The sequence below is a fragment of the Phaethon aethereus genome, assembly GCF_964289735.1.
Source record: "Phaethon aethereus genome assembly, chromosome: Z".
NCBI lineage: Eukaryota > Metazoa > Chordata > Aves > Phaethontiformes > Phaethontidae > Phaethon > Phaethon aethereus.
Window position 1 is genome coordinate 87,455,570 of NC_138577.1, and position 72,089 is coordinate 87,527,658.

Genomic DNA, 72,089 nt, shown 5'->3' on the forward strand with positions numbered 1-72,089 from the left:
GTTGACGTCAGTTATTCATAGCTGCTGTGTCTAGAGTATTTTAAGAAAATTTACCATCATTGCTGGGAGAAGGTGCAAAAAGTCCTTTTATTTATTTATACAGAGATAAGGAGATTAAGGAGACGGAACCCGTGAAGATCCTCCAGGGTTTTATCATTAAGTGTGAACAATGCTGGCTTCTCCTTGGTAAATCATAAGTTTAAGTATGGATACTGTAAATTCCATTAAGAATTTCTTTCTAGTTGCAACAAAATATCCAGTCATATGAGCTATTACTTGAGACCGTTGGAAAAATGTGGTAACTATGTACTCTGCCTTTATTTCAGCGTCTCTATGTTATAAAATTTTAAGGTTTTAAACAATGTTCAAAGGTCATTCAAGGTTTTGTTTCTTAGAGTGAATTACCCAAAATAGGCCATTTCACAGTTATTTGAAAGGCTGTTTTTTTTCCAGGGAAAAAAAAAGTTTTTTCCAAAACCATTGTTTTGGAAACACTTCTTTTAGAACATGGACTATCTAACTTCTCTTTCAAAGAGAAATCAGGAAGTCCATAGCTTAAGCTGTTCAGCCTTGTGTCATCCTTACTGCTTTCCAGCTGCATCAGTGGGCAAAACAGGCATGGTACCAAGGCATTTAGGAGCAAAGTCTGCTACAGCTGAGCTGTGTCTACCACTTCCATTTAGATGATATTTATAAAAGCACATCTTCAATCTTTCCTGTTTGGCATAACAGGAAATGTTGTAATAACCTACATTTATAATGTAATTTACCAACTTCACCACAGCAAGAAAATAAATCCTTTCAGTAAAACACTTTGCAGAAGCAATGTTTTATCAAGGCATCTCTCTGCTGGCAGAGAGACTTCTGATACGGACAGGCCATGGTTGGAGCAGCAAAACTTTCAGGAGAAGCCCTTAGGGCAGATGAGCTGTGACGGGTAGCAGGGTAAAACTGTAGCATGCTCTATGGTCCCAGTGCCCTCCTGCAGCAGTACCCGATTCACAAATCTAAAAAATAAGGTTATCTTCCGCATGGGAGAAGCCTGAGGCAATAGCTCTAACATATTCTGCCCTTGGTTGTACCGAATTCTTTTTGAGAACAAGGATCCTAGTGGGTGCAGCAAAGGCTAACCTGCTCGTATAAATCTGATTAAAGAGCTTCAAGCCCATATGGAAGAATTTTTGGTATCGGTGACCTCTACATAACATGTGGAGTGAGCCTTTTATTGCTATTATTTGTAGACAGGACCCTAGTGACAGGGTTGCTTTGATGTTTTTACTAGATTACAAAAAACATATGAGGGAAGAGGCTATGACAGCTCCAAATCATGAGATTTGCTTTGCAAACAACAAACTACAAAGATCATTTGTAATAAAGTATACTGTAGTGTGTGCAAAATTGAAATCAGACTGTTACTCAGATATACAAGTGGATCTCAGTGACTTTTGAGAGGAAGTCCTCTAACTTGTTTAGAGAGAATGTAATTTCATAAATGTCTTCTTATTAATATTTTAAATTATTATTTTTTGTTTACAAACAGGGGACTATTTAAAATCATGGTCTTCCATACCAGTAGTTTTCTTTGATACAGGACTTGTAACAACCTTAATGTCATAATATATTATTGCAGTTTGAACTAGGATGCATAACTCATGATGAATATTATAATCACAATAGTTGGAGGACTAGTGCTCACATAGAAAGCTGTTTTATCTTTTCCTGCATGACATGTATACTTTTAAGTGTCTATGTTCAATGGTATTGATATAGATGCCTTTTAAGCAATAGAGAGAAAACAAATGTAACATACTACGTACTATTTCCACACATGTTCACAATTTAAAACAGTCCAGAAAACGTGCATTCATAAAGAAAGAAATTTCTAAACAAAATCAATGTCCCATATTTTTTGGTGTCTTCAGAGTTTTCTAATTTAAGATAGTCAACTGGAGGTCCTTTACAGAGTCCTGAGATTTTTTGAGGGCTGTTGCACAAAATTCAGAGAGGATCAAACCTCTTGGATATGCCTTTCAGAGAACAGAGAAAATGGTGATACCTAAAATTTGTATTTTTATATCTTTTGAACAATAGAGGAGAGGCACTCTAAGGCTATGTGAATGAACTACTTAGAATATCAAAGAAGTGCTATGTACAGACACACAGAAGTCGTTAGAAGGGGTGTTTGTATTAAGATATATACGAAGTGCTCTTGGCCATGGAAAAAGACTAGAAGACCCACTAGGGCTGACATTGGCTCTAGTGTGGGCGTAGAAGAGATTTTCTGTCTGGCCATTTGTTACGAACGTGTGTTTTCCCTGGCCAGAGTCTGGATATACTCACCCTGGTGTAGTTTCGTGACTTGTCAATGCTCAGTATATGAGGTCAAAGAAGATATGCTTGTACTTTTTGGGTGGCAAAGTTACTAAGGCATTTCATCCATAAGTGTGCCGTGCTGCTTTCTTTAACTGCCTAAGCATGTGAAAAGCTCTGTAATGAATTTAAGAATAAAGTTAAATGTGTTTGAAGTCTCCCCACCTCAGAATTACCCAAAGACAATAATTTCTTTCCAGTCAAGAGTAAGCATAGACAGGAACTTTTCTGACTTATGGATTTAATTTAAAAAAATTTCAGTTCAACAAAACCAAACCTCCGAGGAATGGTGGGAAAGAGAAAGGAAGAAGACAGCAAGTAGAATATGAAAAATTTCTTAGCCTCCTAGCACACTTTATGATCAAAACCAGGACCATTGACTCGTGGTCACTGTATTCACTTGGAAATATGATAGACAAACTTGAGACTTGTACCTGAGTGATTCAAAGTGGATGTGGCTTTTAGTCTCACCAGCTGGAGCCACTCCATTTTGCAGAAATAAATAATTATGGAAGTAAAGTTTACCACCCTGTCCCTGTGCTTGTGCTTATGTCAAGTCTTCTGACAGCCACAATACAATTAATTATTTCAACAAAGGAGTAGAGCACTGGAATGTGAAAAATGGCTGTACGAGAACAAAACCCAAATCTTTTTTTCCCTATGTGAATGCTTGAGCTCACTGAGCTTTTTGTTATCCTTGTCTCAGTTCCTTTTTCTCTTCCCTTTGTTCCCCTTTTTTGGGGGAGAAAGAAACAAGTAAACTTTACAGAGCCTGTCTTTTATCCTGATGTGGAATGAAAATTTCAAGAAAAGTTTATAGACCTGTGTCAGACAGGAAAATAATTTAGTGTCTCATCTACATTTTTTAAGTTAGATAAAGAATACCCCAGAGATATTTTACATGTAGGCTACTTTATTTACAGTGAGTGATTCCATATATCTTTGTAGGTAACAGTTTAGCAGGCATTAGCTAAGTTGTATGTTCCTGAATTTCCTTTCATGTAAATCAATGTGGCAGAAAATTAAGGTGACTGAAGCTTTATGGAGATGAAGATCACGTGTGGTATTTTTCTAACAGAAACAAATTAAAAGTATATCCAATTTAAACAAAGCCTTTATTCTGAAATGCAGAAAGAGTGTTTTCATACATGCTTAAACTGTTGCCTGAATTATGAGTCTTACGTATCTCTCATGTTCTTCTGCTTTCTCCTTTTATATGCACCTTTTCCTTGCATGACCTTTTTCTTTTTTCCTCACTATCTCAGTTGACAGTCCTGGTTGAGTCTCTGGTGGCCAAGTGACTGAAAATAAACTCTCATTCCTGCTAATAGCCATTTTGATGCTTTTCATTCATTTCTGGGCAGCATTACTTTGTGAAAGGAGAAGACAAGGGCTAGATATAGTCTAAGACAAGGTCAATCATGTCAGCCTGCAAATTCCTAGAGATACCATAGAGGTACCAAACTATGAGATCTTCTTGAAGATGACAAGAGGAAAGAAACATAGGTAACAGAAGCCTGCAGGGAGGAAGGGTTAGGAGACCTGTGAAATTGTATGCATACTTTTGCTAAATTTTATGTATTTAACTTTGTGCAGTAAAGTTACATGGCAGGGGGTTCTGCAGATGAAACTGGTGGTGTATGCATTCCTTCCTGCGGTACCAAAATGTTACAGTGGTTTTACCAAACACCGTAATGTTATCACATAATGCCTACTTTGTTTTCACAGGTCATTACCTAATATGAAGGTCATGGGATACAGTACAAAAAAGTCTTTTTTAAAGGCATATGGAGATGTATGAAGATTTTATATATCTAATCCTGGAGGTCCTTCTAACCCAATATAATTTTTTTTCTTGTGTTTATCAGAAACTTAGCAATTAGAGGGTTTTTTTTAAATGCAGTATCTTATGCTGACTCAATTAAGATTATAGATAGAATCTTAAAAGAATAAAAAATAAAGCCGAATTTTATTATGAACCTTCAACAGGTGTTTTTTTTAAACTATCCGTATGTGCTATTTTACTCTTGACATTTTAATGCATAGTCAGGTAGTGTTACAAATATAATGTGAGTGTGTAGCTTTTTTTTGTTCCCTTGGGTTTATGATAATTATTTGGTAGCATTTGTTGGAATTTGACAGTCTTCATGCTGATTAGATAAAATATTACAATTTTCCCTTTTCACTTTAAAATAAGCTTCTTTTTTTAAAAAGTAAGGTCCATAATTAAATTTATTTTAATAAAAGAAACTTAACATTTTGGAACAAGAGTTGAGTTTCTGATGTCCTAAAGCTAAAAACACAGAAGAAACACAACAGGATGAGCTGCTGAATGTAGTAAAGAAGGAGTTAAAAAGAATAAAAGCATTTTTTTAATTCCCATACATATTAGTTAACCCTGAACAAACTCTAGAGATCTGTCTAAATCTAACTGACACCAGTGTGTTTTACAGCTAGACTAACTTTGTGACTTTGAAAAGTGTTTCTTCACATTGCTTTTATATGACACCAATTATACTGTGCACTGGAGGTGACTGTGAAACATATTTTGTTGGTTAAAAATATTGCATTAAATGGTTGTCTTCCATACAATTTTCAAATAGGAATCAATCAAGGCTTGTGTGGTGATGTGCAAATTTTCAGTCAATTTGAACTGATTTGGCTCTTTAGAAGGTTAAGGTAGTTTAATGGTTGAAAGCACATTGCTGTGCAGCAAGCTGCAAAAGTCAAAGGGTTAGAGGATTAGGATTTCATTTCCTTTTAGCCGTTGCTATGTCTGTTTTCTGTCCAAACTACTTCTTGTTCCCATTTAACCCATGCTTTTAAAGACAAAAGGGGTTGAGAACTTGTGGGCCTCAGGCTTCATTTTAACAAGCCGTCTCTAGCACTTTGGTGCGTAATTTGTCATAAATGTCATAGGTCAGGGAATGTTAGAAACCTACAGCCAGCAGATGGCCATTATGACAGCAGTTAGGTTTCAGAAGCAAAAGATGTTTTGTGATATTTACTCTAGCGTGTGAACATTACACCTCTGTAGAATATTTTCAAGTTCAGTCTTAAAATGAACTCATCCTTTTTACCACTCACTTCTTAACTAGAGCTCACAAAAGCCCCTGAGCCAAATCCTCTTCCCACTGCTCATGGGGTTCAGTGGGGTTCTTTCCCGCAGTAAAAGATACCTGTAGAACAGCCCATTTCGTTTACAAAGACTAGTAATAGTCCAGAATTAACTATTGAGACACTTTTCAGTGTTCAGTTAAATTAGGAAGAATTTCTTTCTCATCCTCATGCTACTTCTCTGCCCTGGTATTCTTTTCAAATGACACAGGGAATGGAGGTTTCTGATAATCACAAAATGGGATTTTCCTGGCAATACAGTGTTTCCAGTTGAACAGAAACAAGAAATCTGTACTATTTTGCTTAAATGATACCACCAGACCTAAGAACCTTACAAAAGATACAGGCCCCATTATGGCACCTGATACACAAAATTTAAGGTTTTAAAAGAGGAGGAGAGAGCTGTTAGGAACAACCTCAGCCCCAAAAGTCTGCAGCCCAAAGTTGCAGAAAAAAAGATGAAATTTAATATGCACAATTCATTATGCTCAGATCTGCATGGGAATTGTTTTACAGAAAAAGAAAGAGCTGTCTTTTCCTTCAAGAGAACTGGCTGAGTAGCTGGCTGTTCTCTTATAAGCCTTCTGACAAATATTGATCTTGAGGAGAGAGTAAGGCGGTCTTTTTTTACAAATCAGTTCTATGAAAGCATTTTGTGCATAAGGGCTGTAGATATAGATAAGTGCAGGAGTATGGATGTAAACTTCTGTGTGACAAGCTGACAGGCAGGCAAATGGGTTTAATATTGCTCATAAGTGAAGGAGGTGGGTGAGCAAAAGGTAGAAGACAAGCCTCTTGTTCCAAGATAACTAGTTAAGTCAAAAAACTCTGCTATATTTAGTAGGAAGCACCTACATTCTGCAGATATGTTTGAAGCATCATTCAACAGGTAATCATTCAGAATGAGAAAATTTATTTTCTTGCTAGTCAGTGAAAATCTTGTTTTACTATGTCTCATACAAGCCACTTAGTCAAACTTTGTGAAGGTCACTAACAAACACATTCTACGCACATGAGGAAATAACTTCAGCAGCAATAGCTGGGATTTGAAGACGCAGCCTGGTTTCCAAGGAAATGAGGCTGTGTCATCCATCTGTCTGCCTGTTAGTTCCCCTTTAGTAATTTTTGACCAGTTGTCCAGTTTCAACAGGTTTCAAAAAAATTTCACACATTCACAAAAGATGAAAAAATAACTCAATTCCTGCAGGTTTCCTGAAAACTAGTGACTGGATACAGAAGACAGACACAACTTACTCCTGTAGTACAAGATTATCAGCAGTGCTACCAGACCGCAGCTGCCCAGTCATGCAGGATCAGTGCTCCCATTGCTCAAAACCCGCTGTGATGTTCTTGTTGCCAAGCTGGTAGGTAGGTAAGAATTAGCTCCTAAAGTCATCATCTCACTATGGGAATAGGAGGGGGGCAGGGGTAATTACTGTGGTAGAAGAACCTATCAAACTCCTTAAGAAACCATGCTCAATTAGTTCCGCTGCTAATGGGATAATTTGTCTTCTCTTTGCAATGGTAAGAGTTACAGAATAACTACCTGCAATGGAGGTTTCTTCACCGTCTGAACTCAAAACCTCACGTCCCCAAATATATGTTCTTTATGTGTGGTTCATGCTTGTTCCCAGTGATGAGGGTTTTCAGCGTCCAGATTGTGAAGGGTGGAATCTGTGCTTCTTGGCACCCTCAGCATTCTCAAATTTTTTATGGAGAGCCACCAGCTACTGTCTTTTGAACCTTAGAGTTAGTTATATCTTCTTGTTTCACCTTCCAAAACGAAAAGTCAAATATGTAGGGTACTCATACTGCCTGAAGGTCATAAGAGACTTGTGAGGCCATTATTTCTCCAGGGCCACCGTAAATGAAATATGCAATTTTTAATTCTCAAAGGCTCCAGATTAGAGAGACGCAAACCTGAAGGATATTACCTTTCACAAACTGAATTCTATTTTATGCTCTTGCAAGGTAGTAGCCTCCAGAGTCCTAATGACCCCAATAGCTGTCTGTGAGTGAGTGGACTACAATTCCTATCAGTCATTACGACAGATTTGATCAGCAACTAACTTTATTTAAACACTTTATAATTAAAGCCTGTCCCAATGATTGATAAGTATTGGATCCAGCTCCCTCTCAAATAGTTTAGCTGTTGCTGGTCTCTGGATTTTGCAGGTCTTGACACTAACTGGAAAGAAACTTTGGCAGGTAAGAGAAAGACATCACAGATGGTAGAAACCTTCACATGGAGGAGGATTATTTTATTGTTGTTTGAGGAAATACAGGCAATACTCCGGAACATTCTGAAATTCATACAGCAGGTGATAAGAAACAGTTCAGGTACTTTAAAAAAAGGACTAGGTCTTTGTAGATTTTAAGTACACAATGGACCATTCTCGGCGTTCTCTAATTTCAGGCATAGCAGAGGATGTAACTTTCACACAGTAAATTATTCTGCCTGTCTTAGTTTTACATAACTTTTAGAAGGACACCCAGTTTGGCTTAGTATGAATACATTTTATGAAACAAATATTAGTATACCCTTCTTTTGTGTTGCTTTTCCATTTAGAACACAATATTTCTTCATGTTAATTTCCAAAGTTAGCTAATGAAATCACACATGTGTTTCTATCAATGTCTCATAAGCAATAAGTATGTATGGAATATCTTCATTTGGTTGTCATGTGTTGGCTTTTGTCTTTCTTCCAGTTCCTATTTAGTAATTTTGAGAATGGGGGAAAATGTTAAAATATGAAAACATTCTTTCAGTGCCTTATTTTTCACTGACAGATAAAAACTACTCATGAGTTTCTTAAAGGGAGAAAAGGAAAAAACAGAAACTTAGAATTAAGAATTGTTCTGAATGTATCCAACATTGATAAGCAGTAAGAAAGCAACATTTAAACATATCATTGCTACCACTGTGGAATGCAGACCAACCAATCATTTTATTTTCCTGACAACTACCTCAGATGGAATAAAGACATTACTAGATATAGATGTAAATGTTTGTATAGAAGTGCGGGAAGTGGTTATTAGCACTTTTCTATGAAAATTATGAAACAAAACACTCTTCTCTCTCAGATTAAAAACGCCATTCCACATATACCCGGCACTTACCACAGTTTGTAGGACGCTTCAGACAGTGACCCTTCAAACATATGACCATTTGAGCACACTGCATCAGAGAGAAGGAAATGTTGAACTTACTGCTTACGCAGCAAATCCATGGCTCTGTATGCTCCACACTGAGCGATTTTGCTTACAACTACAGAGCTGTGTTCTGATCTCACAGGGTAGTTATCACGACTTTTCTTGAGGTGTAGCTGCTGTAGGGAGAAGAGAGAGAGGATTTATTGACTTATTCAAATCCCAATGAAGCCACTTGGGATCTTTCAATTTCCTACAACAAGTATTAGATTAGACCCTTAAAAAAGGTACAAACAAAAAGAAATGACCAAAAGTGAAGCCTTTGATGAACTGAAAACTTCCCTGCATCCTTTTAACCAATCTCCTATTTTCTTAAAGACTGGTTTTGAGATATGAGATTTACCCCAGAGTTATGAGGGCATTATGGTGAAAGAGAACATGTTAACAAAAATACTATTGTCATCTTCACTATAGTAATAAGAAAGTCAGGAATCAAAACTATACTTTGGCACCTGGGCAAATAGAAAAACATTGTGGCAGGGGAGCCAGAGTTTGTAAACAGTTTTAAAATGTAAAGCGAGGTTTTTCCAGGGGACTTTTTTGCATGTGTTTTTCTTTATCTGTTATGCTGTAAGTTTTCATTGCCTAAATTATTTATATTTATACGTATGCAATAGCTTTAAAATATAAATAAATTTAATAAAAGAATTCAAACAACAGCTGAAGGTTATGCAGTCAAGGAGACTTTATAGATATGTGCTGTATTGAAATCTCTGTGTAGAACCTGTGTATATACAGATTAGATTAAAAATGATGCGATGTAAGTTATTCCTGACATTGTTTCCGAGCTTCATTTAGTGTCATTAGTGATAGGACAGTTATATTGTATGCACCAGGTTCAGCTGTACTTCTTTGCTTCAAACACAAGCAAGTAGTTAGCAGTAATCATCTATACTGTAAGCCTCACTTTTCTTCTTCTCTTTTCCATATATATTTTCCCTGTTTGCATTCTACGCAGATCAGATGACACTCAATTTATTATAAAAAACAATTTTGCAGGAAAATTAAACAAAAAACGAAGAGATTTCTAACTGTTGAAAGTAAAGAATCTGAAACTGTAGTTCTAAATCATTGTTGGATTGTAAATACTACAAATAACTGGTGTACAGCTATTTTTTCCCAGTCATTTCTGGGTGGCAGAGCATCCAGCGAACAGCTTCAGAAGTGGTGTTCCGCAGCCTAACAAGCAATTAGTACAGTCCATAAAAAAAAAAAATGTAAAAGAGAAAAAAGAAAAAACTAGGCCTTGAAAGTGGAGGTGGCCACTAATTATTAAAATGGAGTCATAAATAGCTATAAATATTTAAGCTTTGTAGTTCGATTTGTTTGTGGAGGTAGCTATTAGCCTGCTCGTGAGATGGTAAATTCCTTCCTAGTACAATGCAGCACTACAGGCAGCTCCAGTGTGTGCGGAGACAAAGAGCCCCAGGCAGCCCCACCCTCGCCCATTCTGCTCTCCGACAACACCCCTTGTTCACAAAGCCCCTTTCAATTATAGTCTTTGTTGGTAATGTTTACTTTTTTCATTCAAATCTCTCCTTCCCTCAGTCTCGGTCTTCCAGGCAACCAGCTCGCTGGAGCCAGCGCAGGGAGGCAGAGAAAGAGAAAATGAAATCCAGCACATGCCTCCCGAGGTAAAAAAACACAGCAAAACTCAGCCAACAACCGTCCCGGCCCCAGTCCTCCAAGGAGTGGGTGCAAAGAAACCTGATTTATTTCCACACACACTCACACCCCCCACCCCAGCCCTTGTAATTCTCCTTATTATCTACAACTGCCTCTAATCTCTCGCTGAGGACACAGGCTGGCTGTGTGGACGCACGATGACAAGAGAGCTGCTTTAATTTGCTCAGTGAATGTCTTCCTACTTGTATCTCTCTTTCTTCCCCAGATGGTAAAAAAGGTTATTTATTGAGGAATGACACTTTTCCTTCTTAGGCAAAGATGCCACAAATAAGAATCCATTGTGTGATACTGTCCAGAGTTTTCCTTGGTGCTTTCTGCTTTTTGCCCTTGTGATTTCCCCCCCACACCCCCCAGCTTCTGGGGTTTTTTGCTTCTGGGCATGTAGGGTTTTTTAGTTTTACAAAAGCAGTTATTTACTTTCATGTCTGAAATACACTACAAAGCGCGTTTTGGAATATATTATGAAATGTGACAATCCTGCCTGTAGATGACAAAATGTAACAAAAGGATAATGCTGCAAAACATTTTCACATAAAGATGTTAAAGTACAGGTTTGCAACTTTGTAAGGCAGAATCCACAACAAATAAAAAGCAGTAGTTAGAAACGCTTTTTTTGCTGTATCATTGCATGAGATTAATTAGGACCAAGATATGAATACTTTCATCAGAAGGTGGCAGCTGTCATTCCAGCATCTGTAACCTGCATTTCTGGAAACAGATTCTTCCTGTGCTCTCTGCTCCAATGATAGATACATGTTATGATGCATGTCGACAAATTTGACATTACAGACCAATTTCTATAATGTCCCAAAAGCATGCATGTATGTGTACATGTACGTGTGTCTGTGTATATACATATATACATACACAAAAGTATGGTCATCGTTGGAGAATATTGTTCTACGTTGCCCTCCTCAAATTCCAGTTAACAAGGATTGGCATATAAATATTAAAATCTAATTGAGAAATATTTATCCTTTTGTTTTATGTACAGTTTCTGCATTTGTTTTAAGAGGGAAAATAAACTATAGATGAAAAATCCAGATTTCAAAAGTATCTTCTCCAGATATGTTGGCATAGCTCTACAGTTCAGTAAAACCCAAATTCATGCTCTGAAGATGTCATATCGTTTTGAGAAGTCTGCTGGATGTAAAGTCATGTAAATCAGTCATGAGGACATTTTCTTTTTTCTTCTTAAAAGACAATGTTTTTTTCCAAATCAATGAAATTAAAAAGATCACTATGTTGGCTTCTACATATCCAGCATATATTTACATGTGCAATGGGCGTTAGCATATGCTTATGACTCCAGACAATGTTTAATTAATTTGGTACTTTTCCTAGCCCATTTTTTTAAGCAGTAATCAAAACAGAGGTGCCTTTTCTTTTCTTTCATCTTGAAATTTACATCACCTGTTATTAACAAAATTAATAATATTGTGGGTCAGTCACAGAGCCACGCAAGCCCATGTACTGTCTGTAAGGAACGTCTGTACTCAAGCTCTTTTGGGCCTTTAAAGCAGTCATAAATCCAGCCCCCAGTAAATGAAAAAGGTTTCACAGATGACTTAATTTGCCGTGGGAAGTCAAGTTCCCTATAGCCTCCCCGTTTCTCAGCCCGTGACCTTCAGCACTGTCCACCTGCTGGAAGCCATGTTTGATTTCCAGGCCAGGGAGATGCCTCTCGGCAGCAAAATGGTGTCATAGGCCGGAGTGAAGGAATTTCTCTCTCATCATTAAGGGGGTTGCCCCTATGGTGAGGGGAATTAAAAGCGCGATCTAATGTTCTCCGGAGTGTGGCAGCTGGGGAAAAAAAAATATTAAAAAGGCTGAAAGCTTTCGCCAGTGCTTCCCGAGTGGGCCATTGCAGCCCTTGTGGCGAGTGGGATGTCCCTGAGGAATTCACCGCAGGCCGGCCTGAAAAGAAAGGGATCAAGACCCTTTAAAGGGGAGAAATGTAACAAAAGGAGCACTTTTATGATGTTGCAGCGTAAAATAAGGGGCTGCATTGTGCAGCTGATTGCTAAAGGTCCCCGAGCGGAGCGGTCCTGGCCGTAGGCCCCGCTCCCCCTGGGGCGAGCGGCTCGCGCTAAACCCTGCGCCCGCGCTGGAATAAGGGCACGGCTCCCATTTAGGGGCAAATAAGAGATTATTGGTTTGTTTCTACGTCTTCTTTTTTTTTTTTTTTTTCCCCCACACCTACCGAAAAGTGGCCTGTAGGGAGATTATACTCTAGTGAAAGTTGCTGCTAATTAAAACAAGTAATTAGTGTTCCTCCAGGCTTTGCGGTTTCACTCACTTTTGCCCGCCAGACAACATTAGTTTAAAAGCAATCCAATTTCTAGCAATAACAGACTGTAAAAAAGTCATTTAACAAGTATATAAGTGTAAGGTTACAGTTCAGGCTTTGATTTATCTCTTCTGGGCTATTTAGAGAGCCTTAGCAAAGTTGGAGGGGGGCTCAATGTTCTTTTCTTCAGGTTTTGTTTTGGTGGGCTTTTTTTTGAGAAGTCATGTCACTGCATTTGCAAAGACAAGGCAGAGCTTCATGAGACAGCTTTCCAAGCCACATAAAAGAACAGGATTGGATTTAATGCAGTTTTCCAAGAGAACCCTCTTAATATTTTGTAAACAGATCATTTCATTAAGTCCTTTTGTTTCCACTCCTGCTTCTGCAGAAATTAGGACTTTTTATTGACTCTGCCTCTCTCTGGATGAATAGGAGTTTAACGTATTGTTTCTTCATGTTCATACAGACAAAAGTGATTATATATGTATGTTGTTGTTCTACAAGAAACTTGAAGAGATTAGTGTAAAGTTTCAAAGGTGACGATATATCGATTGACAAAAAACATATTGGAACATTACTCCTATCTTTGGTTGGTTTCCAATGTTCCTGTCACTCCAAAACTGCCAGCTGTTGAACATGTGGATAATAATGTTTGATGCCGATATGTGTTGTAACATACTTCCTCATAGGATATTTTGGCATAATATAGGCACCCGTGGAGGTTCCTTGGTTTTGCACAAGCAGTGGCATACGTGGATAATGCATAAACTGCAAATAGTACAATAGGAGTATATGCAGGTGATTTCTTCCTATAAAAAGAAAACACCATTTCCCAACGTTCAACCAGTGGACATAGATTTTGTTTTCAGTTTGGCTTATCTGGTATTTCTGTTGATAAATGAACCAGAAAAAGGAAAATATGATTTTTGATAAGCTAGAAAAACATTTTACACTGATAAACAGAATAAGATTGCATAGTAGTCACACTGAAATGGCTGTAATTCAACACTAAAGTGTCATTTTAAATGGGATTTTTTTTCCAGTCATGTACTAACAGACAAGTCTGTACAGCTAAGCTGCTTTTCTTGTAGTGTTAATTTTAAATACACAAAACATACTGGTTTTGATCACAAGCAGAAAAGGTGGAAATATCCATCAGCTTTCTTTTTTCCTTTTTGCTAAAAGTTTAATAATTCAGTCTGACAGGTAGTATCCATCAGTTTCTGTTTATGTAGATCCTGATAAAATACTTCATCATACTGAATAATAACATATTTAAAGAACAGTTCAGATCTTGCTGAATGTCAGGATTTTCTTCTACACATTAAGCATCTTAGTGGGTTTTTTTTAATCTGATCATTTTAGCTGATGTCTTCTTCTATAAGAATAGACATAGTGAACAAAACCAATTTATTTTAAATTTGTTCTACTGATAAAGATAGGAAAAAATCTCCATTCACAAAACCCAGTAATAATTATTGTAAGCTCCCTGTTCTCTCAACCCTAGGTTTTCTTCTGAAAAATTATTTTTTCCAAGCCTCTTAGTAGTTTTAATGGATCTATGTACCGACAGAGTATCTGTTTCTGGATATCCTTTTGGGGCACCCTCAAATAACATTCTGCATAGTAAAAATCTTCTTTTAAAAACACATTGACCAGCATTGTGTGATATTTACTTCTTATTAAATTTAAGAAGCATATATGACAGGTACACATATGTATTTCCACGTGTTTGGTTTTTTTTTTTTTTCGTTCAATCACAGAACCTGCATTTGTTCTTGGTGCCAGCCTGCATGGAGTACAGCAATAACAGAACAGACTATGGGGCACCAGAGGGCAGAATCTGCTGTGACTTGTGTCAGTAAACTCCTTATAAATTAGCACAAAACCATAAGGGACAGCATAACAGCTCTAATTTTATGTAGTAAGCCATATTTGCACAACATTTCCATTACAATACAAAAGGCAATCTTCAGAAGTAATTTAGGAACGGCAACTGTATTAATGCTGAGTCCAAGAAAAGGAGAACAATTTTCTTATGCAATCCAGTTTCAATGCCCAGATGTCTTCTGTAAATGATTTTAATGGTTATTTGATTCTAATTTAAACATAAATTGACCTTAAGATTCACCTGTATCTTACATCTATGTTTCTTGTGCAATTCTGTTTATTTCAAGTTACTGGATTTCCACTTATGCTGACTTCAGAGTGGAATCCATATTTATGAATTTTTCTCCTTATGACACTTTTTGGATTCATTTTCAGTGTATTAACAGTATCAAAGTGAAGAATCTCAGCAACATAATACAGAAATCACATAGTGGAATGACCAAAAGGCATTTTGAGGAACAGCAAGACAATAAATGGTCTGAAGAGTTCATTGAAGTCACCCGGTATTAATTAATTGAAAATATTAGTTTTACCAGAACATTTTTAAAGATACATCGAATTAAAGTCATCTCCTCATCTCCCAGGTTTAGAAGTCAGCAGTGTTTTTCGTTTGTGGTCTTTTTTGTGTAATGATCAGTATTGAATAGAATCAACAATTATAACCCTCAGAGTTTAGTGAGCAATTCAAGAAAACAATATTCATCTGGCATGATATTATAGAATATAATGCACTCACTTGTTTCTTACCACATCATCTTTGTGCTCTTTTAGGTTTCCTAATCAGCAAGTGAATGAGCATGGTAGGGAGGGTAACTTTACTACTCAACTTTATCCCAGCAATATCTGCAGTATATTACTGGTCTTTCCACAAAACTCTTAGAAAGAAAACAGTCATTTACTTGCTGCAAAGAACTGTCAAGAAAACCTTGCTTTGAAAATGCTGTCATTGTTATTCCAGCTTTCTTCCTGCTCTTCTCTTAATTCATTCTATCAGAGTATATTCTTGCCATTCTTCTCAGAGGTCTTTGATCCTAGTTGCAAGATGGCACAGAACCAGGCTTCAGTGGGGCTAAGACTTCAACCCTGTACTCTTCATGGAAGAGAGCTTAGATACACACACACACATGTAAAATCCTGTGTGTGTTTGGGGGACAGTAATATGGATAAATGAGAGCTAGCAGATGGTTTCAGTGCTAAACCATAGCAGAAGTTTTAACAGTTTGGTTTTAATTTTTTGAAGTTATATTAGACAAAATCTAATTACAAGTTGATGGAGTTAGCTAGTAGATGTAATATTGAGTGTCAGGAGTTATCATTTACTAATCTTTTCAATGACTTCTGGTGTGTCTTGTACGTCAAGTTGTGCATCTTCAGTTTTTCTAAGTGAACAAGTGGAAAAAAATCACAAAGGGGGTAGTGCTAACACTGGTGTATTGTATTGTTCTGAAATGGGATGGAAGAAATAAAAAAAAGCACAGGAGCTAAGTGTCTGACAAGATTTTCTCTAAAACATTCATATACTGAGGGCCAAACGCCCACATGTATTTTGGACATCAAATTTGTCCCATCTTAGACCAAATTGTAAAAGACATTGGCAGCCACAGCTTGATGTTTGCAGACATTGTGGACTTTGAAAAACAGACTCAAAGTGTTTCAATTCTGTGACTCAAAACTCAGATGTCCACTACCAACAACTCCTTCTGAAAACATGGACAGAAAACACATTAAAAAAGCTTGCAAAAACACTAGCTTTAAAGTCTTCATGATAATTAATCTTGAGGTCAGTAAGATCTGGTAGTGTAGATAGGCAGCATGATCACCATCTTATATCTTAAGGCCTTGGAGGATGCTCCACAATCTTCTAAAGTTTCTGCAAGCAGAAGAACGTTGTTCAGCCTTCAGGATGCACAGCATCCTTAGAAAGGACTACAGTGGCTACAGTTTGGGTAAAGACATGTGCCTCTTACACTCCACTTTAAAACACATTATAGGGGATATCCTGTCCCCTGTATGGTCTAAGCTCTCTGGCTGTTGAGTAGAGCCCTGAGAGGTTTAGTCAGAGCAAAGCCCCTCTGCAATTTCATGCCATTTGCTTGTATCACTGTGTCTCTTCCGTACAGTGCAGTCCAGTAATGTTATGCCCTTAGTGTTCAGCGTCCTGCTGTGTCTGAGGCTGATTCAAAGCAGACTGATTCTGGTCTGTTTTTAGCAAACTGTGTCTACGCATGAGAATCACAGGTAGCTTTGTGTTACTTTATAATAAAGGAAGCTAAGTCATTTTAAACTCTAGGTGGGTCAGACTACACCCGGTTAAAATCAGCATGGATCAAATCAAATTAAAATATTGCCTGCAGAACACCATCTCAGTTTTTACAGCAGCCCAACCCAACATTTCAGATGTTAAAATGCTGTTGTGAAAATTTTCCTGGTCACAAGAATAAAATGGGTGGTGTGCAAAATTTTCACAAGAGGTAATTTTTTTCAATATAGAACTAGCTGTCGAAGTCAGAAAAACCATCTCAGTTTATTTCAGTGTAGCATCTAACTTTAAATTTTTAAATTATCTACTATGCAAGGCCATGCAACAGGTACTACTGTTATGTGGAATGAAAAAAATCTTGAAATATGCAGAAGACGTAGGAAGATAACAGTCAACAGACATTGCTTCCCTGTCCTTCTGCCCTGTGCAATATTTTTGGCACTAATGGCAGATCCACTCTCCTCCTTGATAAGATGGTAAGTATTTTGGTGATAAGGGGCAAAGTATTTTGAGTGTCATTGTAAAACATCATTAATTTTGAGGCATCATTAGAATGTCTTCCATTTGTCTCACACTGCATGAAGACAAGTCAAGTCTATTTTGGTGGTATTTGATTATTTTAACAGTTTTGTGGGGTATAAATTTATAAAAAAATTGCACAGAGAAATACATGAGGTAAACATCACAGTTGCCTTTCCTGCATTCACTACTTAACATTCTTAACAGAAGAGCAGATATTTTTCAGGGTTTTTATTATAGTCTCGAAGATCTCCACATTTGCCATATTGATCTTTGGCTATCGGGACATGGCTTCCCTTATTTTACCATAAACACTACTGCATAAGAAGGGTTGAAAATACTATTATTTCTTAGGAGATTGTACTGTTCTGAAAAACTCAGGATGTTAAAAGTATATTGAGAATGAATTACTTTTGTTGGTAACTTCATTAGCAAGAAGTTTGAAGAATATGGGGCACAAGCTTAAAAAAAAAAATCTCTTTGTGCATTTCTACTCTATGCATTTTAATCATTTCTACATACTAGAACACAAAAATTAGAACTTCTGTATTCAATATTTCTGGATTTACTTCTCTCCAATTTTGAAAAATATTAGTATATCTAATTCCAGGAAAGAGACACTGAACTCACACACATTATTACATCTGCAACCATCTACAAGTCCTGTACTTGGCATATGAGAATGATTGAGCAAAAGTTGTGAGGGTTTCTTTGCATTATCCAACCTCCAGCTGGCCTCTTCATAGCAGATGTAATAGGGAGAAGCCCTTTAGAGTGCTGTAGCTTTTTCTTAATGAAACACGTCAGTCCAACATCAGAGAAACCATCAGATCAACTTAATGATACTTTAACTCTCACCTATAAATGAGTTGTACTGTACATTCATCAGTTGCCTCTGGGAATCAGGAGCCGTAATATTTAAATTAAAAAATTATCCATTTCAATGATGTGAAACATTGCTTTTGGATGCATTCAATATATTAAGTGAAGACACATTTAAAATGAATGTTAAAACAAAGATGTCTTATTTAGTCAATTAAAAGTCATGACTCTTCGTTAGTGGATGCTCCATAATCAAGATGAACTATGATTATCAATGCATTTTTCAAAACACACAGGTAAGTTACTGTCACCTTGCAGAGAAGACTTAAGTGCTGAATGGATGTAGAGGGTGTGCTTCTGTTTTCAACTAAGAGGTGGATCTTCTTAAGAAAGGTAAAAAGACATCAAAAAAAAAGTGATGTAAGAAAACTCACTTCTGCTACCTGTGCTGCTGAACAGGTCTCAATAGCTGTCAATCCAGCACTTTTAACAGATGCTAAATAGGTTTTCTAAATTTAAAAGAAATGCAGAAAAAAGATTAAAAGGCAATTTCTTCAGTATGTGGTACTTGGAAAACATCTGCTTTAAACTTGGCATCCATATTTTCCTCAGCCTTATCTATTAACTCTGCAAAGGAACAGGTAAGAGAAAGTTCAAAACAAAATAAAAAGAAAGGCCCATTAAGCAATTCATACCCATTAATGGACCAAAATAATTTCTCAAAATTGTCTCCAAATTACAGTATATTTGAGTTAGGAACATATGCACTGGGGACATTTTCCCCTTTAGCATTTTTGGAGCAGTGCTCTGTGCATGTAAGAACACAACCAGAGCTAATTATGGAGTTGCATAGGTTTTCAAATGGTATCTACCTGCTACTACTTTCACAAGAAGAAGACTTCATAAGGAATTATAGACAAGTGCTAAATCTTACAGTTTCTTTGCCAGTTAAATTCTCTAACCCGAAAATAATAGGCCTTAATTGTGTATGGACCACTAAAACTAATGATAAATCATTTAGCTCTAGAAAGCTGAAAAACTTGACCTTTCTTAATGAACAGAGTCAGAGCAAAGCCCAGAATAAGTCAGTCACAACCAGAGATTATTTTTTTTTCATAACATTCTCTTCAATTCACCACCAAAACCCAACTGCAAAGGAGGAAGGTCAGTAGAGCATTCACCACCCCATTTCCTCTCCATCGTCTTCCTCTGGGTGTCAGGCACCCTTACAAAGCAGAAAAAGCTATTTTTCCTTCCAATGATGCAAAAAGAAGAGAAGGAAATTACTTAAAACTCTCCCTTCTACGCTCCCCATCAGAGGTACAGCTTGAATCTGATAGTAAATGACTGGAGTCTGGGGAATTCTTTCTCTAAATAACTGTAGTATTACTGTAAGATATAGAAAATTTGATAGCTCTGTACAGTTTAATTTTTCCAGCCAGCACTATGTATTTCAAGGTAGAGAAGGTGGGTCTTTTAAAGGCAGGTCTGATACAGAAATCAGATAATAGAGGAGGGACAGTTTATAGAAGCTAGTAACATAAATGTCTGTGTATTTGTCCTCTAAAGTATTTGGCAATCTCTCTCTGTTAAATGGAAGGTAAACATGTTGTTAAGGAAATCCAAATGGGTGCTTTGTGATTCTTTAGTACGTAACAGGCAATGTCAGGCATGAGAAATTGATTGATTGATTCGCACTAGGAAAAAGAAGTTTTGATTGATTCTCTGAAGAATCATGTGGATAAGATCCACCAGAGAAAAAAAAGAAAAAAAAAGAAAAAAAAACATTCCAGAGAAAGAACTGTTAAAATGATAGCAATTTTTGCAGCTGAGAATGTTTGTGTTAATGAAAATTGGATAGCTTTGGTGCTTATGTGTATCAGCTTGATCAGCATTTACTTGCTAACAAAATTAAAGAGGAAGAAAAATGTAAAACAGTATTACTGCTGCTCATTATATTTAAGGATGAAAACACACACCCTGAAAAAGCACCAGCTTGTAACTGTGTAAGAAGGGCTGTGCGTACACATATATGCCCCACCAAAAAGGTCTGCTAACCAGTTTGCTTAATAGCCAGTGGTACTTCAAGTGCTCTGCCTTTTATACTGGCTTTGTACTGATGGCAGTGCTTGGTTCAAGGTCTCTAGCCTGCTGCTCAGATCCCTCCAAGGGTTTGATCCTTGATATCTGAGAGATCAGGTTTCCTTCCGTGACCTTTCATGGCAGCAGTTCAGCACAATTGTTGACTAACAGGAGGGATGCTTAAGAGATGAATAAAAAAGTCACCCACCTCACAGGCTCAGCCTCGATTATGGAATGATCTCTTCCAAGAGATAAAAAGGGACACAAAACTGACGACAGAGTTAGGCTCTGAAGTTGTCTCTCCAGAAATAATTCCGTCCCATACATATACAACAAACATGCACATGCATAAACTCTCTCACTAAGTTCAACAAACAAACAAAAAGCCTACCAGCAAATCAAACAATTTCCCTTACAATCTCCAAGGAAAAAAATTTACAAATTAAGCAATTGCTTTTGTTATGCAGTCTTAAATTTAAAAAAGGTAGAAGACGGATGGATACATAATAATGAAGCAATATCCTAAAACATATTTGAAATAGGTAGGAAGAGAGTTCAAAGAACATCAGCATTCTGTCCCATCACTGTAATAAACAAGCCAGAAATAGTTTTGATTTAATTGAAGTTACAACAGGATGTTTTATTCCTGAGTTTACAGTGATATAATGCAGTTATATAAACGACACTTGAGAAATTAGTGAAGAAGGAAATATTTTCTTGGTACCAAATGAACTTGTATATAAACTTCAGATACCGCAGATTAACATAGTCCTAGAAGGGTTATAGACAGAAACCTATATCACATTCCAGGTGTCAAGGGAAAAAAAAAATTAAGAGAACTGAAGTTTATTCAAATATTTAGTAGGTTTTACTGGTTGAAAGCAGAGACTATTGTCCAATCACATATGATCTCTTTGGGTAATCATTTGATGTGTGAAGTTCAAGCTTTTTCAAGTAGATGTTTATGCTATCAACATTTTTTTTTTTAAAGCTACAGAGGCAGCATAGAAAACAGTTCTAATTCATGTTCAGTGTCTTGTTTAGTGTCTGTTCAGTTTCAAATCATGCTCAAGTATCTTCTGCAGGAGATGGGATACCTTGCAAACACAGTAAATTGCCAAGTGAAGAACTGTTCTTCTAATCTCATGTAGGATTTGTAATTGTAACAGTGTGATTACCTTTATTGTTTTTTTGTTTTAATTCAGAAGTATATTAATTTTCCAGTTTAATCATATTTAGGGTATAATTTCCTGTAACAGTAAGTGTGTTTGATTAATAAGACATTATACATTTTTTTTAAGAACCCCTTATCAGTCCTATTGTTATCACCTTTAATTTTTTTAGAAGTATTTTGCTTGTCCAGGAGAATGATAGAGAAAATTCCTTCTTCCTACTTTGTTTTTAACCTTTCTCTTATTCATTTTATGTCTACACTACCAGTCAATACCATTTTTTAATACAGATATTTTGAAGTATGTGCCATCTTTTAGTCTTAGATGTCTGAAACAATCTTTGTATCTCTTTATTTTGACTTTTACTGTAAAGAAACCAGTATTCAGGAGCAAAGGACTTCAGTGAAATTCTGTGTACATTCTTCTATGCTGACTCCTCCATATGGGGAAGTTTGTGTGGTGGATAGCATAGCTGTGTCTTTATTTCCTCTCATTCTGCCTACTTCTTCCTGAAAGGTTTCTCTGCACCCTGCTCCTCTTAACACAGCAACAGATTTCTTGCCATTGGAACCATTTAGAAACTGATTAAGATTCTGAGTTGCATACAATTTGAGTTGTTTACTTCCTGCCTCAGGTTGGGTTTCTCATTTGACTTGTCTCCTTGCTCTATGAATCAGGGCAGTCCTCTTGCAACAGGGCTGATCACCTGCCCTTTTCAGGGGTACCAACCAACTTGACACCAGGCAATCTCCTCCTCAGCCTCAACAACCTATTCTTCTGCAGAACATTCACTGGAGGACATCAGGGCAGGATGGGTACTTCCACTGTAGCGCCAAGGAATTGAAGCATGTGTTACGTAGATACTTGCTTTTGCATATGATGTGGAGTGGTCTACATGTAAGGAACACGTAAATCTTTGCTTTATGGGTGATTTAATGTCCTCATTAGTCAATGCTCTCTCCAATGGTGCCCTGTACCTGAAATAAATGGTATTAAAGATGATGATTCGTATTTTCATATTTAGCTGTTTCTTTCTTCCTTCCAAAACAATCAATCTTTGCTCTACCTTTGCACTTATATAGCATATTTCTATAGTACTGTAGAAATTGCACTTTTGTAAAAAGATTGCACTAAACAATAGTTCTGTCCACTTCAGCTAGAAATTCCCCATCACAGATACAATCCACATGCCCTTGCAACTCGCTGCTCTAACCAGTCTAAATATGTTCTGACTACAGAGCTCTGCTGCAGCACTAGCAGAACAAACAACTTTCAGAAGCTTGCAAAATTCCCAATTGTATTTTCTAAAACACTTCTTTATTTTAAGCACAAGAATTTTCCTATTGTGTGTACCTCACAGAAGCATGTGGAGGGCAGAATTGTCCGTTACAGTAGGGATAAGGAGTTTTCAGTGTGACTTGGAACGAAAAATCCAGATATTGAAATTGTTCATTAAAGAATATAATGATGAAAAAAATAATACTAAATCCACTAAAGCATCTGATTTTGTTCAGATATATTTTACATTTTTACTTCAATTTTTACATGCTGCAATATTTAATTTTAAGGAAAAAAAAGAAGGCAAGTCATGCTGAAAAGACAAAAGTTAAATAGGCCATGTAGAAGTTATCAAACAGGGCATGATTTCTTCTTCTCTTTTGAAGCAAAATTTTGGCACAATCAACATAATTTTCCAGAGCATTTATTTTGCAAGAGAATCATTAGAACAGTAGTTATTGCTCCACCAGACTTTTGCTAGGGCACATTTGATATAAGTTTTCATATCTAAAACAAAACCAGTAATTTTTAGCATGACATCTGTCTGACCTTCCCTTTTTAAATTTCTGTACAGTTAAACAGTGGCTACTGTACAAAGAGAAGAATTACTTAAATGAATCACAGGTAGATACTAGTTAAGAAAAATTATCTGGACTAATAGACAACAAATGATTTTCTGTTGCAGATCAGTATCTGTGCTTTGAATTTTTAACGGTATTGTATGAAGGAGTTTTTTTCATGTTTGGGATTTGCAGGGGGGGGACTTGAAAAGAAGAGCTGCTTTTACATTCATTAATTTAATTTTAACACTGTGCCTTTAAAATTGAAATCAATTCAGATTTGCAGATGACATGCTCATGTACCCTCATCTGAAGTGCCAGGGTTTATTTTTTCCATGTTTCCATAGTACAATAAATTCTGGGTTGTGTCTAGCTGAGGGTCCAAGGCTGCATTTAACAAAGAGACTGAACTTTTAACCTTTCAGGCTCCCAGAATTTGATTATTACAACTAACCGATTTTAATTTAGATTTCCTTTCATTAAAGTAAATCCAAATCATCGATGAGCATGCATATATATGAATATCCTGACCCTCAAGCAATAAAGGATGTCTTTTTCAGGTCACTAACAAGACTTAGTAAGGAAAGACATACGTGAGAAAACCCTACCCCAATTTGATTACTAATCAGCACTCAAATGAGGAATTCTCACGCCTTGGTTCCAGTTATTAGCTTACTCACCTATGTACAAATTAATGCTTTCCCAGGGATAATGCTATGCTATTTTTTGCCTTCTAAATTCTGACTGTTTCAGATACTCTGCATGCCACTATATATATTTTGAAACAGCCGTTGCTCTACACTAATTTCAAATCAGAATCTCCATTGTTATTTTCTGTTTGTTCTTACAAAGTTAGCTGAAAGAAGCCAAATAAAAACGCATTTAAAGGTCTCTATTTACCTTTTAATCTTCTTGCCACTGCCATTATACTCTTAAGCTATAAATGAGCAGAAACCGTCTCTGCGAGAAGTTATAAAGTGACATGCCTCTTCCCTTCTTCTTGGAGGAATAATGTGATGAGCAGTGAACACTAGAGGGGGAGCTTAACCGTTCAGGAGAGTTAAATCTCCAGACCCTCTGGGAGAGGATCAGAGTGATACGATAGCTGCTGACTTAAACAAGCAAAGTTAAGGCATGGACAGCCATGGTTCAGAAGTCAAGAGGTCAAGAATAGTAGAGAGCCAATTTATTGTCATTTTCCAAAAAGGCAGCAAATCATAAGTGGAATTGAGAAGTTTAGGGCTCTGCTTCTACCATGATGTGGTATATTTTAAAAACCTCTCTAGAGGCAGTTTAACATGAAGAGTAGGATTACAGGGATTTTTTTTTTCCCAAGGACTGTCTGTCATTTAAATGTCTGAGGAATGATGGAATGAATTATCATAAAATTTTGACAAATTTGATGGCTCAACCAAAGGGGGAAAACAGACATTCCACTTATTGGGTTCTAATAAGACATGACATTTAAAATGAGTTTACATGGCAGTTAGACCTTTGCTTTTTTTTTTTTTTTTTCTTTGATTCAGAAACATTTGTGTTTGGAGAGCAGTTATTTATAACTGATGCTTGTCTGAGAGTCTGAGAGTGGAAAGCATACTCCTTTTTATCCTCTGCTTCCTATATTTAATGACCTGGTGCCTGTTTCACATATTGTACCTTCATATACCTTAATTGAGTCTTGCTAGTTCTTATACAAGGTCTGCACACCCTTTACTGCAATAATGAAATATAAACTTACTGTATATTTTTACTAACTTTGTTATAATTACATCGCAAAGAATGCTTTTCATTCTAAAAGGTTTCAGGGTTTTATTTCTATTTGTTGAAATGAAAACATTTAAACAATTCATTTTCTGTTATATTGTATCCCTTTTCTAAAAGGAAGTAATGACAAGTCCAAATTGTCTATTTTTTGCTTACACAAACTCACAGGTATTGTTGTGCCCACTTCTAATTTGGACAATGTAGCATTTATTCATTTCTTATGAAGTAACCTAGAAAACTGTCCAGGGGTGGGGGTTTTTTGGGTTTTTTTCCCAACTCCATATACCAATATACCATATACTCCATATACTCCATATACCAATGAAAAACAGACACACACATGAATTTTCTGAGTGCAAAACATCCCGGAAAGTCTCTGAAATGCTGTTATGAGGATGTGGAGCTGTACATCCAAGCATCTGTTATAGTAAGTGCTTTTTTTTTTTTTTTATTATTTAAATCTTGCTTGTGCCAGGCCCCAAGACAGTGATGAAAGGTGGATGTGAGTATGGCAGCTGCTTGGCCAAGGGGTGCCTGGTCCATAACTGGAGCCAACTTGGCCGTGTCACTGCTTCTGGCACCGTCCCTGGGTCAGTGAAACGAGCTCTTGCCCTAACAGGAATGTGTTCAAGCCACAAATGCGGAGCCAAAATATAGCTGAATTAAGCAAAACAAAGAGTAACGATCAATCATTTTTTGTTTCTTTTCCAGATTGTATATTACTCTGGGTGGGGTGCTAATTTTATCTGCAGTTACTAAAGAAAGTAATGCTCCCACTATAGCTGCAAGGTACCAGATAAGCAGAAATTATGTAAGTGTATGTTTGTATCTAGTTGCCTAAAACAGATGACTGTATTTTACAAGAGCCTCTGCAAATTATTTTCCCTCTTTTTGTTTGCTGTCCATACGAGGTAGATACTTTTCTTATTTTACGTTTTTTCCCCTGAAGGCTTTTCCTCATGGTGACTCTACTCACAGGTTTCCTTGGACTGCAGAAATATAGAAAATATTACCATGCTATTATATTTGAATAAATACATTTTAATTATAAATTCACTTATTTGTAACACCTTATTACATTATGTGCCATATAGATCTTTACATACATTATGAAAACCTGTAGCCATCACCTTAATTTAAATATAATAATACAAATCTCTATTACTTTGTTATCCTCAAAATCATTATAGTACACTGTAAAAATGTGAAAAGTCTGAAACATCATTCTTTAGTGTAAATGCAAAAAATGAACTCATGAGCCCAGAAAGACACTAGTTCAATTACACATTATCCTAAAATTTTCTGCCCTGAACTTACATGAGACTTTTTCCGAACAGGATCTTCCTGCCCTCAGCAGGAAAGTATGCCACTAGTTTCATTTGATCTTATCACATTTTTGTATCTAAGTTGGATGTCTTGCTTTGATTTGCAAGTACACACCATGTACTTTGATGGTGTAGAAAAGAGTTTTGGGGTACTAATCTATTATGTGTTGTATTATTACAGGCAGGCATTACTGCAATAGCAGTGTGGGTCTTAATAATTTGTTTCATTTTAGAAAATAAGTGATTGGATTTGAGAGAGAAGCAGGTCCACTGATCGCGCACCACACGGACCACAGCCACCTTGTAAGGGCATATTTTTTTCTGTTTTGTTACTGTATTCTCACTGATTTTCAGTAAAGCTTCACTGCTGAAACTAAGAGGGGAATTTGACCCCATATTTTCAAGAACACTAATTTCTCTTTAGGCAGGACCTTTTTTCGCTCTCATATCCTTTTTTATCTGAGCCAGATGCCTTTCTGTGATGCTTGAAGAAAGACCATGTATAGCAGTAAATATACCTTGGGAAGAGAGAGAAGACAAATAAGAAGTCAGTACTGTGGAATAAGAGCTCTTTTAAAATCAATATCCATCCATGCTTCACCAGATTTCGCCTTTTCTTCTCTCTGAGCTCTTATTTTTAACTTTACTAGTTTAAGTAAGTAGCTCAGGTAACCAGCTACAGTCTTTTCAAAGGTGCAGGGTCAGACTGAATTCCCTCCAACTCGTTGCTTTTGCTAATAATGTTTGCCATATGATTCTTTTTTTAAAATGTAACATAAATCTAGCATTAAACAAATAATCTATCAATACAGTAAGTGCAACTGATGTTACAAAAATGACATGAAAGAAGGTAAATCAGTATATCAGATAACAAACACTTTATAAAGACACAAGATGCTGGGTTTTGTAAATTGAGATTTGCGTTTATGGCAACTCTGAGAGAACTCAGGCTCTAACAAGAGCAGTTTTTGGATGGGATTTGGCTAGTGAAGCAATAAAAACTGGAAATTCACCAAGAAATCAGGCAAGCCCTACGGTGATTTAGAAAAGAAAGAGGAGTGGGGAGATGATTGTTTCCAAAGGAAAAGAAAACATTAAACAAGTATCAGTTATCTAAACAGAACGGACATCATAATTCGTTTTTATTGTTTAGTACAGTGCTGAATAACTGGTACACTACCTGATGTTTTCTGGAAAGCTTTGGTTTCTCAGCAAAGAAGCCGAGGAACGGCTGTAGGTTGGTGGAGAGCAGAAGTAACCACTCCTTTCCCCCCAGCCCCCTTCGTGAACCTCTCCTGGGGGGAGAGCTTTGCTTTCACCCCTGCGCAGGACCTGAGGAGGGAAGTCCAGGAGGAACCTCGACGCAGTCGGTGCTCCTCTGAGCAAGTAGCAGTGGGTTGCCTTCCATGAGGACATGGCTAGTGAAGGACATCTGCTCTTTGAGAAGGAACTAACATGAAGGGGCCGATTCCAGTGTTTGTCACATATAAAGCAGAGTGGGGGGCGGGCGGGGGGGACGTATTCCTTTACCTCCAGAAGTATGATTTGCTAGAGATCTACCCACGCTGCGACTGGGTGGTTGAACCGCCTCATTTTAGGGAAGTTCTGAACTTCAGCTGGAGTTTGCTACTCCACTGCTTAAATTCAGCATTTGCCCTTAGGAAATACAACGCAGCAGCTTGAACACTGAGGAGGAGTTGAAATGGGGCTGCCGTATCTGTTACAGGTCCCGCTGATTGGACACTAAATTATGGTCTGGGTGACAACATTTTCCTTCTTCAGTGTTGTGGCCTATGAGGTAGCAAAGATCTAATGATGCTGCTTTTCATATTGAGCTGTAAAGTACGAAGGAAAAAAACCAGCAAGGTGTTTCGAGGAATAATGCAATTAGAGGGAGGGTTAGTTGTCTTCAAAAGATAAACACTGTAATTGAAAGAAGGTATATTATCTAGAGAGAAAGAATTAAACCAGAAGATGTGAAAGAACTCATTGTCTATTAATACCCACAGAATGATTCATAATGGGTTGCTGCTTTCAGCTCTTAGTAAGTGATTAGCAGTTAGATCTACTCAGTAAAAGTTTTTTGTAGTGGCATGCTAAAAGTAAGAGAGAAAAACTCACTGGGAATGAAAACAAATAGTGATCCTAACAGCCTGGCATCTGATATCAAAGTCAGTACTAACAGGTACAGCCTTAGCAAGTTCTAGTAGAGAAATGGCAATCTACTCTTTTGGACTTGTAAATCTGTCAATCCGAAGCCATTCACTAGTTTATTTCAGGGTCTTCAGTCATTTTATAGTTAAGTACATTTCCCATTGCAAGCTTGATTTCTAATTCAACATTTCTAAATTGTTCCACACAGAAGCAGTGTCTTCAAAGCTTATATGGTACATCTTTACCAAAAATTGTGTTTTGAGGAGAAATCTGGAGTAAACCAGAGAAGTCACTCTAAATTTAGGGCAACTAAACACTTTTTTTTTTCTTTCCTTTTTTTCTTGTTATTTAGTTGCTTGGCTACGAGATCCATGCTGGTTCCGTTGTTCTTGCAAAGAAGCACTTTTTAGTACATTTTTGTGGGAGGTAACTCTGCTAAAGAGTACCCCGTGATGAAATGCAAGTGCAGTAGCTTGTGATGTCCAGTCCTGTGACACGGTTCAGGGGAGGCAGGAGTACGGCTGTGTTTGCTGTAAGGACACAGGCTGACACGGTGTGGAAAGCAGCGCGTGGAGGAGATGCAACTGATGCAGATTAACCAGTAGAGAGAGAGATGTGGAAAACAAATATAGTAACCCAGGGATGACAGGGAAGGAAGCTGAGAAAAAAACACTGTGTTAAATCTTCAGTGTTTCAAATGCTTTTTAGTGTTAACATAAGCGTGTGGATTTATTTTTCTTCCACTTCCTTAGTGGCCTGCTATCCCATGTAAAAATTCCTTCTTTTCCTTCCTAAAGTCTCTACTTATGTACAGATATTCGCACGTAGTGAAACATTAGTGATTGTAAACCACATCCATTGACACAGCAGTTCCTAGGAGGCAAAGCAAATATTTTTAGTTAAAATACAGGGTGAATTTTTACTTTTGCAGAATGCAATTACCTAATTAGATTTCGGGAGGATACCTAACACTTTTATTGTCGTCATGTCCTCAGAAACCTCAAGCACTGGATTGCATTCCTCTCCCAGCCGAGAGAACGGCAGTAAACAAGAGCTGCAGAGAAGCAAAATATTATGAAACGCAGAACACGATGTTGTCTCCATTCTCAGCTGAGGGATGCTAACAATAGTTTGTGCACACTTCCTCCCTTACCTCTAAAGTAACTCTGTCAAAACAACATGTTTTTAGTTTAAACCCAAATTAATGAATCAGCTTTATTATTTCGGGAGAGTGAGGCTGGCAAAGGAAAAACAGAAAAAGAAAAGACCCAGGAGTCATTGGTAGAATGGGTGGTTTATAATGTGTTAAATGTGTTTATTTGCACTTCCAAAGTTCAGATTTCCTCATACATTTTCATACTGATAGAGATAAAATGCTAAAGTCTTAAATCCCTCTATGCCATGCTGAGTTGCTAAGGGCTGTTGAGTTTTTGTTATTTCTCCTCTCGAGTTAGCTCTGATTATGCCTGCTGAGTGAAAAATTTGTATTTGCCGACAGAAATAGGAACCATACCACGTGCGCTTGCACTCGGCAAATGCTCCAATACATCACAAAGATTTGCTCAACCCACCTTCAGAGGCCAAATCGAGCATGTTATTTTCTGTTTAGATCCGATCCTGAAGACTATCAGTCAGGAGTGTTTCTCAATCTCTGATTAAAACAAGGCCTACAAAGCTGCAAGTGTTCATGCACAGTCTCATTAGAGGACTGGATGGAGTGACCCTGGTCTTCTAGCACAAAGCTGTGAGTGAACTTCAAATATGAGAGTGCATCAATCAAATCCAAGCAAGGCTTTCATGTCATTTTTTCTACTTTGCCTTTAAAGTCCTAAAGGAATGCCCTTTCCACTGTACAGCCAAGGATCATTCAACAGCAGCAAACAAACCAACAAAAAGCCTCTCAGGAGAAGGATTGTACTCCCCTCACAAAGAGGAAAGCAAGATATTTTACTAATGTGTTTTCTAATCAAATAGAAAATAACACTTGACTCGTTTCACAGCTCTGAAAGATTTTTGCCAATCTGGAGGGCTCGGAATTATGTTCAAGAGAGAGAAAGTTTATTATAAAAATTATGAAAATTGAGATTTTGTGTGTTTTGCATTAAAACAGACTCGGTGAAGCTTTTTTGAAGCACCCTTTTGATTTTTGCTCCTGGTTACTGAAGGGAGGAGTAGCCAAAAATACTTTGAGAACAGTGCAACATTTGATACAGATGCTTGGTGCTATAGCACAGTGTGGCACGTAATTTTTTTCTGTTTAAACGATGATGACATTTTGGTAACTACATTTAAATGGAAAAATTAAATTTAAAAGACATTGCACTTCACCATCTAAAACTCTTTCTCAAAAGCTGTGATGATGCAGTGAACTGTGATCATAAATGAGAGGAAGTTTTTCTTTGAACAAACCAAGGATCCAAAAATAAATACAATCCAGGGATGACTCTCCATGGAAATTAAATTAAAATGAGCTAAGGGAGTTTGAAAAAACAAAAGAAGTTAGACAGATGAAACAAGCCTAAAAGTGCCAAGTGACCAAAACTTTGGAAGTCTGACAGACTTATTGAAAAAGTGGTCTGTACACAGCTGCATTCAGCTGAAGATAAGAGGACCTAATATTTAATGTTTTTCTCTGTACCATGTTTTTTTCCCCTAAATTTCATAGATTATGAAGCAGCCATGACCTAAAGACCACTTCTTGCCTTATCATCATCTGTGTATATACACACATAAATTTTTTCAATTTTTAATATGTGGTGATATTTCCAACATTATGTTTACATGTGTTTTTTTGCAGGCCTTCAGATGTTCAGAAGAATTATGCAGATTTTATAAATACTAGAGTATTTATGCCCCTTGTCGATGCCATTTGTGCTTCCCCTGAGTGTTTGACAGGGCATGTGTGTAAATTGCTACTTTTGTTGTTGTTGTTGTTGTTAATTAGCTCAATGCATAAAAACCATCATGCATTACCTGTTATAATCTTGATCTGCTTCAGAGTATACACTTTTTTTTTGAGATACTGTGGAGTCATGAGTTTGCCTTTGCTCTTACAGTTTCTGATACCAGATGTCAAGCTACTTCTCTTTTCACTCATTGAAAATCCAACAAAATGAAAAAATTAATCTTTTGTTCCTGACTCCCAAATAGCACATATTTCTTTACTTTTCTGACATCACATTGTTGTTAACCTTTGCTTTATCTCACATATATCTCCAGTTTAATTTATTATTTGGTGTACATTCATGTATTTATAAATTAACAGGTATGTACTTACATACTGACGTTTTGTGAAAATCTATCAGCCAAATCAGCCAGTGTTTCTGTTGATGATATGTGTGTGTTCTATTCAGTTACTTGACTCACCTCTTTTAATGAGGCTCTGAATATCTTTCAGTGGGGTTTGTTTTCTTTTGTTCCTTGCTCCTCCAGGAAAAAAAAAAAAAGGCAAACAAGTTTTTTTACGTTTTAATTTGCAGAGTGTTAGAACCTATTCTAAAATATTTATATTTTTTTGCTGCTGAGAAATAATAAGTTACTGTTTTCCTCAATGTTACAGTTTTTAATTTCAATTTCTAGCAAAACTAAATTACCGGTTTGGATTATTTGCATATTTAGCTAGAGATTTTCATTATCCTAAGAGACAGTTTCCTAAACCTGCAGATCTGGTGACCGGCCCCATTAGGCACGGACCAGTTGTTACTTCAGAAGACGACTAGAAAATTCAGAATGCTGAGCAGGCTGTTTTAGTTTGGATATGGCTGCATGCTTTTTCGATGTTAACTTCATGTATATCGAGTACAAAATGAATGTTTAACCTTAATCTGACATACATTATTGTTCAAGGTTGAATTTTAATTTATGTTTTCCAGCATTCCTTGGTTTTCTCTGTTGCAACAGTATTGTAGAGGGCATCTGGGGGTTTTTTGTTTGTCTTCCTTTTGCATGTGGGGGTAGGTTGTGAAGCACCTACAGCTGGGATAATGCACATTCAGTGTATCAATAACAATACGGTGTGTCTGGCTGTGGGTTTTTATCTCTATTACCAAAGATTAAAAACAAGGATATGTTTTGCCATCATAGGACCCAATTTTCCTACACAGAAACTTGCTTGGTTACTATCTGAAAAGCATTACAAAAATACTTTTGTATAGTGTTCCTTGGTTGGTAAATAAGCAAAAGTGATTCAGGAAAAGGAGAATACAAAGAAAACTATGTCAGGTTTAAAATCCAGGATGTGTCCTTATGAGCATTGTTGCGTCACAGCATTACACTCTAAGCACAACTAAGGGTGGTCACTACAAATGCTTACACTTCCTACACTTGCCCCATTATGAAGTGATCTGTGCAAAGTTCAAGCTCTTACAAAACCAACAATGACAAACCTGCACCGAGCAAATGCCAGCAGTGCCTGTGAAACTGCAGTTAAAACTGCAGTTTAAAACTAAAACCAGGGCTACAGTTCTCTGGTGTTCTCAGATAGGGGCAGATTTAGACAGGTTTATGCTTATGCAAAGTCAGGTGAGACCAAGCAACAGTACAATATTACAACAATACTCAGCTGCAACAAGTAGACAGTCTAAATAGACATGTTAGCAGCAAACATGGACAATGTCACCCTAACCTTTCTTTTTCTCAAAAAAATAATATGTCAACTTCCTATAAGTAATTATCTATATTTTTTAACCATACCTGAATAGCACATTTCTATGTGTTGATCAATTTTCTTTGTTAGAGAAAAGCCTATTGTTGTCCATAAAGAGATATTTAGTTCACTTCCCCTTCCCTCCTTTCCTCATTCCCACCTCATTTCATGTTCCTATAGGAGAAGCTGCTGCTTTTAGTACAGACATTCAGTTATCATCTGATATTGTCAGTACCAGATGGTTGATACTATCCTATTTTGTCAAACGTTTTTGTTTGTATTTGGATTTTCTTTTGCTTTAAAAAGGAACTACTAGGCTGTTTCTCCTGACTGTTGTTTGGTTTTGGAAAGAAAATTGATTATGCTCAAGTAGACTCAGACAAGAAGCAGAGTAGTCACGTAATTTTGTTTCAACATGCTATATTTGATTCTTTGATCTGTTAAGTCCCTCAGCTGTTGATTGTGATATCCTCTATCTATAATCAATATTTCTGCTGTTAGTACTTACATTTTTTATTTTTCAGTTTACATAAGTTTGTTTTCATTTAAACCATCTCTTAGATGTGTGTTCAGCACTGGGTGTCTCTGGCTATTCTTTGATTCCTTTTCAACAGCTGTTTTATGACCTTTATTACTTACTGTTTCTTCTTTTACGGATTGTGTTCATTTACTTCAATTTGCCTGTGCTTACAAGTTTCAAGATTAACTTCTCACAACTTCTCCACCACCATTTTCCTCAGATAATACTCTCACACTGAGATGCACCACACATGGGGTACAAACTCCCAAACCATTCCCCCTAACCATGGTCGTATCATTCATCTGCTTTGCTGTTTGGCAGATTTTTCCAACTCTTTCCAGAAACTAGGGCATAAGACAGGCTAACATCTGTCAAGTGAATGATCAGATCAGACTTGCCCCAGAAGTTAGCCAGAACATTGTCAATAACTTCTTCACAGAAAAGCTATGGTTAAGAGAGACTGATAATAATTAGAAGAGTTTTCCTTGGAAAATGCATGTTGATGCTGGAATACAAGCACAGTTCTGTTTATTTTTTAAAAAGTCACTACAGCCATGTTTATATCCGAGCAGAGAATGAAGCACTTCAGAATCAAGGGCCCTGTGTTTATGAACATAGTCTTTAAGTGCCCAGACTTAAACACTTGCTGATTGCCCTGTTGTAATCAATGTATCCACGGGTGGAACATAAGCTACAGGCAATCCTCTCAATTTCCTAAACAGTAGGATAAAATCTAGGAAAGAATCTTACGAGAGGAGAACGAACAGTTGATTAAAATAACAATAGCAACAAAGAGCGTAGTAAAACAACCTGAGGTAAGTAAAGAGCTTGCAAAATGTCCGATAAAAAACATGCAAAAAATTGCAGGCTGTCAGTGCAGCATTGCTTTGTACTTGGTCACCACTTTTACGTAAAGAAAGTGAGAATTTTACCCATTGTCATTTCCTAGAACTTTCCTAGAATGACCCCGAAGTAATTTCCTAGGACTTTGGCTGTTACATATTCAATGCTGAAAGGAAATAATACCTTTTGCTACAGGTAAATGTTTTGGGCTAGACTTTTACAGCAGTGTAGAGACATGAAGTGAACTGGTACTTTTAGGAGGTAACCCAGACAATGCATTTTAGGTATGCATGTTTGGGATTAAGTCAGTTGTGCCACAGAAACTATTTTCTCCAGTGATTGTAGAGACAAAAGACATCCTTGCTGCAGAAATGTCTGTTGGCAGGTGAGTCTCACCTCTCATACTTTGATGAAAGTAAGAGGTGGACATAGAAGGACTTCTTCCAAGATCCGCTTTTTCTGCTCTCAGAGAGAAAACTTTGTACCTGATTCATTGCTTCAAAAAGAAAAATAACCTCCTGAAGCCCACTGCAGAACCCAACGTATCTTACGTATGCCAGGTCAGCTCTTTAGACCTTCCTTGACATCGTCCACCTCCTTTTAGTCACCTCTTACCCTCTAGTTCAGGACAGAACCAGAATACACAAAATCAGATGAACCATGCATTTACATGCTGATCTGAGAGGAGATGGAATTGTGTTTAAATGCTTTTCTTAAATGGGTCATGGCAGATAACATCTCCATGCTGTGATAATCAAAGCAGTTCATGGTGGTCACTAGGAGATGGTTTGTAACCTTGTTAGAGCTAGTAACAAATTCATTCTTTATCTGTAGTTGGGCTTTTTTGCATTTAATGAATATCCCAGTCTTTGCAACTATCTTACAGCAGAAAATGCTTTTATTTGTAATATTCAGTATAAGAGAACTTCATCAATCAAGTTCAATCTAGAACCAAAGTTACCTGTGACACTGGAACTTCTGAAGTATTTATTTTTATTCTCATTAAATAAAGAGAGCCACAGATTATGATAAATCTTGTGTTGCCCTTCAGAGATACATCATCTAGTGCTTGAGGCCAAGAAATGAGTAGTTTCCATAATTAGTAAGGGAAAATGAATAATTGGGCTGCGGTTTATGAGGGATCTTTCGCTAAGAAGAGAAACCATGTAAGTCTCAGTCAAGTGGGTTAACATGATTTATTTTTTTAGCACACAATTATTGCAAGTTCATTTAACATAAATTCTACACTTGAATATTTATTTTGCTTTTTTTTATTTCTTAGCATAACCACACAACCATGTTTTTGTGAACACTTTATACACATATTTTCTGCCTGGAAACATGCTTAATATTGTGGTTAGCATGATTTCTAACTCAGAATATTCTATGATATATTTTTTCTGAAGACAGTGAAAGAAATGAGTGCTTGTCTACCAACAAATGGCATAAATTGGGGTATTTCAATGGAATTTCACATGGTGACAAGACACCAATTTATTTCATATTGTGCCATCTCAGAGAATCTTTGCATCTGAATTGTTTATGCTCAAATCATTTAAAAAGATAAATCAGTTTACAGGTATCTTCCTTGCTAGGCACAAAAATATTCTTGCATGCTGGCATTTTCTAATGCATGTATGATGTTATTATACATGTATTTTAATGCAGTATTAAGTTAATAAAAACAAGAAAAAGAAGAATTCACTTCATGTGTAGCTTGTAAGAATCACAGAAAGCAGATTCACCCAGTAAAACATGGATTCTTCCATAATTCAAAATTAATAGCTCCATAGACTTCAGGAATTACTGTCCTAGGATGCTGCAACCTGAATAAGAGTGATGAAAAACTGGGGAAATCACGATACATAAAAGAAACCCAACCTCACGATTACAAAATAGGAAGTAAAAATTATAAAAACTTGAACAAGAAATGCTGATGACAATGTAGAATAGTTCTAAGCGTAGGATTATTAAATCAAGTCATGAGCAGCAGAGGTGTACCAGTCAAACTCTGAGGACATCTTGCTGTGAATGCTGGGTCTTGAGGCCAAGTGGTTCTTCAGGTGTACATGAAAACACTGGATATCCCCAGTAAACCTTGCTGTAAAGGGTTTTCTTAAGCCTGAGGATGGGCAAATCAGAGACAGCTAGACTTGATGCCAAACACATCTCAATTCCTTTGCAGATAGTCTTAGGGAAAGGTAATAGTATGCTTTCCCACACCAGTCCTACTATGTCAGAGACATCTGGGAAAGCAAAGAGAGGAGGAAGGGACCTGCATAGAAAAAACGATCATAAAAATCTTAAAAATCACAAGGAACAAAGCATCAGAACTTCTGCTTTCTTCATACTATTATATCATGGAGATAACTTTAACTCACAACAAATCACTTTTCTGGATGCACCTGGCAAAAATTGGTACAATGACCCCTTGCTGGGTCTGACCAAACATCTACTTAGCCCAGCATTCCTCTTTCTGTCAAAGCAGCAGCAGAGGCTTACAGAAAAATATACAAATATACACAGAAAGTAGAAGAAAGCATAGTAATCATCTAACAAACCTCAACCTGTACTTGCAACCCTTATTCATGTGAATAAAGTCCCCTTGAAATCAGGGGATTAGTGTCCTGACAGTATTGTTCTCTTCCACTTTTTACCAGAAATAATATCATGAGCTTTCCAAATGGATATTGATCCTCTAAACCCTCTTATGAAAAGCCCCAGTAGAGTTTCCTAAGAGAAGTAGGGGTTTACGGAACAGTCAGGGTATAATTTCAGCTAAACTTGAAATGTGCAAGTGTCTATATAATTTCTTTCATAATTGCTGCATACTGCACATAACCTCCCATTGACTCCTCTTGTGTGTTTAAAAGCCTCTGAGTATGGTTTTAGTGTTGAAGCTTTTAAGTATGGTTTCAGTGTTGTTCCTGAAATCATCTTCTCTGGGAAAATGTTTCCAAAAGAAAATACATTTCTTATGCTTTTATGACTCTGACAGAGGTGTACTATTTTGTGATGAGTTACTTAAGCTCCCTTTTTAATACAGGTTTTAAAAAATTTTTATTCTTATGTGCCATATTTAGAGTTAAAAAAATGCAACCAAACAAAACAAAAACACCCTATCACTTAGTTATGAGAGAAAAAATGTTAGGTAAAAATTACATTACAGTGATCTCTCTTGGATTCTCATGAAATACACTTTTCACCTTTCTAACGGAAAACTTGGGAAGCTTAGATGTCATAAAATGATTGTGGCATTATTGGCATCAGAAAACAGTTAAGAGTTCCAAAGCATTCCTGGTCTTTAGAGGTAGCCATGAACCATAGATTTACATGCATCAGGCTGCATCAAATAGCCAAACCAGTATTTTACACATACCTAATCTCCAAGTACATAAAGTGTTGCATGTAATATTACTGAAACAACAATCTAGCTTTTAAAAAAATGCTTTCTGGTAACTATTTAGTTAGAAAAAGAATCAATATTGCTTCAGTATTCACAACCCACTCAATAGCTTAACTGATATGTTGTTCAGGAAAGGTTAAAAAGAGAGAGAGAGAACGAGTGAAGGCACAGAAAGAAGCAGGAAAGGAAAGGGAAAAAAATTATGCCGCCTAGCTACAAGCTGCAGAGGGAAATTAATATTCAAAAGGTTAAGGTGTCTGTGAAATGTATGTAATGAGTAACACTCATAGTTTGTTACTATAGGTTCATTGCCTCTAATGTTGAGGACGGCACATGGATAATTTACGATTCCCATTGTCCCCTCTGCAGGGATTAATTCTGAATTATTTATGTACCTATATACGCACAGAACTGAAACATTTTAGTTAAAGTCAGCCACTCACTCATAGTCTTGAAATTATGCAGCCCTTGTTGCTAAAAATGATGTTAGCCTCTTGTGATTTAAGTCATAACATTTTATTTTCAGTCCCACTGAGAGAGAAAGCATACAGGAGGAAAAAAATGATATATTTTCCTGAAGAAATCTCTGAATGCATTTTTTAAAGATTTAAATAGATAATGGTAATTTGAGTCAAATTATTGTTGTAGCGTGCATGTAAATAAACCTTTATTTTATTCATGATTAGAGATAATTTTTCTATTGCTCTGTGAGATTATTTTTTAAGATGGCTATCTTTAAATACAAAAGCTTTGCATTTCAATAAAGGGAATCCCATCTACTTATTAATTAATCAAAGAATAGAATTTCATTTTGGGAAATTGGTCTCAACTGTTAAGAATTCCCACTGAATCACTGCCTTTGGTACAAATGAAACCTTCACTGCTGTTTTCATTTGAACTCCAATGATTCCTTGCTGTTCTAAATGGCTCTTTTGGATACATCAAAATTCTTTAATCATGGAAAAAATGCAGACATTAAACATTTCTTAATAAAATATTAGATTAGGGAGTGTCTTGATATCTACACTGAGGCAAGTGTTTGATAAAGATCTAACCCAGTCAGCATGAACAGGTCATAGGCATTTTATCTAAGCTAGATATCAATTTAGCATGTTTCGTCTGTTTTTAACAATTTTTATTTCATATGCAGGAGGAGCATTTCTTTCTTTGATTTGTACTTCAAAAATGTTTCAGTACGACGTAGTTGCAGTGTGAAATTTCAAGTTCATTGATATACAGACGTCACTATGCAAAGGGCAATTAATAAAAGGCGAAGAGAAAAGAAACCATTGCTTGAGCAGCCCCAAACCTTTGGGGTTTCAGATGAACTGGCTGGCTCTGCCTTCAGGAATTGTGCTCATAGTGCTGACTGTTCATTGCAGACAGCATAGTCTGCGATCAGAGTATTTAATACTGGGTGGATAAAGACGTAAAAGTATCTGACATGGAAAAGGAAAAAAAAAAACATATAAAAGATCAATCCTTCTTTTTCCCCCTTCTGTACAATTCAACAATTGCTAATGAATTAGGAGGAGGGGCATATTGATGTACTGCTTGACTGTAACACAAAGAAGTGTAGTTAGCAAAAAGCTGCAGTGGGTAATGAACAGTATTTTAACTCGGCAGTTTAACCTCCGTGTCTGTCAGCAATGACCTTTTACCAACCCCAATGAGAGCCTGATTTCTCACTTTTGCTACTCACTGCTGGATGAGTGAATGTAGAATTTGACAGCAAGAGGTTTTACATGAAAAGGGAAGGTACTTAAAAAGCATGTTTTGTGATGATAGGCTACATTTATTCACTGTTCATTACGCTGGGTGCAGCGGCAGCGTTGGTGGATTGATTGGGTGTGAGCAGCTTGTCTTCTGGGGCAGAGAGGAGGCGTTATTGACCTGCATGGGAGCCGAGGTGGCCTCCAGATGACCCCCCTTTCACCTGGAATTGACCTTGAAAACAACCTAGGGTTCACCCCGCTTTGAATAAATAGAAAAGTGTCTTAACAGCATGTGGATTATTAGAATTGACATATTGCACATTTCTCCTTTTTCAACTTTTATAGAGGTGTGGGGGGGGAGGGGTGGAGGGAGAGTGTTGCCTTTTAAATTTCCAGATCCAGCAGCTGCACGGCTTGGTATTTGTACAGATTTATGGCGGGAGGCAACTAGACTTTCTCCTGCTTGATGCTAAATTTTGCCATTCATCATTATTGATTAGAGCCTACACTCTATGACAGAGCCCAAACCTTACTATGACAATTGCTATTTCAGTTGTTATGGGCCATAATGGGCCATAGGGATGATTTAAAAGAGCACAATAGCTATCTGTAATTACACATGAATAATCCATGAATTCTCTAGCACAGTGCTTATAATCAGACCCGAACAGCCAAGGCCAAGACATTTGTACTTGTTTCCCCTTCAGCAACTAGACCAGAAGGCACCTCTACATGTAAACTCAGCCACAACAGGCCAAAAGCAATTGTCTCCTTCTGTGTCCAATCTTGACTTTTCTTCCTGTGCTTAAAATAAATCAGTTAAAGCAGAGGGTAATGGATTATTGCATCACTGCCGAGAGTGCAGCCCCCTAATGAACTTGACTTGGTATGGAGAGCTGCCTGGAGCTGCCTTCTCAGAAGTTGTTTCCTTTGGTTTTGTTTTGCTTTATCAGACACAAAGAGTTAGCTTGCTTCTATGACAACCCTTTTCTGTGTGGAAAGACAAATAAAGGAAACAGATACAGCAGCTAGCTTAAAAGTCGGTGTTTAATTTTACATTGGCTTACTCCACATTGAACATTTTCTGACTTGTTGCTCAATTTTAACCACCTCAGTTTTGAAATATTAACAGCACTGATCACAAAACTGTCTTTACCACAGGTTAGATGCAACTCTTTCAGAGACCTGTGTTGGTGATAACAGCTTGGCTTGGTGGCATCATGTAAGTGGCATCACATAAGAAATAAAGTTACATTGACCACACTTTTCTAAAGCAAGGCTTCTTCACTCACAACCTCATTCTGACCTAATTGGACCAAAACCAGGTGCCTAACAGACTGCAAAATCTACACAATCACCATTTTCTGCTAAGTTTATGACCTCTGTCCTGTGGCTGTCCTAGACTGCCATGTTGGTCCTACTTAAGGAGAGCACGTTATAGGTGGTGGATGAGAAGCCTCATATATTTTTCTTTTTCAGTGATGCCTGTCTGGGTGTCCGTCCTGTTTTGGGCTCTGCAAACCATATTTCCTTTCTAATGCAGGGCTGCAGAGAGGTTTTCATTCTTTAGGAGCCATTGTTTTCCTTCTCTCCAAGTTCTAATGTTGAAGTATGGTTTGAACATGTTGCTAAATGGACCTTGTTGCAAAATCAAAATGTAACATATCCTAAAAAACATCTATTACCAAATGAAATAAGAGCCTGCAGAATTTTATTCTGTCATGCAAATTATTTTTTTCAAATATTATTTCTTCCCAACTGATGAAATTTATCTGTACATCAAGTAAACAGATGATGTGTTTTCTTTAACAGCTGACTCCGTACAGAACACACACACAAAAAAAGAATGACTTATAATTGGTATGACATTAGAAATCCATGTAGTAGCACAGTCAGCTTCCATCTCATCTTTGTTCCTACCTCTCTGTAAAGGATAAGGCAGTTTTGCCCAGAGGAAAAAATGAAAGGGAATCCTTGTTAAAAGGTACATTAACAAAAAAAAGAACAGCTTTACTGGGGACATGTGCAGAAAGGGATGTTTGAGTAGCAAATGATAATTTACTTTTGAGGTATATTAAAAAGGTTTAATCTTACTGATCATGAGTTAAATTGGATGTTTTAATCAGTTAGTGAGTGCCAAAAATAATTATGCCAGAGTGCTTAGTCTGCAGAATGTGTACACAAAGCATATAAATCCTTTCCTTCCCCAGGGATTTCTCAGAATAACACACAACTAAAAGACAAAAGCGATATCAAACTCATATAAATTAACATTGCAAATGATCTGAAAAATACAATAAATAACAGGATTCTATCACTCTGACTATGCTATACAGGGGAGAGTGTCCAACACAAATACATTCATTAATCTCTTATATCCTCACCAAACTTTTTCAGGAAACTTTCCTGCCATTTACTCTCCACAGTTCAGTTGAAGGTCATCCTATGCACAGTGAAAGTGGGTTGATGTCTACGTACAGAAATCCGTCATCTTTTCTGAAATAAATGTTCAGAGCTGAATTAATTTCACTTATTTCTTCTTCTTAGGAAGAAAAGTATTTGTCAGTATTTAGTACCCACTCAGAAAGCCGAAACAATGCACCCTGATGGATCCTTTTATTCAGTTTTCTAGTTTCTCATAGAAGCGTGTAAAGATTTCATTTGTAAGGGATCTTTTTTCAATCTAGTATAGTAGATAGCGACAGTTTATGTGTGCGTGCGTGTGTGTGTGTTCATAATTACTGTAGATTGGATGCAAATTTAAATGAGATAGCAGCTGTGTAGGTGAAATGATCTTTAATCTTTGAAGCTTTTGCAAAATAATTTTTGAGCTAAATTATTTGTATAATCCTTTTACTTGGAAAATATAAGAACATGCCTATCACATGCTATACATAGAGGAAGGCTTTTTTGGAAGCACCCAAGCTATTACTTATGAAATATGGAAAATGCTCCTAAGACACAAGGTTTTAATTTTTTAATTTCTGAAGTCTTTATTTCCACCCTCTCAGTTCATTCTCCTTTTTTTCAATAAGGAAATCTCACAGGATAATCCCACTGACTGGGACTAACAGGACGATTTTAAAATTAGCCCCTGCAGTTTCACTCCCTCCAGACACAAAACTGGAAAAAAACACTGACAGAAAAAAAGCAGTGTCCGTTACCCTGAAATGGTGAGTTGATCACTCTGATATAATCTCATGCCCTTTCCAGTACGGCTGGGTTTGTCACAGGGTTTTTATTTACTGTAAAACGCCATACACAGGGTTTAATTTCCCACTACTCCCGTTTGCTCCTCTGGAGGACTCTGCTGAAGGCAACAGACTTAAGATGGCAAGGTAAATCAGATTTTGCTTCCCTTATTCTGCTACCATTTACATACCTTACTATATATGCATGAGTATACTACATGCCTTGAGTGAATGGCTTATTAATAGCTTTTTGCAAGACAGGTGCTCAAGGTGCTTTAAGTATCTAAAAAATAAAAATTGAACCCATGCACACCACAAATTGTGGGCCATTGTTCCTGTAGTAAGTTAGCACCAGCTCACAGAAGACTGTTCTCAACTTCATTTATACATTTCAGATGTAAAATAATTCCAAAATAACATTTGAAATTGGGATTGCTGTTGGTTTCCTAATGTCTTATACATAATTATACAGTATTTTTGACTGTTTACCATGTTTTGGCCACTTTCTACTTGTGTGCAGCAAGATTAAAAAAAAAAAAAATCAGGTACAAAACCTTGTGCTATAAGTCTCATCCAGAGACCACCTTAAAGTTTCAGTTACCAATTAAAAACTGCCTTGTTGTACTGCAATATTAAAATGGGTGATTCCAAACACCACACTTACCGAAATGCCTGCATGTAATTAGGTTAGTTAGTGACAAAACATTAGTATGACTTCTGATTTTTGTTGCTAAAGTAACAATTTAATTGATAAAAATGTGCTCATGAAATTTTGTTCATAAGCTCAGTAATTACAACAAAGAAACATCACAGAAAACACCTCAATTATCCATTTGAGAAAAACATGCTGGTGTGGATTTGCCACTAGTTTTACTAGTAGGACTCTAAGGGATAGTTCAAGTAATGGTGTCAGAGGCTTTGAAATTTCTCTTTCTCTGAACTTTCAGATTCTAAAATGATCCTATGAGGTAGTTATTATATTTTCTATAAAATAATTTTCCTGTAATTTCCTACAGTCATAAAGATCTGACTTCTCTCTCACTGAAAAATTTAATACCTGTAATTTTGAGCATTTACACATTTGTTGTTCGTGCATTAAAAATTGTTCAACATTGTCTTTAATGTTTGGTAAGCCATAAAAATTAGAAGATTAATTTAGTTTGGATATGCATAAAACCCCAATTGCTATCTGAGATTATCCATTGTTTCCTCAGGGCAGCCAATTTTTTCTTTTCTGCCATTCTTAATTTCCCTAAGGATAAAGCAGAACACCCTCCCACAGTAAAACACACTTATAAAAAAAGTTAGTATTTAGTTCCTGATTATTTTACCCACACTACTGCTAACTGTAAGCTCAGCTTTCCTACACAAGAGCTCACCCAGTCCATAATATTTTAAGTTTGGGGTTTTTTTAAAGACAGTTTTTCTTTCTTCAATTTTAAGTTGGGTTTTGTGAACAGAGGGCTGAGATTTCTTTGCTGGTATGTTTGGAGTCCAGGAAAATGGTCTAGAGAAAAGAATTCCTCTGAAAAAAGATAGAAAACGTACTTTAAATCAAAAAAGTGAAAGGGACAGAAACTCACAAAAAAAAAGAATGTTTCAAAGCATAATGAAAAAGAATGAAACCTTAAAATCTCTCTGATTCACTGACATACTGAGTTACTTTAATTTAGTCTCTGTCCCAACTTTTCTATTTGTATATAATCTTACATTATCTTTGCCTCTCAAAGGATGTTCTCTGCTGTATGGCATTAAAAATACATATTTGTTATACAGTGTCCTACAGAAAAGGAGGAGAAAACTGGGAAAAGAGAGTAAAGTATTGAGAGGGTAAAATAAAAATTAGAAGAACCAAGAGCACAGAGCTGTTTTCTCGGGAAATGGTGTGAGATAGAGAAAAAAAGCTAATAGACAGACAAAAAATGGAAGGGAACTGGATGGTGGAAAGTGTTAGAGAAGAGGTGGAAAAGCAAGAGAAAATAAAAAGACAATCAAACAGAAGTGTAGAAATACAGGAAATATTTGAAATTAATATGGGCAAAAGAACGAAAGAAGTGAAAAGAAAGGAAATAAAAGTTAAATTGCTTCTAAATGTTTTGTTCATTTTTAATACTTGCTTGAAAATAGGAATGGAGCCCAAATACAGAATTCTTGCTTGAGGTCTAGCTTGATAGAGGGGGAATAATAACAATATCCATCTCCATGTCCATGTCAGGCTGAAAGTTCTTAAGGCTAGTTGTAGTTTAAATGTGTTGGAGAGAGGGAATAACACTTTTTCCAATTTTGTCGCAGGAGCGTGTAGTTCTGAACTAATTGCAAGGGTTTTGAGCCAAATACCACTGAAAGAAGCAAATGACCAATTCACAAGACCTTGAAGTTCAACCTCCACAGTGCCGATATGCCAAGTTATTTAAAACAAACAGGGCCGTGCATCTCGTGGATGTACATGTGAGAGAAGGAGGAAGAGGCAATTATAGTATATAAACATCCACACCATTCTTTATACAGCTGAGCATCAAAGAAACATATTTTAATAAAAAACCTAATTATTTCAGTCTCTTAGATTTTGCCAATCCCACATCCCCTGTCAGTTACTTGCACCCAAAGCAATATCTTGTTTCCAAGGACACAGAATTGTCTTTGTTCTTTGCTGGGAATTTCTGCATTGGAGGGATTTTGATAGAAGGTATGAGTTTCCTTCTTATTAAAATGTGGAGGTTTGCGGACATGGTGGGTATGATTTCAGCAGGGAAAGGAAACTCCTGGCATTCCAGACCATGCTGAAAATGATAATTTACTTGCTAGCGTTTTTCTGACAACTGCTGTTATCAAAGGCACTTTTCTTGGAATAAAGACTCTTCTTATGCTAGATGTCATCCTTTTCTTGACATGGTAGTGGCATCAGAAGCCACTACCATGAAGTGCCCAACATTGGTCTGTTGCTGTGGAAATGGATGGGATCACAAATAAAATCTGTTGACCTCACTGCAGAAGCAGATGGGACGGGCTAAAGGAACTGTTTAAGTTGTTGTGTAATATATGTATGCTTGTGTGGTGTGAGTAGTTATGCATACGGTACTGCAGATTATGCAATGGCAATTAGAAGTCTAGATAAATATTGTCAAAGATTTTCTGTGATGTGATTGGATCCCCCTGAGTAGGCACAAGCCTGCCTTAAAAAGAGGCTGATATCAAAAACACAAACTCCTTGTTTTGACACAATATCATTTTTTTTTATTTCTTCCCATTTTATTCAGTGTTTTTTCTTACATGAGATAGCCAAAAACAAAACTTCTTGCCTCTGGTGTCATAACAGTTTTCTTTATGTGAGGAAACTATATAGACCCACCTGGCCTTAACAACTATGTGTATTTGAAAGCACTTATCTACATACTTTAAATATTCTTCTCTCACTTTTTTCTACCCTTTTTTACAACCTTTCTTGGATGGGTTTCTAACTGTTCTTGTTATCAGAGTTGTGGTTTTGCTTTAGTTATGACATTCATAACATTCTTAGTGTCCAATATATTTTTTATGAATTTCTCTCATCTTTGAATGTGACTGAGGAGCACATGTCCTGTTTCCATGCTAGCTCCCAGCTAAAATCATGAGTCCTTCCTCTATGCTTTGATTTTAGCTCCACCCAAGTCCAATTCATGTGAAGGACCTTGTCATTCTCAAAGGCCATGTGTGATCCCTACCACTGGGATATATATAGCTTTTCTATACCTTTATATAATCCTTAAATGAATGCTCCGTTAAAGTAAGACTCCTTGCAGAGAGCGTATTGATCTCATGATGCATTCGTGCTGAACTGAGCTGTTAAGCAGATGGTCTGCAACAGCCTGTACCTTTTGAACGTCTATTGTAAATCATTTTATTTCTGCATATAATGGGTTGTAATAAGAACTAGAAACTCAAATATAGAGATATCCAGGAGCAGAGAGGTGTCAAATAAAATGAAACATGATATTGTAATCAATGGCAGATAGAAATGGATTTTCAGTCCATAACATTTTGAGTACCCATTACTTTTAGCATTTCAGATGTACAAGTGGTGTACTCTTCAAAATCCAGTTGCCACCCTGTTTTCTTTGGTCCTTCTAGTATTTATGCAGTTCCTGATTTTGGCTCACCAATTGGAAAAATCAATTCAACTTGACATGAATGTTGAGTTGATTGTCATCTAAGCTATCACTACATTTCAGCCCACTCTTTCTTTTTTATAGGAGATAAGTAGCATGGAGAATAGGCCTGGGTTAGAGGTGAAGGATCTCAGTGCAAAGTAAGAGTTCCTTCAGAACAACACATATGATGGATCATAAACTCAGCCTCCTAGAGGATAATGATCAAACAGCTCCTCGGAGTCCAACAGTGACGATGATCTTTACTTGTAGGTGATCAAGGTAGGATCATCAACCACTGATTCTTTATCAAGTGGTAGGGGTCAAAGGACAGCAGCAGCCGACAGCTGGCATTGCAGAGCATTTCTGTCAGCTTCTTTGCTGAACAAGGAGGAAGTGTGGCAGGTAGATAAGAATTTGCAAGCTAATTGATTAGGTAAAAATAAAATTTTTAAGATATGAATTGACTACGGGCTTTTCAAAGTGACTTTGAGGTGAAGATTTATTTACTCCTTCCTTGCATGGTAGTTAACAGATGCGTACACTACAGTGAGTATAAAACTTTTATTAAAAGAATGAACATTTTTGCAAATCTATAGTGAAAGCAAGAGCAAAATAGGTATCTGGGAGGTTTACTCTGGAAAGAAATGGTCATCTAGATAATGCCGTTAAATCTCTTAATGGCAGAATGTTAAAAAAGAGGAGTTGTGGAGAGTGTTGCTTGCTTACTTGTAGATTAAGTTACTATATTGCAATAACAGTTGCAGGCTTTATTAATGCTTAGGTTTTGACCACCAGCATTATCTCCTTATCGATTGGGATAGGAGAGGTCTCTGGCATAGTTAGAAAAAAGACGCTTGTTTCTGAGAGTATTTCTGTGAAAGATCTTGTTTTCCAGGTTTTCAATGAGGGAGAATTAGAACAAATAGAAAATAAACAACCTCCCTGAAGGCCCCCCTTCTAAAGCCTGAGCTCACTTATAAACTGTTGACAGTTCCCTATACAAAAGCACCACAAATGCCAGATATCTGAAGTGCTGGGAAATTGCAAGATTAGGTGTTATGCCTAAGGAAACTGAAGTAAGCAAAACAAAGTAATCACTGTGGTTTTTTTTAAAGTAATAAATATATATTTTTTGTTAGTGGATGTTCATCACAATGTAGAAAATACATAATTTTTCCAGCTGATTTCTTCTTTTCCAGTCATTTGTTGATTGTTTGACATCTTTTAAGTGATGATATCCATGCTGCTGTAGAAATACCAGGCATGAATGTGAATTGTGTTGGGCAGTGGGTGTATGTTTTGGAAAAGATTACTTAAGATTTAAATTTGTATTTTAAAAGAATCTGATGGATATCTTGTGCTGTTTTACACGTAACTGCTACATGTAATGTGGTATTGAGAATAAAAATGGGATTTTGACAGTGCTAGTAATTGGTACTTTACAAGTGATAATAGATGTTAACAGTGGATTTCTAAGACTGATATCAAAACAGCTTTGAGTAAATCCTCTATATTTTTTCTGGATTATATTAGACAAATGTTAGCAACTCATGGCATATACTAAAAAGGCATTTTCATTCAAATGGTTACTACAGTTGGATTGACTTTTTTTCCTGATTCCTCCTCAAATATCTTACTATAGTTATTCTTACCAACACCTCAGTCCCATCCCTCCATGCATCCTTTATTTTCAATATGAGCATGAGTGCATGCTGTTTGCTGAAGGTAAGACACCAGGTGTTGAACTAACAAATTTTAATTCCCTGTTGAAAATGTGCCTCTTAAAGCTGGAACCCTCTAAAAAATTATAGCAAATTAATGGAATACAGAGTTTTAATGGAGGGTTTCAATGTCTTGTAACAACTTTTCAGTTGACTACATACGGAAACCTGAGAGAAGAAAAGACTACCCTGAACTTCGGGAAGCATTGCCTTCCAGTTTCAAGAGGTTGTACTGAGCACAGAAAGAAAGCACATTCAGTTTAATGCAAGCATGGATCAAGCAATATTTCCAAGCAATTCCCCAAAATAAAGCTGCTGGTGTTTGGTTTCTCTGCCTAACACAGAAGGAGCTTATGTGTATGAACCAGTAGGGGAAGGTGGCAGAACAAACAATAAAGCTCTGCTAAATTTTAATCACTGTTGCATTCAAAATGAATGTCATAACTAAAAAGAAAAACAAACCAACAACAACAAAAAAATCAAAAAAAACACCAAAAAAAACCCAAGGGTAAGAAGAGGCATGCCAAATATGTAGTAAATCAAGAGATATTTCAGTCTCTTTACATTAGCATCTTGTGTGTTGCATTGCGCTACTGTACAGAAACAGGAAACTGTAGTAGAACAGTTTGAGCAGCAATCTCTCTTCATCAACCAATTCCATTAATCACTGAAGGCTCCATCACTGCTCGGATCGGTGAAGCCATTCTTCAGAGGTGCAGAAGGGCTGCAGCAAACCTAAAGACCCAGACATCACTGACTACTGCAAGGAGACCAACCTGCAGATGCCGGCCAGCCCTCACCTGACCTCCTCCATTCATGAAGGTTTTGGGAAGGGCACATCAACCCTCAGCACAAGTTATGGGTTGGCCTGCCAGAGATCTACGAGGAGATGGAGGGCCAGGGGTGGAAGTAGGCTGTATCCTCTTTTTCCCTCCACTGAGTCGTTCTCCGTACAAGAGGGTTGCAGTTTCTCTGCAGAGTAGTTGGTCTGTTTTAGCACCTTTCCCAGCAGCTCTCACTCCTTCTTAGAGTGTGTGGATTTTTTTTAATTCCTTCACAAACAGTGATATTTCAGTCGTGCTAATTTGGCTGGGCTTACTAATTTTAAAATAGGTCTCAGGATGTGTTTCTGACACCTCCTGAATATACAACTGTCCTTGTTTTGAAACAATTTCTTTGACCGAGGCGTGAGCAAATTTCTAATTGCCTCCTTGTTGTGCTTCTACCTGCTCACCCGAGCTGGAGAAGGTGAAGCAACCTTGCTGTCCTGCTATAATACATTTACCTCATCTGTTTATGAGCTGTCATCATCTTAAGGAAGCCATTACTGCTGGAGTTAAACAAAGTAGTTTTCACTGCAACCTTGTTTTCATGTTTTACCCACAAGCAACGGGTGACTCTTTCCACAACATCTTTCTGTATTCAGCTGTAGTGAACCACAGTCATCTTCCTGCTTTATTTTCCTGAGTAGCAATGCGTTCATTGTTCCTTACGGTCCTCTGTTTGACACAGAGTACTCCGAGACCTCTCTCATATAAACAAAATTCCGGTGTCTTGAATTTTATTTTACATCTGATCAGAAATTTTGCATCTTTGTGGGGGTAATTTTAGGAGGGTTGCTATGTTCTGCCAAAGAGTTTCCAGTTCATACTTGTGTTGTGCTGCAGGGGTCAAAACTTGCGGCATGACCACTGTTTCAAAATCACATTGGCAATATGTGTCTTTACATAAAGCACTGGAAGGATATTTTTGCCTCTTCGTTTTCAATGATTTGATAGCGAGGTGTCTTTCACGAATGTGACACTTTTGCACAGAAGCACATCCCCCACAACAGTTAAACTATCAAAACAGGCCAATAACGGAAAACTCAAAAGTATGACTTTTCTCTTTGCCTCTGGCTAGCCCTCAAGTATGATACTTTTGAATACTCGTTCTGCATCTTTACAAGTTTTTTTATATCAGTTTCCAAATTTGTCACAAGGATGGAAAACATTTCAGTAACATGTGCACTTATGCTCTGTATCATGATCCACATTATTTTCTACTGTGGTAAATGTGACTTAAGTAGTTTAACTACTATCTTTCAGCATATGGCTTAAATTAAAATGGTGTTTCCATTATCTTAATACACATGTTTGTTTTTTAATGGTTGCTCTAGTCACATATTTCTAGGAATGTTTTCTAAAGTTCTGTACTCAGCAATGAAAGTATTTTAAATTATTTACTTAAGATACACTGATAGAAGCTTTCATGCTGAAACATATACATATTTTCTAACCCAGTCTTCCTTGATTCACCACATGAAGAGCACTAAATAAAAGTAAACTGCTTGTTCCATCCCAACTAATGAGTAATTCCTGCAGGATAAGGAACATCCAAAGATGCATTCAGGGAATATTATGGGTAGTGGAGGAAAATCTGTGTTTTACAATGACCCAGGTAAGGGAAAAGTCTCTTCAGGTGCTTTGCTTTAAACTCTGTCCTAACTGTGATCAATATTAATTCCACCTGAATTATCCAATAGTCTTTCCTGTAATTAGTATGTCAACCATTACCGACTCTTCACATTAACAGAATTAGTTACAACTCTGGATTATGTTGACACAGTAAAAATTTATATGAAGGTTTTACGGGAAGTAACAATCCCCAAAGAAATATTTTCCCAGGCTCCTTCTTTTGGCATAGTTTTCAACTTGAGTGTGGATGGGGAGAAGGTTTCAGAGTCAGTCATTACTCTGAAATAAACGGGGTAAGTATCGTGTACTAAACCCACACCAAATTCATCCTCTGAGGCAGTCTGATTACTATTTCAATTTTAAGCGTAATTACTTGATCCTCTTTGTTGTTTTAGTATGTCATACACCTCTTTTCTCCACTGAAATTACTGTGGACATACCTCAAAATAATTCAGGAGACCCTTTTCATTTATTCCTGTAAATTTCCTGCAAACTCATTCTCAATGCTGGGCACTAGATCTTCACAAAGTGTTTGTCGTAACACGGGGTTTCCCTGGTTTTCCTGCAGATGCTGACTGAATAAAAAAACATGGCTGGAACGAGCCGTCTCAGCAATTTTTTAAATCAGTACCCTTGAGCCTCACAGAGACTTATTCTCAGGACTCCTTCTTTCTTTTCTGTTTTTTTTTTTATTCACCAGTTTACCCTTTTTATAAACTTTGAGTCTGCTTTAAATTTGTTTTAAAGACTGTGGATTAGGTTTAATGTTGTTGTAAGATTTGATTTGAGCTTAAGACTCTTTCTCTTGGTTCTGTTTTCTGTTTCTTTGGATTCCACATTTGATTCTATTGTACAGCTAAATGTTTTTTAATTTATTTAGCAAGAGCTCTCCTAGTCAGAAAGCTAATTTAACAGGAAATATTGTGGATAGAAGGGAAGTAAAGTGCAAAGAAATATGAAAGGAAAGACCAAAACTTTTTAAAAAAATGTAGCACTGAAATGATGGAAGCTCTCCTTATTTTGTTCAAAGAATTTTCGCTGCTACAGGGGGTGTTTGGCTCCCTCCTCAATATTCAGTTCTTAATCTTCTCATCTTCACAACAGCTTGCAGAAATTAACTGCCTAAAAATGAAATTAAAAGTTGTGAGCCAACCCTCCACCCACTTAGGGCACTGTCTGACAACATATCAAAAAAACGTAATAAACTTGGCAGCTTTCTTCCATCGTTCAGGTGCCAAAAAAAAAAAGGCTACTACAAAACAATTTTTTATTTTATTTGTAATTAAACACTGCAGGGTTTTTTTTTAGAGAATTAACATAACTATATACTCACCTCCTTGTTCCTACACGTTTACTAAAACCTTAAAAAAGTTAGTAAATAATACACACACTTTCCAATCAACTTCAGGGCTCTGTAGCACAGTTTTCTTATTAACTCATGGTCTTACAATTGTTTCAAGCCTGTAAATAAGGGGGTTTAGATAAAAGCTGTCATTAGACCTCCTTCTGCAGAGAGGAATATTTAATAGAATCATAAGCCTCATCTGGGATATACAGAAACCCAGCAGCAGCAATAAATTTAAAAAAAATACTTAAATTATATGTATCAGAGAAAAAGCAGAGTTAAGGAGTGAGACGAAGCTCACTGACATCAGTGAAGGCCTTTGGTACATTTTGGATCAGTCCCTTGGCACTGCAGAGAAAGCTCAGCTTGTGCTCCAAAACCAGGTTTGCTGACATTTTCTAAAGATAGATGGTAATTATCTCCCCTGCTCTGAGTTTGCAATCCCACTTTCCCATTTTTCTGCCCTTGAAGACATTTCCACCCATGTTGCTGTGATGCCCATTTTTTGAAAATGTGACACACATCGGAGAAATAGAAGTTGCCTCCTGGATCTCAGACCAGACACTGTTCCTCCACAAAAATGCCTTAACCCCACTTCTCCAACCACCAAGTGCCTTTCTGCTATGTGGCTGCGGCCACTTGGTATGTTGATAGACATCATACGACCTTCTTCCTTGAAGAGCAAGTGCAGCTTATTTTAATTAGCCATCCACAGCTTTACCTGGGTGTTACAGCTGCTATAAGGTAAATTTTTAACCAACCCTGCAAGGGGGACGTCAGGGTATGTGTGCATGGATCGCCTTTCTGACTAGACACAGCCTCCCCTTGGTGCTAGACCCGCTTCGGGGCACTGCTCCAGCCAACTCCCAGGTACTCCAAGGACCTCCTGTCCCGTTATGCAGTTTCCTGTTGTCCTATTGAGCAGCGATCGATATTACAGGTGACCGAACTCTGAAGAGCTCCAAAAGTTATGAAATACTGTGTTTGATTAGCCCTCATTCTGTTTTCTTTTTGATCTGCTTTTTTTCCTCAGGGTTTATTTTCCCCCAGAACTCTTCCAACAAAATTATTATCCAGGTTTCTTTGGAGATATTTTTCTTTCTGTCAAACAAATTCTGTTTCAAAGATCCTTTTTTTAAAAAAAGCTGTACTAACAGATACAGCCATTGTGCAATTTTTGTAGAGATGTGTTTTCTTTAATCAGTGCTTTTACATTCATTGGAAATAAAAAATCTGTTTACTACGCTGGGGGAATTAAGCTCCAAAGAGATTGTTTTACTTCTCTTTGTTTATGATGATTTGTTAGCTCTTGACTGCAGAAATAATTTTGTTGTTTACATTAATCTATGGTGGCAGTATTAACTTCACATCATACATAAATATAATTATTGATCATTACCAGCTGTAATTCAGTGTTAGAATTACAGATTTACATAATTGTGCTATTAAGTGTAAACTTGAACTTCATATCTGGGGTCACAAATAACTGGAGGCAGTAGAAACAGAAAATTCTGATTATATGTCATTCATATTTTAATATATGCTGTTGCAATTTTGATCAGTGTTAATGTAAATATTTTTATGTACTATGCAGCAATGAGATGCTAATGGCTGGAAATTACAGCAATATTGATCTGGCTAATAAAATGGAATGCATTAGTAAGAGACGATATTTATTATCTGCTCCAAAAATTACTATATATCATCTGCCCAAGGAAAATTTCCTCCATCAAAGTTTGAGATGGCATTCTTGCTGGAAATGGTGCAAAGCTCTTCTCAAGTGAAAATCACACACAGTCACAAGCTATCTTGTTTTTGCTGCCTGCAGCCTTTCCACTGGTACAGCTTCACAGAGGGGAACAAGCTGTATAAAGGGACCCACTTCTGCAACGTGTTCTCTTCTTCTCCTTGTGTAACCTGCACGTAAAAAGATACCCCAGAAAGATCAGTCAGCACCATGGGTCTTCTCCAAGACCTGTTCTACCGACGTCGGGGGGACGTGCGTGCAGATCTGCACGGGTCGGTGTCTCACCACTTGCCCCAAGCAAAAGCTGTCAACTGAGTTTTCTCCTGGGCATGACGCGGCCAGAGGTCTCGCCAGGCACGAGGCTGCACCAGTTCTTCGGCTGGACGTGTCGGACTCGTGGCAAGGCACCACCACACACCCAAACCCGCTGGGCTGCTACACATTACAGGAAGAGTTATCTGATAAAGGAGAATGGCATAAAATAACGGTTGGTGTACGACTGGACCAGGTTGTCCACACTCAAAGACCTTCACAGCTTCCTAGAATTTATTCTCTGGGAATAAAGCTGCATGCAAGAAATTCAGTATTCCAAGCAACTGGGACGAGTTCTGGTCTTCCGCAGGGAGTGGGTAGCTTGCCATCTTTTGCAGCACTTATGCTAAATAGAATATAAATAGAAACCGTGCTGAAGTGGACGCTCCTTGCTGGCAAAGGAGATGGACCAAATCCATTGAAAAGAGCACGTTTTTTCCATCTGGTAGTGCCACGAATTTGTGGTCAGACAAGCAGAACTTAATCCAAAATGCATCATTAGTGTACAATATAAAAAACGGAAGACCACTCAGGGAAACTAATGCACTAAACACTCTGATAACTTCTCTGGGAAAGAGAATTTGTTAAAATGTCGAACCAGTCCCCCCCCAACACTCTGTATATTGCTTTATTTTAAACACACAAATAAAACACTACAAACTGGAACACCAGTTTTTCTCTGTGATTATCTACTCTAACCCATCAGTTTATTAGTTTGTATTTATCCTGCCCAGTGCATCGAGAGAGAGAGCACTTAGGGCATGACTATTGTCAGTGCTGTCATATCTTAAGTTATCCGTTTGTTTAAACCGAACAGTATCACCAGGACATGCGCCAGTTTAGAAAATGGCTTTGTGGCAGAGCTGTGAGAAAAACTGGGCTTTGATTTTGCAGGAAACAGGCGATCTTTATGTGCTAAGTCCTCACCATTGTAGGCCTGCGGGAAATAACAGCAGAGTTTTAATCATCTGATACACGAGTCCTGCTACTAGTAGGAATTAGCACTGCTTGATACCAAAAGTACCCTGCGAGCTTTGAGTGTATGAGTGGGTAACTGATGTCAGTATCAATGTGAGGATGAAATATTTTCTCCATTAAATAATAAGAATAAAGTATGACTTTTCAGATAAAGGTCTCAAATGATGGTGTTTAGCCTGTAAACCTTTTTTTCTGCTCGATTCAATAGAAGAACCATTAGTCCTGTGTGTATCCTTGTTTCCTGATCCACAAGAGTCTATGAGGACTATTATACTTTCTGTCCTATGTTCTTATATAATATCAATAATAACCTATTCAAGCCTTTAATTACTCTGAATCTTCCTGAGATGTAATAGAAACTACCCCATGCAATTTTATGGTGTTCGAAACAAGTGACTTAAAAAACTAAAAGTCATTCATTTCTCTGAAAGCATCTTTTAGCTCCACAGAAGCACTTTCAGAACACTGAGACAATCAGAAAAGTTATGCTCACCTGATATTATCACTCTTCAGCTAATTTTTAAGCTTAGGGAGCAGATAGAAGGGTGAAATACTATATAGAAACATAGTATTTCTGCATAAAATTTCCTCTTGTGTTATTTCAAGCAGTACCAGAAACAAGTTGTGAACGCCCACAGTAGTTCTCAACAGCCACTGACTGTTTTGGAACATGAAAAATACAATTATAAGGAGAACTGAGATAGTACAGTCCTCAGACACTGAGTTGTATCATTCTTCAGTAGAGCTTTCAGACTGTGTATATAATTAAGGAATGAGTGTATATTTCTTTCCAAAGATGTTTTAGAATTTATTCATGCTTTTAGGTAAAATATGATTTTGAAAGATCTGCTGTTGTGAGGAAAAATAAGAGCACATCTGCTTGCCTTACTTGTCCCTCTATAGAATATTATTTTGCAAAATCTGTCTACCCTGCCACCAAAAACTCCATCTCAATTAATTTTTTGGAAAAGATATTTTTACAGAACTTTTTGCAGCAGAAGAAAGAGTGTGGTTCATATGTCTTAAGAACAAATAAGGTGTGTTCAAACATTTAAATAGTAAGTATTTTAATATTCTGCTAAAGGCATTTCCTTGCATTGCCAAGTTTGTGGTCTGCACAGGCTGAAAAAGAGTTGTCAGATGTGTCATGCCTGAAAGACATCAAGGAAAAACAAAAGGCAAAAACATGACTTTTAAATGCTTGATGGTGACCCATACTTTTAATTGGGATCCGAGTTCTTCTATTTTAAAGGTATTTGTGATTAAGTAATTTAATTTGGTCAAGGCAGATTCAGGTTAGTGGATGGCCGTCTCCGAAAGATAATTTTTTCTCTCTCTTATTTACGCATCATTGTAGGTATTTATGATGCTTCATTAACAAAATTAACAAAATACTTGTCTAGAAGAATGGTTTAAGAAAGCTTTTCTGCTTACACTTTCCTAGGTTATTTCATCATGTCACTTAAGATAATTTCCTTATACTGTTGGGTTTGGGTTTTTTTCCCTCCATCTAGAAACTGGACTGTGAAGAGAATATTATTTCAAAACATCTTGTGAAAAGTGATGTTCCACAATACATGGTCAAGACTCTAATTGTCATCCTAAGACCAGCAGCTTCCATGTGACATTGCAAAGTTCAGTGCAGCACCATATGAACGCAACATCTGAATTTATATTTTTGGAAAGGGGAGCAGGCTTGAAAAAATAAGTACCATCAAATAACATGAAAAATAAGTATCCCATTCTAAGTGTTGGCAGGACTGATATTCCTATCATTTATTTATTGGTTACAAATATCAACAACTGTGGTAAAAAAAGACTGGAAATTTAGCTCAATGCACCCTCCCCTTATGAGCTGGAATACCTTCAGCTGAGCAGCTCTTTCTTGACAATCTGAGACTCATGCAATGTTGTGTAGGGTTGCAACTTTATATAAAAGTATAAATATTTTTAGGGGAGTCAGTGGAAATTGAACAAGATTGATGTTTCCTCTTTCATATGCTATGAAATATATATAAATCCATGAATATATATTTAATGTTTTATATACATGTGTATATGCATTTAACTAATATTGTCTTCAAAAGTCAGAGATCATTTAATAAAATGTGGTTTAAAACCATGACTTCACCAGCCAGTTAAATATTATACACGAAGCATAATTTGCACATAAGTTAGTATTGAGTGTAAAATGTGTTAAATAACATGTGTTACATGGTGTATCTTTCCTTCTGTGCGTGTACCTTAGCCTGTAGCTTCCATTCCGATTGCGGTACCTGCGCTGCTTAGTATAAAAAGTTTATCCTTCACCAGTTTCCTGTTTGCAATCTTGTATACTTAGAAATAATAACTAGTTCTATTTTATTGAACATGTAACTCTGCCGAAAATATAAAAGGAACGCTGTATTTAAATTATTATTTCCTGTAGCAATCTTTTCGAGATGCTTCCACTCAAGTCATGAGAATGGTGTAGCTTGATGCATTTCTCTTCTTCACGGTTCACCAAGGACTCACACATATGTCAAACATCTATCTGCAGTTATGTCCTATGGCTCGTGTTCTCTCAATACCACAAACGTCCCTGAGCTCCAGCAACCATCTTGTTTCCCCTCCGTTGCTTACCCACAAAAAAAAGTATTTCTGCATCCTCTGCGCTGCATTTGTTTCCTATGTACCCACATTTTTTGGTAGTGCTTCATGGAGAGAATTCCATTGGTTATCCCTTGTCAATTTATTTTGGGAAAAGACTATTTTAAGGTTAACGTGAAAGGAGTATCCAAATAAGAACTAGCCGGAGATACAAATGCCACTGCAGGAATACCAGTTCAATATTAAATATGAAAGATCAGATCTGTGACAGCTTCTTTTATTCTGGAAAAAGGTGAGGGAGAAAAAAAAACATTGCTAAAACTTCTCTGCAGTGTCCTTTTGTGCATTTGAGATTAACAGGCTCCTTCTGTTTTTCTCGTTATAATTTGTCTCAGAGATTGGAAGCAGTTGAGATATATTCCTTCCACAGACAGCAGTATGCTTCCACAACGCTAACTTAAACTGTGAATTTTCTCCAGAAAGACAGCCTCAGGAGCTCTGCTGCTTTGTATTGATAGTTTCCACCTGGCACCTGTTGGTTAATGGACAAATCTAAGCAAAATAACCATTAAAAAACTGCAAATACATTGTATACTCTTGCAAAAATAGACATTTGTAGAATATGCTAAATGTTTTCCGTATTTTTGTTTAAAATAATATCTGAACAGTAAAATTTTCCTGTTACATAAAGATATAAGCTTCACTTGATTTCTTTTTTTCCCCTCTGCTTTTGTTTACTTGTCAGACATTGGACAGTCCATCTTAGAACCAAAAGGCTTGAACATTTGTTCTTGACATCAATTCTAACATTAGGCCAGTATTTTGCACAGCTGTTCACACTTTATAAAAGCAAAGTTTCTCTTCTGATAGCAACAATGCGTTTTAAGCCTACATTTTGCTGGAGATTTAGATATATGGATCAGTGCTCAGAAGATTTAAGGACGTGAAATCCAACACAATAGCTCAAAGTGAAAGGTGAAAGGTCACATAAAGCTTAAACTGTAGAAAAACAGAATTAAACTTTCAAAATAGACCCCTAGAAATAAGCTAAATAGAAATTAATACTAAGAGAAAAACAAAGAAAAATAGTTTATATGGAAATACTTTCATACATTGCAGATTTTTAATCCAGGAACTGGTTAAAGCATGATCGATTCTTCATATGTATTAAGCCTATCACTCTACATCCAACAGCATACTTACCCTTGTGCCACTAGAGCAGAAGAAGCCTTTTTGTTAATTTTTCCTTTTTCTTTTTTTTTTTTTGTTTTTTTGCTATATAACATAGAGAGACACTAAATATGATAGTAATATTTTTAGACTTGAAAATAAATATTTTATACTTGGGTAGTTCAGGAATTTTTAAATAAAACTGTACACTGAAAAAAATGTTTCTGCTAAAGCAGAACAGTCCAACGGATAAAAGTGAAATTTAGCGATATAGAAAACATTTTTCACAGGATGGTGTTTTTGGGTTTTTTTTAAATAACAGCATTTTTTCTTTCTCAAGTTAAATAGAAACATTAAAATATCTTTAAAAGTATCACTTTGTATTTTCCAGCCTGAAGTAATCACTGGAAAACTTACAGGAAAAACTCAAAAGGATGAAATAATTTTTTAATATTTCTTTACTTACCAAAATTCCTGGATTTCTCAATGAAAATTTTAGATAATTATGCTTATATTTCTTGATCTCATTTTGAAACTTTCTTTTTTATTTTTTCATCAGATTATTCTTCTGCTTTTGAGTTAGTAATGCCACCTGATAGCAGGAATACTGTGAGAATTCATGTTAATGTTTGAAAATTTCCTTTATTTCCTTGAATGAATTAAAAATGTGAATTAAAATGTTCTTTAGTCATCTGGTTTTGGCTAGATGGTCATAGCAGCCATCCCAACATAGATGAATTGGGGTGCATCACACTGCAGTTATATCACGAAGGTTACAGAAACGCAGCCTGCAGAAATGCACTCTTCATGCAGCTCTGACTACATTTAACCATAGACCACAGAAAAATTAATGCCAAGTGCGGCAACAGGTCTTGCACAGGAATCTGACTGAGCTAATTTTACCTACTGCAGCCTGAGAAATATGAAAACTAAGGAAAGTGAACTGCAATGAAATTGTAGGCATACCTGGTTGCTAGCACAAAATATAGAAAATGTTAAGGTGTGCTGCATTTGAGACAAGAGCAGTTTTCTTGCAAAACTGCAGTGTTCTGAACTCTCAGACACTCCATTTGACTTCAGCAGACAACACAGCATATAATTTGGACCTTACACAAGTAAATTAAAACCACATTTCTTTTGTTTTCCACAGGCTCTTTTGTTTTCTCCTCATTAGTTTTGCCTCCATTTTCAATCTGATGGAAATGGCTTTAATCACAGGAGGCCAGATCCTCAGCTGTACCAGATTTGTGCATAGCACAGCTGAAGATAATGAGTTTGGAAAAGTGGCTTTAATTTCTTTCAGCTCCCCACCCCCTGACCCTGGGTGAATCTAGGGTGTGAGCAGTTAAATTAGTGTCAGGTCTTGGGATCCACAGGCTGGTCACAAATTTGGGTCCTGTGCCCTTGGCATGCTCCTGGGGAAGGATCTTCTGCTATGGGTCACGTTTTGGGACGTGACCCAGCAGCCACTGCAGAAAGATCTCAAGCCAACTGCATGTGAAATGAATTTGAGTGGTTATTCAACTGGGGAGGCTTCACTGGGTTTGTACATGTCTGTGAGTCCCACCTGCTGGACTTTTGGCCATCCCTTGTGCGCTTTTGTGAGCTGAAGCACTTTTGCCAGTGGCAGAGCACAAGCTTCCAGCTAGAATGAATCATGAAGATACAGGCAGGCAATTTATGTGGTACATCATTGCATAGAGCTATATTATGTACAATACTAATACATGTTAAAAATACTAACTACCGTACCAAATTAACATCTACTTGTTCATAAGCAAGCTCCTTGACAAGGTAGTTACTTTAAAAAGAAAAATTAAAGCTCTTCCAAAACAGCTTTTTCTCCACCTTCTTTTTTTTTTTCTCCAAAATAAAATTTTATCAATACTCTTAGGGTTTAATGGAAGATAATTTGCAACTAGAAAGCAATATTGAATTGAAAACTTTTTGGTTTTTTTATTTCTTTACCTTTTCATGTGCAAAGAAAGAATGGCCAATCTGAAAGAGAGAAGGAAAAAGTATACCACGTCCTCTTCCCATGGAAGAGGGTTTGATTCCTCACAAGTGGTTTTGTGGTGTATTTTTAACCATGTTTTTGGTGTGGCTCCACGGCTGTTTTTTGCCTTAGAATGAATGAAAGTGCGTAATGCGTAGGAGAGAACACACCCAAATACTCCATTTGGGATGCCTTTCAACCTCTGCTTCCTCCTTTGAATAGAGGGACGACCAGACATTCATGAAAGGTTCCAACATTGTCCTTTGTCAGGCACACAGCGGGGCACCCACTCTCCCCCACATCAAAGACTGGCCTCTCACTCTCCAGGGCGTTCTTGCTCCCCTCTCCTGCTCCATCCCTTCCTCTCCCTTGTTGCATCTTTCCATGTGTATCTTTTGCACATCCTCCCTCTTTATAGGGAAAGGGCAACCATAATTTACCTGTAATCTATTTTTAGTTTCAGAGGTGTTATGCACTGATGTTAGGTTCAGTTTTTCCAAGGCAAGGAGTAAGATTTAGGGGATGACTTTTATGAAAACACTTGAGATCCTGGCTTCGGGCCCTTCCCTGGGTCATATTCTGCAACCATATAATATGAGCCAGGAACACTAGTTTGAAACCAGCACAATGAAAAGATGTTTAACAAAAATAAAAATAATTGTATATCAAAATATGAGAGTAGAGAAAAGCAACAAAAATAACAAGATGGATGAACTGTATAATAACTCATTATAGCAAAAGAAAAAGAATGCCACTGTGCCCAGTGGATTTTTTTCTTCCTCCTTCTTCCTCTGAAAACCACCTCTGCAGGTTTTTCCAGACACTACACCCTTTTGTGGAGCAATACCTTCTGATTCCAGCTGTCCTTAAACCACACATACTGGTGCACTTTGCTTGTAGCAAATGGTGACCGATCTAGTCAGCTCCAACTACGTGTAAATAACTTACAAGATCTAAAAGAGGTTGGACCAATATGTGATTGTAGTCACTGAAAATAAGTTTTCTGAAGCAAAATACTGTCTACATTTAAGGGCAAGAAGAGTGCATAGCAAGAAGGAATTTTCTATACAACAGATAGCCCCTATGTTGCATATGAAGCTTGGAGAGGTTTGGCTTGCTCCTGTGGCTGTACACATCCCTGTGATCTTGGAGTCTCTCCGACTACTGTCCACCAACCGGTGTTTCTTCATCCACTTCAAAGTTCTTTGTTTCAGCATCCCTGACTGTAGGCCCCGGGGGGATACAAGTTGCAACTATATCCATGTGAAGACAGCCACACAATAACACCCCACAGGATGAGCAATAAACTGGAAAGAATTGGCAACTGAACTGGTCCATCAGATCTGAGTGAATGAAGCTATACTTAAGTTATTGTTCAATTTCCAGTCCACCAGTGGACTAGCCTGCTTGTCTTGGAATTAATCACAAGCCAACATTAAGCAAACGACACAAAAACAGACGGAATATATAGTAGGTGTGAATATTGCAAATATTTCAAGTCCATTGCAAGATATAAACTTGCAGTGAGCTGGGGTATCTATTTGCTAGTTCCCCATATTGTCTGAGGTCTGTGACTCTTACCCTAGGATAACTTATCCATCTGTATCTTCTAGTCTAACTTTAAAAAATATAGGGTAATAGTTCATTTCCAGTCAGTTAGTTAACTGAACATTAGAATCTTTGCATAGTCTCATCTGAGATTGATAAGCTTGCACTTGAAAGATTATGGAATAAACTGTCACCCAGCAAGGACAAAGAAATTTTTTAGGAACACTTCATACTCTAACAGTTTATCCGCACGAGAAGAGCCTCATTTCTATATTAATTCCTTGTACGATGTAGATTAAGCCCTCTCACAAGAACAGAAACTAAACCCTTCAAAGGCAAATTTTCTACCAAAAAAAGAGTCTAAACATGGGTTGATATCATTATAATTGTATCTGCCTAAATTCTTAAGAGAGATTTCCTGACAAGGTTTTTGTGCAAAAATTCAAATTTAAACCTTCTGTCTTATCTCATAAAACACAGCCTTTTTCTTAAAGACTTGTCTTGTTTCTCAAAGACGTTGTAGTCAGGCAGGTTATTCTTCAAGGTCTTCTGTCTTATATACACCTTTGGGGTTATTAGTACAACATGTGTTGACCGGTCATCCCTTTCATCAATTGATTAATAGAGTGAAGCAGCCAGCATTAAAGACTTTCAGTGATTTTCTGAAAGCAAAAGGACCAAAACCTAAAAATTACTAATGAAAACAGTCAGCAAAGTGCCTACCTTAAGGTCTTAGGTCTTAGACTGAAATGACAAAGCAGCAAGCAGACTTGATGTGGTGGCTACACAACGGCTTTTGTGGAGTAAGATTACTAAACATGTAAATTACATCTGCTCAGGTTCTTTTCACGTGATATCTAGGCTTGAAATGAGGATCACTCTCTAGGACGGGTGCAAAATCTCTTAAATGGTATATGTGGAGTCTTGGTGTTGCAAATGCATTCCATATGTGTTTAAGTGTCTTCTTTGGGAATCATTCACACCATCCACAATGCCATCGACTCCAGAACTGGCTGTTCACGTTCATCATGTAAATTGAGATAGTGATTCTAAATGGGGATGAATGGGACCTACCCATAGCCAGTAAATACCATCACATCTCAAGATTCTTTTTTGCATTAATGGAAAAGGCACAAATTTCTATTCTTATGTGGGAGCACTTCACTTTTCAGCAGATGGCACTATATAGTACATCCTACTGTGCTTTGCACTTTGCTTAAAATACCCTTTTGCCAACTTGACTTGGAAAACATGTTAAGTGTGACATAGAAATTCTTTGGATGATCTGCAAAAACAGGAAACGGTCTGACCGTGCTGAAGAAGAATAGCACGAAGTTCCCATCTCACCAGAGGCAGGAAATTCCAATCCACAAGAAGTACTTATTCTGCCATAAAAATATACTTTACAAATTTTTAGTGCTCTGACTCTTTACAGAAGCTCTTGCTGTTGGCTAGAGTTGGACCCAAATAGGCAAGAATCACTTTTCTAATTCCCCGCATGCTTTCTTGAAAAAAGTTTGCTCTTTTAGCCTTCTAAGGAGATACTGTCGCTTACAACCAGCCATGGGTATTGGAGTCTGGGATTTTGGGGACTAGCAAACATCTACCTGGGAAAAGATTGCAGCTTGCCAAAGTGCATTTCCCAAGCAGTGTCAAGATCTTGGTTTGTGCTGTAGTTGAGTTCCTGATCTCACACACTGATATTTAAACAGTCAGTAGAAAACTTTCCTAACATGTACACAACTACCCAGAATAGCAGCTGTGTAACAGGTTAATTCCAGAAGAGGGACTTTGCATGCTACTCAGTGTGAGGAATTTAGCACAAGTTGGTAGAAAAGCTCTAATTTATTCAAACACTCTTTGGGGCCATGAAGCAGCCTCCAATCTGCTCTGCCAGGAGAGAAACAATACTTCTGGGTCACACCCTGCTTTCTTCTTGGTTGTGCTTCTAGAAGGAGCATGGGTGACTTGGAGGTTCTCAGATGTTTTTCAGGTCACCGCACCAAGCCTTGCCCTTGGTAGCTAAAATTAACCATGAACCTAGGTATGAAAAGTCTAAACCTTAATAATGGTTTTAGGGGGTGGGGTGGTGTTTGGGTTTTTTACGGTTCAGAGGGAACCGGAATAATAAAAATTGTTCAGAATTCTGGTTGTAAGCAAAAGATTGTCAGAACAGGTTTTGTTTAACTTTCATCAAAATAGCACCAAGTTTATCTCTATTTGTTGTTCTCTCTTCATTTACCTCTCACTCCCTTACTATTGAGAAACTGATGTTAATAAAACACATTTATCACAGCATTTACCATTTCTTAGGTCCCTAGACCTCTTGGCTGAATAGTCGCAAACAGATTTGAAAAGAAAAGTAATAGCACCATAATTTTGCCAGAAGTTATAGCTCCTATCATGACTCTGAACCTGTGAAATTTTTGAAAGGGAAAGAATGTGTTCTGGCAATAGCACTTGATGCGTGTTTCAAGAGCAGAGTTGAAACCAGCCCCCCATGAGCTGCAGGCAGAGATCACAAAAATTATGGTCTCCTTAAGCAAAACGCTGCAGTCCCTCCCATCCTGTTCTCCTTATCTGAACATACAGAAGTGGATTTCAAAATTAGATTCTGCATAAGTAACTTCCAGAGCTCTCATCTAATCTTCAGGCTTGTACACTTCACAACAGCTTAGGCTCTGGCCTCTACTTTTGTGCAGTATTTTTTTTTTTCCAGAGTGACTTCTGCCTTCACGAAAGCGTGAAAAAGTATATCTACATATACATTTTACATATATATATATACACACACACAGCATGTATATATATAAAGAATCGTTCTCCCTCTTTATATCCACAGTACACACAATTGTACAGCAGAGCGGGTGTTGCGGTATTATTTTGATAGAAAATGTAGCACATACAAATGTCATTATTCCTTTTGGTATTTCTGGAGGAACAAGATGCCCATTTCCCAGGGACAGGCAAAGAGAACTGGATGAACATGGAAAAAACTTCAGCTGTTCTTCAGCAACTGAACTTTCATTTCTCAAAGAGTAAATCTTAAGTGACAAGGATCTAGCAGTATCCCCTGTTATTCAGTATATAAAGGCCTTAAGTTTACCACTTTTTTTTTTTACTCCTTCTGGAGGAAAAATGCAAGTGGGATTCATTCTGCTCCTGTAAAACCAGTGAAGTCTGTCGGTGCACTGTCACCGTCCCAGCACCTGGATGGTTGGGGCCGGACTCCTCAGAGTAAAGGCTCTCCAGTTTGGACAACAAACCATAACGCACACAAGTTTCCCAGTACAGGTTGACCCGCAAGGGACTCTCAGAAATGGGGAGCATTCAAACCTCAGACTGTGCAAACACAGGAGGGGATACCCAGGTACTCACTGCTGTAACCTGCACTGTAATTATCAGAATATCAAAACGCAGGGGTCTAGTCCAATGTTTATCAACCCCAATCCAAGCCCAAATGGATGAGATGATAGATAAATTAATATTTTTGCAGCTGTATGGTGAGTAAACCAGAATGACGTAGAATGAAGGCTCATGAGTGCAGCAGATAAGGTAATTCATCAGCAATCTCCACTCCTTTAGCCCAGTTCTGTGTTGTTGAAGCACCGTTCTCCAAAGTGGTTCTACCGTTACAGGTGATTTAAACAAAAAAGACTGTTCTTCAGAGGCATTGCTGTTACGGTGCAAATGACATGTACTTGTGCACTGAGTACATTGCCTGCCAGTGCTCTGCACAGCAGCAGGCGTGGTTTAGAAATGAGTGCCTTCTCGTGGGTTCCTATCCGCATACAAGCTAATATTATCAGTTATGTACGAATGGGACAGATCTATGAGAGATTAGACATCTGCTTGTATAAACAGAGTGAAAATAAATTTAATGTGGCACAAAGGTGTATCTGCAAAATACATAAGCCTTTGCATGAAAGTATGTATGTTGGAATTGTTTGTGACCTACTTACATATGTAGTTCCTTGATTTTGCAATTGCACCAGTTTTCCCTTTATATAATACAGTGAATAAGCACAATTTTAAGGCACATCTTTGTACTCCTATTTGAAAACGTAATCTAAAATATCAGTGTGTGAGCTCTGTATCAAAATGCACATTTACAAGTATTAAAATAAATGCAACAGTGCTACAAAATACTGACTTATTTTAATCGTTAATAGTTAAAATTCTCTTCCTTTTTCTTACGATCCGCTGTTCATGTATAAGTAATATAAGATACTTATTTTAAAGAAACCAAATCTATACTTGTTGACCAATATAATTTAATTCTTCTTGATCCTGTAATATTTTTTTCAAATAATCACTTTTTGCATATTTTCTAAAACTAACTTTACATTTTAACTAGGCATGAGTTTAATCCTTGGGAAGACTCCATGTGGTGTACGCTACCAAGCTGTGCTCTATTGAATTTCTGTGAGCATGGCAACTTCCATAGAGAGATTTATCTGACAACCCTGTAAAAATATGCTGAGCTCTTGTCGACTGGACTTTTTTCAAATAGCCACAGGGATATTTTCTACTGTTTTTAGAGCAGCTACAATTAAACACAGGATAAGGAATTATATTATTTTCATATTAGATAAGCCACATATAGACAAATAAGACAAGTTTTATTAAATGTTACAAAACAACTGATAAAAATCTCATTATTGTAACAATTTTTTTCTGCCACTGAGGCCACTACAGCAATCTTTCATTTTATTTTTAGTATGATATTTTCTAGGACCATGTTACTTGTAGAACCCACAGGGAGACAACATCTACCTGCTAGTCTGTAACGTAGGGCCAGACTGTGGCAATATTGCATTTAACTGGGAGATTTTATTCTAACACTCTGGATTTTAATGATGGACCTCCCTATAGAAAACAGATTTGCATTGTTCATTAACCCTTCAAGCAGGCATCTCGCAGGCTGGTTAATGTGGCGTGGGTCACCTCTCAACTAAGTCCTGAGATGTGGAAGCAGTGAGAAGTAATCCAGCAACAGCTGGAACAGGGTGAAATAAATTAGTTTTCAGTAGGCCTCTGAATTTTATTTTTAGTCAAGATAAACAGGAAATACATCTGGTTATTTAATTCAATTCTCCACATTGCTGGGCAAATGGGAAGTCAAAAGTTACTCAGAGCAAGTGTGTACTACAGCCACAGTGAAAGTAAGGTAAATTAGCCTGCACAGGAACAGTATTATTGCAATTAGACTTCTAGTATTACCCCAAGCTAGATTGCCAATTTGAGAATCTCTAGATTATGTGGCAGACACTTCTAACCGCAATGTGGACATATCCCTAGAGCTACAGTGTATTAATATGTCCCTCTGCACGGCAATGGACTTCACAGTCTCTCTCCGAGTAATTTAGGCTATAACTAGAGGTTATTTATTCAGATTAGTTACCAGTGACCTTAATTTAACCCTTATTTTAAATATATTTACCATTAAACACCAACAATTCAAATAACTAATAATTCCAATGTAACTGTAAAAAGAACAAATGCAGAAAAGCTCTGAAGCTCTTTCACTAGCACTATCTATTGCACCAAAGAAAAAAAAACATGCAAATAAAGACCAAGATTGGTCTGCCACAAAGAAAAGCAAACAATAATAAAAGAATTGTTTCTAATCACTGAGGAAAATGGCTTGTTTCCTCTCTTAGTTTCATTTTCCATGTGTAACTTTCCTAATAGTTGTTTTGCCTCATGACTTAATTTCTACACACACAGATCCTTTTACTGAAGGTTTATAAATGAACCATGTGCAGAAAGCACTAGTTTTCTGCATGTATGTCATTTACCAGCCAACAATGATAAAAGAATTAAATTTTCCACTTTAAACAGCTGTGTTTCCAGCCTTTATGGCTATAAGAAGACCCTTCCAAACCCTAAAAGAAATTAAATGACCCTCACTATCAACAGTTATGTAGAGAGAACCTGAATTCCCTTCTATGAATGGGGAAACTAACTGTGAAGCTTAATGATGTATATTTAAATGTCAAGATTAACAATTTTAGCTGAAATATTCAACTACGTTCTTCTTCACGGATGCTGAATTTAATAGGAGCCGAAAATTTAATTAGTGCCTGCTGTAGCTAGATCAATTGATGAAAGTGATTATATGGTTTATTTACTTATGACAAGAGGGAACTGGGGTTGGTGATTGAGGAGGTCCCGTTTACTTCTGTGTTCCTTAATATCAACAAATGTGTATGTTTATACCGTGCCTGTAATGTATTGAGACACTAGTAATAGGATGGTGTTTCTAACATGCGTATGATACACGCAAGACACGAGAGAAGGTGGTTGTTGACAAAGTGAGAAAACAATGTCCTGAAATGTTATGTTGGTTCTACACAGTCCTGTGCAGCCACCGAAAGATGATAGTGTAGCTCTATGCTGGGGCTGAAGACATCAGTCATCTCAGTTTTAAATCCCAAACTCTCTTACCTCTTTTTCGTTAGCAGAAGTCTCAACTTTCTCCCACTCTGCTATGACATTTCTGCATCTTCACCCCTAGCAACTCCTGTTTTGTAACCTCACAAGTCTCGGTTGCATAATTCTTTCACTCATTGTCACTTTTCAGTTAATGAAAATCTTAGAAAGCTTAATTCATTTGAATTTGCTAGAGAACTTGGAGCTAGCGTGACTCAGAAAGCTGTGGGCACTGCTGCGCTATTTAAAGCCTTCATACAGTGAGGTACACAGTGTTTTGGTTACAAGAAAGCAGTCCAATATTAACTCCTGTAGGGCTTAATTTTACGTTTAGCGCTCTTGCTGTCAATACACAGAAAATCCCTAGCCTGTCATCACATTGCTTGGTTTGCGTCCACATACCAGGAGCTCCGAAATGGTGGTCAACATGCAGCCTGTGAGATGCCAGCCACTTCAAAGCACTGGAAGGCCTGGCAGGAGATATTTCTGTCAATGGTGATACGCACGCTGGCGGCTGCTGGTGATAGGAATATCTGGCAGGGGAAAAGAAAAACTAAAAAAAGAAAAAAAAAAAAAAGGAATCTCTCTCATTTACTCTTTGCTTCCAGTATATTGCAAAATAGACTGAAGAGACTGGTAGAAGAGCAAACCGTAACATAATTCTGAATCGTGCAGTTTCCAGGCGAGTTACAGATTTTATTAGCTCTGTTCACACTGTTCTTTAGAGTTCAAGAGATGATCCACGGAAGAGGCTGGATGATGCTAGCCAAGAAAAGGCAAGCTAAAGGAGGATTTTTTTTCTGAAGCCAGTAGAGGATGTTACATATGTTTTAAGATTTATTTAAGATACATTATCAGATGCTTTTAAAAATGCAGCTGTCTCCATTCACGTAACTGTGGCACTGGGATACCTGAAAGTTCTAAAGAAATATGAGGTATGATAAGAAAAATAAAATAATTGTACTAAAAAGGTATATATAAATTATATGCAAGCTCTTTTTTACAGTGTTTAAATTTCCTGCGTTTTTTTTTCCCGGTCTTATTTTTAGAATGTTTTCACATCAAGAATATTTAAACAATTCAAGGAAAAAAATCTAAATGTCTTAATGAAATTAGCTCTGTTGAGTCCAGATCAATATTAAAAAAATTCACCACCAACTGGGAAGACAACAGGCCTAGGGAATTTGAACAGATACATTTCAGTGAAAACCATGACTAAAAAGATATCTGTTCTTAGCAATCCCCCCCTTTTTAGATTCAATCATTCAAAACCAATTTTGCATACTTTTCATGTGTATTTCAGTGCCTCCCATAGACAGAAATAGATAACGGATGAAACCACTGCGTGGTGAATATTGTCCATAGATTATCACAAGCAACCAACATGAATTAAAATGGTGTTTGCACATGAGGAGTTTTTTATTTCAGACCATGGTCTGTACGACAAAAAGAATGTGTGTACTTATGTTGAGGTTCAAAGAAAAGAAAGCCCAACATGAACTGAGCATTAGAAGTCCACAAGTCTTGAATTACTTGGCCTGTATAAGAGCAGAAGTCACACAGATTCTGCCCAAAATTGCCGTGTCCTCACTGCTTTCTTCATTTTGAAGCACTGCAATTAGTACATCTGTGAGGATCTATTTCTCCCACAAGTAATTTACCTTAATTTACCTATCTTTACTCACAGCCCAACAGGTACGGTGTGATGTCCTGGTGGCCTTTAACTCTTGACCAGGATAAATCTCAGCCTTCAGGGAAGAAGTTTTTGCTACCACCAGGTGTTTATTGAATTGGAAACTCACTCCTGTTAAATAGGGTTGTTTCATACAACCCTACAGCCTTGATTGCTAGTCTGGCTTGCAGAGCCATCTCAAGGGACCAGGTTTATCAGTCATGCCAGGCATATGGAGTTTGGGTGGAAGCAAGCTTTGAAGGTGAGGCTTCGAGTTTGTGGGTGGGCAAGGGTGGAGAAAAGTGGGTCAGGGGAGCTCGGTCAAGGCCCGTAGGGTGCAGAGTGTCTCCTCACACAACCTGCAGCAAACCTTCCCTTGAAAACACAAGAGTCAGGGTAGAAAGGCAAAGGAGGAGAGTCCTCCAGGGTGGGAGAAGAGGACAGCTCAAGGGAAGTAGATGCTCTCCTTCTGACGCTACTGACAAACAGAGATTACTCCTACTCTACAGACCTTGGAGCAGGGGCTGTCTCCAGACCAGTTTGTGGTTCTCATCTCTACTGCCAAGTGAAAAGTGCTTGCCCCTCACCCTCAGCAGAGGCTGAGCAAGTTTGGAGTCAGCTCTATGTGGATGAAGAGCCTGGGCACAACACAGAAACAACACAGAAATACAATGGAGAAATTATGTCAGATCAGGTTGTCCCCTGCTGTTCCTGAAGCTGGGATTTAGTGTCCTTGTTTGCTCTCCTGGGAGAATGTAAAGATATCATTTTCATAACTATAAAGTCAATATTTGAGAATAGATACCTGGTACCCAGATTCTGTGTGCTTTCCCTCTTACTTAACAAGTTATCTGCTGCCAGAATCATTAAAAGATTAAGTAAGATTAAGTAACACACATATAAAATTTATAATGGCATGTGCTCTCTGTTAAATAAATGCACATGACAAGTATGAGACTAATTTGGTCCAGTGGACAGAGCACCAGTTTCTCTGGGTCCTGCTAGGAAGCACAAGAAAAATACATGTCCATTGTTCTTTGTAGCAAACACTGAAGATGAGAATATCAATTTTTATCTTTTCATTTTTTTTTTATTTTTCTGTCTAAAACTTTGCATTCAGTAAGATATTTGCTTTTGGCTGCTGTTGTTTCTCAGAGATTAAGTGGTTTGGCTG